We start from the raw sequence: 70,944 nt of genomic DNA on the forward strand, positions 1-70,944 counted from the left end.
GCACTCATCCACACAACAGGGCAGGGCTGTGCTGCTCTGACTCTGAAAATGTGCTTAAATCGTATTGTACAACGGATTAAAGGCGAAATGACGATGAACTTGAATAAACTCGCCCTGAGAAATTAACTGTATCCCCCCAAACCACCTTCACAATCGATCCTAGAGTTCAGCCTGCCTTGAACTGGATCCCCAAAGGCAAATTTGTACCTGTTCCCTTCAGCGGTGTTACCAGCGTTGTAAAAGCAGAGTGAAACAGGCAGGGGCAGCTTCCTCAAGCTTTGCTTTTTGCACAGTTTCCTTCCTGAGCTCTTGCTAAATGAGGCACTATCCACATATTCCTCTATTCCCTGGCTTTCCAGGGGGAGCTCTGCTGTCCTTGCCGTGGTTCGGGTTCAGTGTCACCGCCTGGGGGAAGGAGCGGAACAAAAGACACTGGCCTGATGATAATATTCTTATTTTTCCTTTCTTGAAAAACTTTCTGGGTGAATGAACTCAAAGTTTGAAGGATTCTTCTGAAATAATCTCGTTTAGGGTAGCTGCAGATTAACAGAAAACTGGAGAGGGAACGTCAGTCTGTAATTGGCCTCTCTGAGAAATGTCCTGCTGGGAATGACATGCAGGAAATGTGCAGGGATTTTTTAAATTCGTAAATAAGCTGTTGTTCATATGTTCAAGTGTGTGATTGACGATTTTCAGGGAAATTGAATAAGTAAAGTAAGTATGGGTGCTGTCAGGTGGCTGCAGGTGCATAAAAGGGACAATTGAGTGCTTGGATTTCATGTTAGTCATACTGAACAAGCTGAATTTTGGCTGCAGATCCCATTTATTACTATTTTTATTTTTATTTTTATTTTTATTTTTATTTTTATTTTTATTATTTTTACTCCTTTCCTATTAGGCTCAGTAAAATATTACTCTCAGCAACTTTACCATGCTATAGAATTAATTTTGAAGTGAATCTATATTAAGAAACGAATTATTTGGAACTCTTCATCTAATCAAAATCCCTCAGAGGTTCTCATGCTGCTCATACAAGGACCTGCTGAGGGTTGGAATGGGCAGAACCTGCTGAACAGATGAAGGTGCTGAAATGTCAGGAATATTCAGCTGCAAATTGCACAGCAGGGATGTGATACCCCCAGCTGAAAGCTGGGCACCAAATGAGATCTGATACCCCTACAGGCAGATTAGATGCTCTGGAAATAGGGGCAATTAATATCCAGCTATATAATATCTAAATATTCATTTGAAACCCAAGACATGAGGCCCTGGTCCTCCCAAATCAGTGATTTGCTAATGTATTTTTGGTGGTTTATTTCTTTGAAAAACAGCATTTGAGGGGAAGCTTGCTAATTTTTACATTTCTGTGACATATTGTTGCCTTTTTATTGAATACTTTTTACTTGTTTGGTTGTGAGACCTAGAGTAACAGAAATTCTGAATTTACTTTTTCTTATATCTACATACATAATAATTTCCCTTTTCTAGCCTTTGACACAAATAACAGTCCTAACTCCTTTAATTATTGCTTTCCTCTGAACTTCTCAAATCCCTGGGGATGCAGAACACTTGTTTGAAGCCTGTTATTATTTGGAGCAATGGGAGAAGTCAGATGCAGGAAAACAGCATCTGCCACGGGAGTTTTAGACACAAGTTCTTGTTGAGCACTCCAAGAACTTTCAAAAATCACTTCTCACTAGATTTCCTTTATATCTAAATTAAGATCTGTCTGATAGCACTGCTCAAGTGCATACAGATTTAATCTCACAGAAGCTTTGGCCATTTGGCTCATTAGGGGTCACCAGCAGAGGCACTGGGATGTCGCTGTGTGTGCCCCAGCAGCCTGCAGAGCTGGGGCTCGTCCCTTCTTCTCCTGTCACTTAATTGCTGTAAAAGCTCCATGTTCACACACTCCTACCATAACAAAACTAAAGTGACCCAGCCCGAACAGTTCTATATTTAAAGCATAAATTCTCTGTCAACATTAACTACCTGTGACTTTGATCCTCCATTTTCTCACCTGATTTTTGTTTTCTGAAGGACAAACATTCCCAGTACACACTCCAAAACATTTGTCTTCCATGGTTGAGTTCCAGACCTTTAAAAATAGGCTTGCAATGGAAATGCTGACGTGCCAGCTGGCTGCTGCTGCAGTGACACATTCACAATAGGCAACTCCTCAGCGCCGGGGAACTGGGAATGGGCAGCTTTTAGGACTGCTCGCTCGGATTTAATCAAGGACTGGAGCAGCACAGCATCCTACACTTGTCTGTGCAGTGGTTGACTTCTGAGTCAAAAAAAATCAGCATAGAAAGTGTTTGGGATATGGGATGCACCAGCTTGTTCCCTTGTTCGTGCTCATTTCATCAAAATTATTTGGCAATTAAGAAGGGTTTGAGCCTTCCTTTGCTTTATCTAAAGGACAGGGCTTCTTGATAAGTCACACAGCATGTTCAAATAAAAACTGTCATTGAGGCAGTTTTCTATCCTTTAAAAACATACTTTTGACAGTATCATCTAGTGTTTTCCAGCTCCTAAAATCGAACGGTGAAGGGGGAATATTATTTTTTCATCCACGCTCTTTTTCCTGCCCCCGTTCGGCAGTGCTGCTGTGTTTCTCTGAACACATGCCTGGAAACAAAGGCGTCGGGACCGGTTTGTTGTAACCACGGCGAGGCGGCTCCGCTCCCGCCCCGGCTCCTTCTCGCTTCCCACCGCCGCGGGCCCCGCAGGGACCGGGCTGCGCCTCCCCGCCGCCCGCGCTTCCTGTCCCCACACCTCGCAATTTCGAAAAAACACAACCAAACGAAACTTTTGGGGTTTTTCCCCTTCCCCTCTGTCGGTTCCGTGGGAGGAAGAGCCTCCCCGTGCCGGGGCCGCAGCCGGTGCCCCTGAGCGCCGATCACTGACAGTCCGCGTCCCCTCAAGCCTGTCCCCCACTTCATCTCCGTCTCTTCATTCCTGTCCCTCATCCCCAATCCTTTTATCCCCCATCCGCTGACCCCCCGTCCCCTCACGCCTTGTTCCCGCAGCCTTGATCCCCCTCAGACCTGTCCCCGCCGTCGCGTCTCCTCACTTCCAATTCCCTCAGCCCCGTCCCTCATCCCCGATCCCCCTCATCCTCTGTCCCTCACCCCCAATCCTTCCACCTCAATCCCCCTCAGAGCTGTCCCTCACCCTCAATCCCTCCATCCTCCATCCCCAATCCCCTCATCCCCAATCCCTCCATCCCCAATCCCCCTCAGCGCGGCCGCCCGCCCGCCCGCGGCCCCGGTGACGTCACCGCGCGTCATTCCCCCCCCCCCCTCCCCATGCAGGGGATTCTCCGTCCCGCCCTGACGTCACCGCGGTGCCGCGCAGGCCCCGCCCCCGCGGGCCGCCATGTTGGGGGCGTGCGCGGGGCAGCGCAGCGCGGCGCCGCCCCCGCCGGCCGGCAGCGCCCGCACCCCGCGCTCCGCTCCGCGCCCGGCCCCGCGCCGCTCCGCACGGCCACCGGGAGCGGCCGAGCCGCCGCGGCCCCACAGCCGGGACATGGTGCCGTGCGCGCCGCTGGACGACGAGCCGCAGCCCTGCCACAAAATGGAGCTGTACGTGAGCGGCGCTGAGGTCAGTGCGGGGCGGAAGGGGGGGGAACGGGGCGGGCCGGCTCCGCGCCCCGCCGGCACCTGCGCCCGACCCGGCCTCCCGCGGCCGCGCGGGGCTGCGCCGGCCTCGCCTCGCTGCCCGCTCAGCCTGCCCGCCGCGCCCCCGCCTCCCCCGCCGCCCCCGGCCCCCCGGCCTGCGCTCGGCCGCGACCCGCGCCCGCCCTGCCCGGCCCCGGGCCCGGCCCCGGCCCGCAGGCGGCGGCCCCCGCCCGCCCCCGCCGTCCCGCGGGCCCAGCCGCCGCCGCCGCCGCCGCCGCGCAGCCGCCCCGGGCCCGGCCGTGCCCCCCGGGCGCGGGCCGTGACACGTGTGGAGGTAGCGGGACCGGCGCCCGGGGGAGACCGGTGCTTTGTGTCGCCTCCCGGCTGCTTCGTGTCACAGGTGTCTGTCCCCACGTAGCATCCAGGGGGTTGTAAACTCACTTTTATGGCCGTAGCTCCTGTGAAAAGTTACTTTAAGTTCTGCTGGAAATTTGCTCGTGCTAATGTGGCTACGCATCCAGGTAGGTTGTCACTACAGAGGTCCCTTTGCCTTCTCGTGGAATAACTATGTATTAATTATCAGACACACAACGAGCAGAGAGAACCAGGAGTGCCTGGCTGAGGTTTGGATGCTTAAACGTTGAATAACTAACTCTACGTTGATTATCATAAACACAAGGAGCAGAGGGAACCAGGAGTGCCTGGCTGAGGTTTGGATGCTTAAACATGTTAAAGAACGAGGAACGGCTTCGAGGTATTGCTTAGTGCTCGAGGTGCTTCATCAGCAAGGAGCAAATGCAATTTAAAAGAAAATAAAAGGTAAAACTGGTTCTGTTACAACGATTCCTGTGTCTCAGCAGAACGTGGTGCTTGAGTATTAAAACTCTTGCACTTTGAAATCAGAAGTGGAGAGTTGCATATCAGGTATCGTCAGCTATGACAAATAAAAGATTACACCTAGGTCTGTTAGACGCACAAAAGATGTTATCTAAATAAAGCTGCTTAAAACTGGTCAGACTTGCTTTCTGTTGTGCACCAGACTCTTCTAGGTGAAAAGGGTCTGGCAAAATCATCTCAAAGTACAAAGTGTGCAAGAGTGAAAGGATGTCCTTTAAAGGGTCTTGCTGAAATTTTTTTCCATGTTAAAAATTTAAAGAGAAAAAACCCCCAATTTTCTTAGTGCTTTTAATATTTGCGGTTTTTAGTACCACTGCCAAGTACTATAATTACTGGATATGCATTTTTATACCATGGCTGCTACACTCTAACACTTAAAAATATTCTAATGGTTAATAATACTTGAGGCAGTCTCTGTACCTTAATATTAGAGAAATCCTAATTATGTTGGTGAAGCTACAGGATCTGAATGTCAGCAAAAGTATTAAGACTTATTTGTTCATATTGTTTGTAAAAGTAGTTATGTTGTAGCTGAGGTATGAAACTTAGTGAAGGTCTGAGAACTTTCTTGGTCCTGTCGATGAGTTCTTTAGGAAATATTAAGAAATCGTGATATATGAGTGCTAAAATAACCAGGTGTGGAGTGTTGCAGCTGAATTGGGATGTGCATGGGTGTTTTTTGGCTGGACAAAGTCCCCCACCAAGGGGTGCCAGCAGAGCACAGGGCAGGGGATGTCCAGCTGAAAGGGCTCTGTGTGTGTGTGTAACATCTGAAGGCAGCTGTTTGCAACAGTCGCTCTTTAAATTGTATTTTCCTCAGGTCTGTACCTGAACTATTTCATAAGGTCTGTGTAAAGCTCCTCTGGTTGTGCTCTGATTAAAAGGAGACCTGGTGTTTGTTGTGTTCGTGTTAGGTTTGGCCAGCAGCAGTTAAAGCCCATTTATGCCAAACCAGTTTCTTCAAGTTGAGTGTGAAGTTCCCAAATTACAGGAGCAAATACTTGTGTTGTCATAACCCTTCCTATAAGTGATCTCAGGGATGTGCTGCACTTCTCACTTGTTGGATTTCTACATCCACGTGGCGTGGGGATTTAACAAAGGTGTATTTTATGTCAAAATGAATTTTCGTTTGGACTTTCACTTAGTTTTTATAGAATTAAGTATAGCTCATTACAGCCTTGTATTGGCAGCCTGAGAGATCTCTGACCTTGGCCTTGCTGGAACTACAGTCAACAGAGCTACTGTGAAATAGGTTCTTATTTTGAAGATTAACTTGTGCCTTCTGGTGCTCTTGTCCATCAGCTGTGGCACAGGAGGGAAAATCCGAGGAATGGTTTTCTCTGAGGACTCTGCTTGTTGACTAAATTTAGGATTATGTTATTAGCAATAAGTGCGTTTCCAGTAGCACTTGTGTTGACTTGGAGTAAAAACACCTGGCAAGGAAAGGATGTGATCTTGAAGGTAGGAAACAAATTTTCATGATTCAAGTCACAAGAACAACATGAACTTTTGGAAGAAATTATTGAAAGTCAGGATTGAATTATTTTGCCCTTTTTGGGGGGGGAGGGTCTTTGAAGTGCTGAGGATTTGGGGCTGTGCACTGTGCTGTTCCTGTGTTTATATTCCTATGACAGCATCACTTGTGAAGCTGTTTGTGACTCTGGGAATTCCTTAAGTCTAGGTAGGAAGGATGAGTGTTGCGCTGTTTAAGCTTCAAATATTCAGTGAACTTCTTTCCCCCTGGATATTGGATTAATAAATATTTCCATGGTAATGAAAATAGGTATAAGGGTGTTGATCATAATCAACTGTTGTAGATTATTAAAATATAATTACGGTCTACAAAGAAACAGGAAAGTAAACATTAGCATTTTACTGACCAAGCTGGATGAAATGCAGAAATAGTTGGAATTGGGCAGAATATGGGAATTTGGGCACTTTCTGCCCATTGAACAGGGAGGGTTGCATTTACAAGGAGCTGTGTAATAGATGTAAGCACATGCTGTTTGCAAGACGTGAATATTTTGAATTGCATAAATGCAATCTCTGTCTCAAACACTTATTTTTGCAATAAATACTTCAGGAACCAGTTACTTAATTGCCTGATTGTGACAAGCAAGACAAGGCTGAAACAAAAAAGTGACTGAAAACTAAAGTATTCGGCTGGGAACCGGGGCTGCATTGTGAGTTGCTGCCTTCCAAAAGGCATTTTCGTGAGCTGAACTCTGCTGCTGTTGTGCATAAGCTGCTGCCTTTGCCAGTTTAAATAAATACATCTTTGATTTTGGCCAGTGTTTTCAGCCCATCCTCTGGAGCACGTTCTGAGCCCGGTCTGTCAAAGGCCACTGAATTTTGTCAGTGTTAGGAGTTGCATAACTCCTTTGTGAGTAATTACTGGCAGTGACGTGGATGACTCAGCTCTACCTAGTTTTGTGCATCTCTCAGAATCGCCACAATCGGGTGGTGTTCTGTTAGGGAGAGAAAGTAAAACCTTGCCCCTAATCTGAGTGCCCTCAGCCATCACAACAATGTACAGATTTTGTAAAGATCTTGGAGAACAAGTTGCCTTTAAAAAAAAAAAAAAAAAAGTATGCACATTAATGCTCTTAAAGGGAAAACAATGAGTGTCTTTATGCATTGAAAAGTGCTGCAATACAGTAATAATGATGGTGGGTTTGTATACCACTTCTGAAATTAGTTTTGGGAATCTGCTGTAGTATTCTGAGTCTCAGAAAGGAGCCAGGAGTCTGTTGCAGGTAGCTCACCTTCCTTCCTGCAGGATACCTTTGGAGACACTTCACAGTAACCCTAAATCCAAAGAATGGGATGATTTGTCTGCTCATCATAGGTAGAATTCTGCTATTTATGTAGTACTTTACTACATTAAGAATAAAATTTGAAATCATTGCTTTCATCGAGTTTAAATCTTACCCTTTCCCAGAATTACCTGCCATCAAACATGATTTGGAGATTGCTTTATGCCCGTTGATTCTGGAGTTATGATTATGTACGCAGGCAGGAACACTGCTAATTCAGTGATAGCTGTGCTTGGGGTCAGCTTTGTGTCTTGTCAGAGCTATAACTTGCTGGAGGCACCTGTAATTCTCCCCTGATCTGATAATGGGAAGGATCAAAATGTCCTTTTAAAATCACTAATTATATGTTGCTGAAGGTTTGGTATCCTGTTGGAATGTATGATTTATTTGCCACAGGAAAATAACTTTATAGCTCTCCCTAGTAATTGATTATGGGTTTCAGGTGTTTTAGGTTGTTTTATCTCCCTCTTTTACTTGGTGTGTTAAAGAGTGTGAGGGAGTTACGAGGCCTCTTCCCTTTGAGGGGGGAATTGAGGGACTGGGGTTGGCCCAGGATTTGTGCAGGTGGGGGAGTGGATGTGCCCAGAACCCTCAAATTCCTCAGACCTATCTCAGGAAATACTCGTTAGGCCAATGTGTTGCTAGTTAAATTAATGATGCAAACTCACTATAGATGTAATTAAGAATAAATGAGGAACAAATGTGGTTGTCATGACAGGATATTTTTTTTCAAAGTCTTTTTGACATAATTGGGATTTCCTATGTAAGCTTCCACTCAAATATTTTGAAATAAGTATTTGAAGCATTCCTTCTGTGTGTGGGGAAGGAAATTGGTTATTCCTGTGTTCATGTGGGAGAACTGAGGTGCAGGTCTTGGGGACACCGCAGTAACTTCCCAAACAGAGCCCAGGGAAGGAGGATATGGGAGCTCTTGGTGATCCTTGGGTAGAATTTTACCTGTTTGAAGCCAGACAAGACTTTAGGTGAGTGGTGCTGAATACTGCTTTTTACTTCTAATTATAGTATGATGATTAAATTCCCAGTTCTGCTTTTTCTAGACATTTTTTAATGCTGTTTGAATGCCTCAATGAAGACATGTAAAAGCAGGGCAGGATGAACCTGCTTTACATCTTCCACTGCTTTTCCTGTGATTAAGTATTTTTGCTGACCTTTTGCCTGGCTTCTTTCAACCAAAACCTGTAGACCCACCAAATCCTAAGGCATTTACCATGTAAACAGTGAAAACATCCTTCATATGTGGGGGGCAGATGGTTCAAATCTTTGGTAACACTGGGAATCCTCTGTTCTGCTGCAATAATCAGAGGAAAAACATGTGCAATAGTCATTAAGCCTTTTCCCAGCCCCCAGAAGCCCTTTGGGTATTCTCCCAAGGTAATAGGGATGGTCCCAGTCATGGGATCCATGGGATTATTTAAATCCAGAGGCACACTGTTCCCTGGGAGGCAGTTGGGTCCCTCAGCCTGCACCTCTGCAAAAGTGAGTGTCTGACCTGCCAGGTGCTCTGACCTAAACTTTGAGCTCATCTATTTACATAGTTTCTTTTGTTATTTTGTACTAATCAACAACGGGCGGTACTTTGTGTCATTTCCAGAATGTGTGTTTGGAAAGTGTTGTCAGTGTTTGCTTGAATGTCTGAGTTCAGTTTGTGTTTTCATGGGAGTTAATATTTAAAATGTTCAATTCTAGGACTTTAGCAGCACTGAACAGCAAAATGATTCGAAGATGAAGGAATCTCCTTCACAGTCATAGTACTGGCTTCTTCCACCTGCTCTTTTTATAGAGAGATGTACTTTTTAATTCTCAATAATAAATTAAATTTGTGCATTTGTAGATATTTAGTAAGTAATGACTTAGAGGTTAAAATAGTTCTGTTCTATATATGTTTGTGCATAAATATTCATGGTTAAATCACTAAAAGGAGCCTCACTTGGCTGTGGAAGCTGCATTTTGTATCTGGTTTCCACAGAGGTGGGAAATAAGCATTAACTGTCACTTTTCATTTTTGCCAGCTTCTGGTTATTGAAACTTGGCCAATTAAGTGACTGTACAAGACAGTAATTATTTGATTTTTGTCACTGACTTTTTTTATTTGAATTACTTAACAAGCTACCAGACTTTGGGTTATATTCTAACAAGTTTGCAGATTTTTGTTCCTTGGTTTTTTTTTTTAAATGGACAGTGACCAGGCTTCACAAACAAATATGGCAAAAGTTTTAGTTGTGTGTATCAAGCAGTAAAAGCAGATTCATGCCCTTGAACATCGAATTCTTTGGACTAGAAATTGGCAGGTGTCCCAGTCTGTATCAGTACAGAGAGACTGGACAGGAAAAAACAAACACAAACCAAGGAGCAACAATGAAGGGGAAAAGTGTATGATAGGAAATTGTTAGTTAAGATGATTACCTGCCATAAAAGTCCAATAGCTTAGTGTATTTGATTTGCCAGCAAGTTGAAAGTACATTACATGGTGTTGTCAGGAACACCAGAGAAGAAATTACACACCGATTTTGGGTTCAAAACCCCATTCCTGCTTCATTTTTTGTATGTGTATTGTTTTCAGTGTATCTACAGTCCTTCTGGCTGGTAGCGTTGGTTCCAGAGCTTAAACTGAAGTAACAAAACTTGGAAAATGTTGCCCATATTTATAGAAAGAAACAGTGAAATGCACACTAAAATCACTTTGAATTTAAGTCCATGAAGGAACAATGTTATTACATTTCTGAGCACCTGGAGTGGAAACCTAGTTTAGTTCCAAATAAGCTTTTTGGACAAGTTTGGTGGGCTTCACATTGGTTCACACTTGAGTGTAATCCTGTGGTATTGTGAAAAGAAATTGCATGGAAATGAGGTTGGAGGTCAGAGCTGGGCTGAACTTTGGTGTTACTTCTTGATTTATTTAGTTAATTCATACAGGAACAGCCATAGTGAATGTCTTGTCCCCCCCAGTATCTAATTTGGAAAAAAATGTTTATGCAAAAAAAAGAAATAAATTACATTGCAAATTAATAACTTTGGTTTCTGGATCCAGGGTAATGGATGAGTGATTTTTGGGGGTGGCAACACATGAGAGATGAAAGATGGGCATGGACAGGAGGCACCACTGGTTAAACTGAGTTATGATAAATAGGAACTTGTAGAAGGAAAATAAATGAAGCTTTATGCTATTTCCTTGATCTGTTTTTTTTTTCCAGTGAGGATATAGTCCAAAAATAAGTGCCAGTATCTTGCTACAAAAATTGGAGATTTAACTTTATCAAAATCATTAATTTGTGAATTAGCTCTTAAAAGCTCTCAAAACCAGGAGTCTGTAGCAGCCGTGGAAGTGGTTGAGGGTTTGCCTGGGTGACACAGTTGTGGTACAAACCTGGCCCTGCAGCCCCACCTGTTCCTCCAGATTCTGGGTTTGGTTCTGAACAGAGGAATCTCTGGGGCATTTCTTCTTAGGCAGGGATTTTAGAAAAAAATCAGAAGTACAAGAAAAAAAAGTCATTACCCAGCCTAGAATTTAATTGGTTCACCTTCTGTTTTCAGGAAAAAAGTTGAAGTTTTCTTATGTTATTTCTAGTTAATATTTTAGTGTGAGACCTGTGCCACATAAAGGTAGAGATGCTGAACAATTAATATATAAATAAATTAGCAATTATTACTAGCAAAATCCATAGTGGGATTCACCCGTTTTTGTCAGGTATTTCCAGTTTTTAATTAATGCTTTACATGTCTGAACAGAGCATGTCCTTCATATTTTTGGGTTTTGGGTTTTTGTTTTGTGTAGTTTTAGCTCTGAATTATTTGTGACTTAGGGAGTGCTTAAACTAAGTTTTGAAATTTTTTTTTTTTTTTTACTGCAACCATGGACTTGATATTTTCAAAAAGGCTTGGAATCACTTTTGCATCTTTTCTCTTTAAACTCTAAATTAATTTTCATTAGAAGAGTAGGTTTCTGAAAAGCATCTACAGCATAAGTTTCGTGCATAACTGAGGAATTCTGTATTAGTGTAATCTTGTAGGGGTGGTATCTGTAGCTTTTAAAGGAGTTTTAAATTAATCCCAATTAAATAACACTGGCATAATAATAATAATGATGACATTTACAAAGGGAGATGCTAAATGATACATAAGGGAGATGCTAAATATAACTGTTGAGTAGTAATGTTTGTTTGAAACTACAGCTTTAAATTAGAGCAACCCCACCACCAGTTTTCACTTGTGTGCTCTGAAATGTAAATTGGTTGAATTATGAACTCTGTTAATTTGAAATTGCTTGGTCTTAATGAAGTTTTTTTTCTTTTTTTTTTTTTTTCCCCCTCTGCATTCCCCTTTCCAGCTAAATGGCCTTAAAATGGCAGATGAGCCTATGGAAGAAGGTGAACCATATTCCTACCATGTAAGTGTTTGGTACCTGTTCACTTCAGCCACTCATTAGCATGATCTCCTGTTGAAGCAAAATTTATGCATTCCCTGCTCTTTAATAACTTCGGAACCCATCATTTTATTTGAACACTATCTGAGGAGACTCTAAGTCTCAAAGATGGTTTTGGAAATTAGTACCTGGGTAGGGACTGTAAGTGCCTTGTTTGGGAAAATCTGCTGCATGAGGCAGAGCTTTATGGAAAGATTCTGTGTGCTGCAGGGAGCATTTGATCCCTCAACCTCAGAAATGCTCAGGCTGACCTCGAGCCTCTCATACAGAGGGCTCAATGCTGCTCTTGCTACACTGTCAGCTCTTCTGCCTTTGTAGTTTTTGGTGTAGTTGCTGTACCTTCAGCTCAAAGGTAGTTAATTCTGCTGTTTTCAACAGAATTAATGTGTACATCAGTATGTTAATTTTGCTTTTATGTAGAACTGTCCCAGGTAAGCCCCTATTGAGCATGGATTTTGTCCAGTGCCTGTTTAGGAGGTGCTGAAGATGAGTGTTTTGTGTGCTGGCTAAACCTTGGACTAAACTTCAGGCTCATCCTGTGTGTGGTGAAATGCCTGGCTTCCCATGGAAATATGTGCCATCATTTTTCAACACACTCATCCTTGTATTTTTGAGCAGGGTCATAAAGAGAGTGTCAGCTATCTGTTGCCCAGAGAGGTTGTGGACTTCCCATCCCTGGAAGTGTCAAAGGCCAGGAGTTTGGAGTACCCTGGGATAGTGGAAGGTGTCCCTGCCCATGGCAGAGGATCTAACTGGATGAGCTTTAAGGTCCCTCCAACCCAACCTGCTTTGTGTTTCTGCAATAAGTACATCTTGTCACCAGTTGTAACAACTGCTTTGTGTTACAATAACATTTATAAGTATGGGATTTGGAGAATGAAGTCTTGGGCATAGAACTATGTGGTGCCTGGACATTTCCTGGTGTGGAGTGGGTAACTAAAGTGTCAGAGTGGTCTCACATGTAGCAAAGAAAGGAGCAGTGGATCATCTTGAGTTTTCCACTGCTCTTGAACCAGGAGGAGGAGGTTGCTGGGCTCTCAGGTGCTTGGAGCCACATACCAGGGAGCCGTGGCAAAGGCATAACTGATCCCAGTGTTTCCTTTGGCTTCTTGGCTCCTGGTGAACCTACTGGGAGCAGGGAAGAGTTCCCTCTTGTGCAAGGCCACTCGGTGGGAGCTGGTGCTTCAGCTCAGAAAGAAATTTGCTGCTCAGGCAGCAGAACACAAAGTGAGATAATCAAATTTGCAGTTCGTGGAGGCCAAAGTAGAAATGAAAATGAAAGTGGCTTGGAGCTGCTCAGCTCTGTGTGCTCATTCCTTGGCAATGATGAAGAGGTCTCTTTATACCTCAGTCATTCCAATTTTTAGTACTTTAATGATAGTTAAGTAAGTGAAATTATATAGACATCTTTTGTGAAGATAAAACACTTTATAAAAAAAATAACTCATTTCATCCGTCTCGAGTTAGTCTTTATTTGCATGGAAAACATTTCTCTCCTGAGTTCACATTTAGAAATCCTCTCAGTCTCCTCAGCAACCACGTGTGATGTCACAGGCTAATGGCTCGAGGTGGGTGATAAACACAGGAGAGGCTGAACTCTTAAAGAGCTTTTCTCATGCAAAGGTTCACAGTGTTAAGGAATACAAATTAGGATGGGGAAGAAAGAAGGCTTCTAAATAGAGTATTTACATATTTCATAGGAAGAAGCAACCATTAAGTCTGTTGTAGAACTTGGTGTGTAATTAGACAACTTGCTGCTTTCATCTGTCATCAGATGACTTCAGAATGCTGCTGTTCTTACGAGCCTTAAATTAGGCATGTGTTTAAAAAGTAAAGGAAAATGAAAAGATAGGTGTATCTTTCCTCTGAGTAGAGAAATGCACAGTCACCAAGGTGGATGGATGGAGGGAAGCTGGGATGTTTACAGTGTGTCATCAGCATATGTCAGCTGGGGGTTTGTGACCAAAGAGGGAAATAAAGTAGCTTGGATGTGAATTATAGAATTAACTTTGTTTTCCAGCAGTGTCTGGTGTTAATACCCACCTTTGTGTGGGAAGCAGGCAGAACAAGCAGGCCTTTCCCAGAAGGGAGGATGAAATAAGAGAGAGGGGAGGGGAAAGGACTCGTGTGCAGTAACAGCTGGACTGCAGTTTGGGAATATACCAAGATGTTTGTTTGAACTCTTTCTTTCCCCCTCTGGACAAGCAAAGCAATTAAGGCAGAAGCAGTTAATGCCATGTGATGATTGCTTCTTTTTTTTCTTTAATTACTACAGTATGTACAAATTCAGATGAGCAGATTTCTACTCTGAATTTGTCTAAAACCAATTAAAGAATTTCATCCAGGTACTTCTGTATGAGCTGTGATAAAGCTCATTAGAAGTTTTAATGCACAATCTTGGACAATAAGTTCACCTGACTATAGAATGATATTGTTTCCAAAACCCAGCTGTTTCATCCAGTGCTCAGGTCCTTTCCTGGTTCTGTTTGCACTTCTCATCGAGGGGCAGTAACTCACAGGACGTTGGTTGGGTGTTTTTCTGGTCTCTGCTAAGAGAAGCTTTCAAAGTGAAGACCTGAAGAGAGGATAGAAGGCAGCTGATAATCATCTGATGCCCCAAAAATGAAGTACTGCAAATCAGATGGGATTTTCCTTTGTGACTGGGTTGTGTACAAAATACTGATATTCTTGGTAGGGCTGAGGGTGCTGCTCCTTTTCCCCCTGCGAGCTGAGGTTGCTGTTGGAGGCTTCAGTTTTTAATTTCAAGGGTGCTTATTTTGACACCTTGCTTGTTTTGGCTCTCAGAAACTTCTCTTACACCATAAAGCTGCAATCCATCATGGGTTTGTTGTCATCGGGAACGCTTGTCTTTTCACAACTGGAGCTGCCGTGCCCTGCTCTGCTAAGGATGAGAGGGACATGAGAAAGTCAAGAGAACATTAAATCACTCACCTAGCTCAGAATTACCCTTGGCTGTTTCAAGGAGGTCCCCACACAGGATAATCTTCCCAGGAGCTCTGCACCCCAGAGCTGTTTCTTCTCTTGGATGCAAGAATTCTCAGAGTCCTTAAGATGACTCATATCTTATTTATGGTCTTCAAATGCTGCCTGTTCCTCCAGCTACAAATGGATGACCAGAGTTATTATTTGCTGCTGTGAAAAGCAATAATTACCCCAAATGATGAAATCCAATTTGGCTTTCATTAAGACTTATTTCAGGAAGGGGAAAGATGAGAAGAGTAATCACTGGGAAAACTAAAGCTGCTAAGCAGAGGTGAAGCACAGAAGTCTTGGTTTAAAAATCTGTACATTTATTCATCTAAAGTAATCCAGCTTTTCTGCAGTTGGAATATTTATGGCAAAGGGAAATGAGCATTCTTTGAGAATTTTCCTTCAGTTTGGAAATTTTAGATGTGTCTATTTAAGAAAAGATAGATGGGAGAGCTCTTCATTTGAACAATTTTCCTTTATGCCATATTAGAGTTTCAAATATTTTATTAAAATAGAACTAAACAAAGAAAAATCCAGGTATTTACATGCATGTTTAGCAAGACTTAGTTACTGCAGGCCTGTTCACTGTTGTATTTTGTTTGCTTTGAAATCACAGGATGAAGGAAGTGTGAAAGAAATTCCTATTACACACCACGTGAAAGAAGGATGTGAGAAAGCAGATCCAGCACAGTTTGAACTACTTAAGGTTCTTGGACAGGGATCATTTGGGAAGGTAAGATGGTAAACTTGTTCCATAGACCTGTCCAGACATTACAGGGAAATAGTGGCCAGTGGAGTTGCTGGGAATGTTTGAAAATGTGTTGAGTAATTGAATCCTTTTCCAGCCTTGCTCCAGTGCCATGGACAGAACCTTCTGAAGGAAACGGTGGTTTGTCTTTTAATGATGGGACTTGACATGCTGGGAATGTTTGGCTTTTTTCAAGACACAAAATCTGTGTTTATGTAGCTACAGAAGAGTTGATTGTGGCAGTTTGGAACTTGAACCAAAGTAACAGTAAAGTAAATAGCCTGGGAAATGTATTTCATGTTTTTTATTTTGCTGTATTTACCAAGTGATCTGCAGCTAAAAGACTCTAATTGTTCAGAGGGCGCAGAGAAGAAATATGGCAGGGTTTTTGTTACAATGTTTTCCTTTTGTAATGTGTCACTTTGCAGAAATGAAGTTAAAAATCTGATCTCTCAGTCACTGTGTTGAAACACAGTAGTTGAAATATTAATCCTAGTGTATAAGGAGGTAATTAATTTTTGAAAACCAAACTCAAACTGCATCTTTTGCAGTGCATCAAAAGTAGTCAATCAGCTTACATATGTTCCCATTTTCCTGTTCTTCTGCTGGTTCTGTGTGTGTCTCTAGGCAGGAAGAAACCTCTGCATAGAGGGAATGAGAGAGGCAGAAATAGACTTTAGGAAGGCACTGAGTGAATGAATCAGTGATGATGTAGAGAACAGACTTTAAATATTTCTTAATATTTTGAGGTTTCAGAAACATTTCTTTACCTGGTAATGTTGGTTTCCCTCACACACTTCTCACTGTCAGAGCCTGAAAAGCTCCATATATTTATTACTCCTGACTTGAGACGTGTGAAGCTACCTCAGGGTTCAGCACAGCTGGCACAGCCAGCCCTGACTCAGATTTGGCTTCCCAGAGTTCAGGGTTCTGCCAGCCTAAGGAATGCTCTTGCTTGGAATCCCACCAGCTTGGCCAGACATGCTCTGGAGCTTTGGAAAGCTGGCAGTGCCTGCTTCAGGAAGCAGCTTTAGGAGCTGCATGGTGCCTGTTGCACACCTGAGCTCAGTCTCTGTCTCTGTTGCTTTCCTTTGAAAAGAGAAAACAAACAAGGCAGATCAGTGGCTTTGCCTTCATGGTGTTTTCTCTTGCCAGTTTCTACTCCCAGGGTCCTTCCTTTGGGCATGGCAAACACAGGGTTGGATTGCTGGAGCCTGGTTTTGACATCAGTGCAAGATTTTACACTCCCACAGAAATAAAGGGTTAAACCTCCTGAATTAACTGAAGTTGTCTCTTCATCCTTTGAGGAATTGTTTGCCTTCTAAAGCAGATGTGGGGCTACCGAGGCTTTGTCTGCAAATTAAATAAATAGGTGGTGCTGCAGTAGTTTTCAGCTGTTTTGGGCCTTATTGAGTAAAATGTGTAACTTGTACATGAATTCCATATGTTCTCACAAGTTGTTGGTTATTAAGACCAAAATATTCCTATGTGCTTATTATTAATATTTTATAATTGGGATTGTATTCATCTACAGCTGTTTTCTTAGTTACTGGTGTTCAAATTACTCCTTTTACTATTTTCTATCCTCTTGACCTATAGGAGAGTACTGTTGTAGGTCAGTTATTGGGCAAAACTTATCAAAACAAAAAGCCAGACAACCTTGAAACGTGAGGGCATTTTTCTTCTAACCAGAGCTTAAAATAAAAACAGCACCTCTCCCAACCCTATACAACTTAGTCATGATGGTGCTTGAATTTCTGATTCTAGAGTGGAAAATTTGATAAGATCATTGAAAAAATACATATCATTTCTAGAGGGAAATAAATCTAGTGTAAATGAAAGTCTGGATAAGGTGAGATCAGAGAGGCAATTTTGGTTAAGTCTTGGCTTTCTCTTGGGACTTGTATGTTATTTTTTGCAGCTAAACCTAATAATTCATAACTTAATAATTGCTATTACAAGAACAGCAATTTAGAAGTAGGAGCACATATCAAACCAATTTGTAAATTGGAAGATCTGGTGGTTAAAAATTAGTGTAGCTCCATGTCTTTGTACTGCAGTATTTTATCTGATATGCTTTTCTCAGTGTCAAGTTATATCCCATCTATCTTTAAAACTCTTCTGGAGAGAAAAAAGTAGAAAAACCTGTTGGAGTTGCTATTCCAGAGGGAAAGGGTGCTTTGATCTTAAATGGTGAGGTTTCCTTGCTTTCATCTCACCACTTGTACAAGAATTCATTAATAAAATGAATGTTTCATATTTGAGACTTGGGTCTTAAACCTCAAAAACCTCTTGGGGGGTGGCAGACCAGGCAGAAGTGTCATTCTCCAAGAAAGTGATAGGAAGAAACATCTTTCTGTAAGAACTTGTTTAGTAAACCAGGAAAGAATCCAAAGTTTATGGCCGATGCAATGCTTCAGAGAGCTCGGTGTTGCTGCAGCTCTGATCTGATCAAGGAATGCAGTTTTGCTCTTCCTTTAAAGGCGTGTGCTTAGTACTTCCAGCAGAGCACTGGAAGCTGCCTGACATTAATAGGAGGTTTGCAAATGCTTTGTGAGAGTTTGGATTTGATTACCAAGCTTGCAATGATTTAAAAATCGGCTTTATATTGCCAGGTCTTCCTCGTGAGGAAGATAATTGGGCCTGATGCTGGGCAGCTTTATGCAATGAAAGTGTTGAAAAAAGCTTCTTTAAAAGGTAAGTTTGTCTTTCAGCTGAGACTTTGGACCATGGGGTTTAGTGCACCTGTATTTAAAAGCTTTTGTTAGTCTTAAATATTTGTCAGTGAGTTCATAACTCTTCTCTGACAGTAGGTTTTTTTTAGAGTAACTTGTAAGTTCATGTTTAAGTGTTATTTTAAACCTGGCCAGGTAGCTTTAATTATGTGGTCAGAAATGCTCTTTCAAAGTTTAAAATTGGATTATTTAATTCTGTTTAGACTTTTCATTATATGAAAACAAGTTAATTTCATAAACAGTTTTCCTTTTGTCTTTTGTTAAGTCAGAACTCTGCTGTGGTTAAAATGAAGTCATTCTCTTGTTCAGGAGCCATAACAATTTAATTCAGTGTTTTGGCTTTCAGGAGCCACTTGAATGGGTGCGAGTCCACTGTGTGTAAATAGGACTGTTACTGTTAAAGAGGAGAAAATAATCTTAAAAATACTATATATTCAGTACAGATAGTTAATTCAAAAATTGAAGTTGGATGTAGATGGGAGCTTTTTTCCTTGAAAGTAGTATGGATAATGAAAAAATATGGGGATGTGCTAGAAGTATAATGAAGCAAATAAGAAAGCTGGGGCAGGCAAGAAACAAACCAGAGTTCTGCTGTCTGAGGGAATGAGTTTTTTGGGAGAACATTAAAAAGGTGTTGAGGGAAGAGATTCCTTTAGACAGCAAATCCTTTCTGCTGTGTTTGTGTTGTACCAAGTGCATTTGTTTCACACTGGGTTGTTTCCCTTGCTCCCCCAGTTCGGGACAGAGTCCGTACCAAAATGGAGCGAGACATCCTGGTAGAAGTAAATCACCCGTTCATCGTCAAACTGCACTATGGTTGGTACAGGTTCCTTTCTCTTTGCCTACAGCTGCTCTTGTTCAGTCTCACTTTTGGAGGCTCCACATTAGGTTCTAGCAACTTGGAAAAAAAAAAAGGAATGTAAATACTCATCTATATAAAAGTTTTAGGTTAAGCCCTCTTGAAGTTAAAGATTTGGAACAGTCTTACAAGTTCTGCAGAGATTTTGCACTTTTCATTGATTGAAACCAAACCCCAATAATTGACATTCTTGCTGTTTCCCTGTTTGACAAAGGAGAAATAAAAGAACATTATTTTAATCATCTCTCATGACTAAGATTTTCTTCTTTGAAGAAGCAAGGAATCATTCAATAAATTACCTCGTGTGCTGCTGAATTATTTCCGTTCCACGACAAAAGTATTGCCTGTGACTGAAATTTCTTAGTTGTAAAAGCATTCAGATCTGTTTTGTAGCTTTGTCATACAACCATTGATTTTTACTTTTTTATTTTTTATTTTCAAAGCCTTTCAGACTGAAGGGAAGCTCTATTTAATATTGGATTTTCTCAGGGGAGGAGATGTATTCACACGATTATCCAAAGAGGTAAGTACCTAAAATTTTATCTCCACTCACTCTTAGACAGGGGTTGGGTTTTGTTGGTACAAGATTGGCTTCTAAACCTGTTTTCCCTCATAGTTCTTGTCATAGTGAAGTTTTTAATAACTTGGTTGGGCTTTCCTTACATATTCTGGATTCTGTTCTATCCTTAAGAAACCCGAGTGCGTATTGATGAGTAGCCCAGGTTTTAATTTGGCATCTGCAAAGTACAGTTCTTTTGTCTAAAAATGTTTTGTTGCTTGGAAACACAACTGAAGTAAATGAATATTTAGCACTGAAGGAAGGGGATGTGTAGTTCTCATGCTCTTAGTCAGCTTAGGTGCTCCTGGAATCCTGCAGCCCTGAGAGGTTTCTGCTGCACTGTAAAATTGCCTTGTGCTGCAATCCAAATGCTCATCCTGAATCCCACAGAGTGGGAACATGGAGTGCTTTTGAGCCCACTCCCCTCCATCCAACCCTGGCACACAACTGGACCTTGAATTTTTCATTCCTATTTTTGTTTTCTGGAGGGAGAGCTTCACAGGAGGGAATGGGATACAGCTACAGGCTGTTATTTTTTTTAAACATTTGCCATCAAATATTTATTACATGTTACCTTAAGTGTTATGAACACGTTTAGAAGACTTTTATTTTCGTTTGGCAAACCTTTTATAAAGATCTAAATTTTTAATGGCAGTTTCTCAACAGCTTCACAGCAAGAGAGGTTTTCAGTGTTTTCACCACTGTAAATCCATTTATACTGCCAAAGCACAGGAAAAGCCACTTTCTTAAATGAGAAAACTGTGTTATCTGACTGATTTTTTTCATGGCACAGAGGAGGTTGTTTATTCCCAGTATGTAAGGCCAGGAGAGAGTTTTTTCCCCCATATACTTTTCATAAAAAAAGAAAGGTTTTACTTTAGGAACAGGCAAAAGAGAAGGAAGAATTTAAAGGCAATTTTGTTAAAAGCTGAGCTTGGTAACACAGTCATTATGTCTAAGAATTGAGCTCAAAATTAATTAATCTGGAAGCTAAAATGGTGTTAAAACCTTCAAGTGACTGACTTGTCCCAGGTTATTGAAGCAGGAGGTAGGAAAGAGGTCAGGCTCTGCTTTGATATGGGATGTTTAATTACAGAGGGAATTTTGGAATAGCAGGAAGAGCGGTTCCCTTGCACCAGCCCAGCTGGGATTATCCACTATGCAACATTCTTAAATAAGAAATGCAAGGCTATCCATAAGACCTCTGTCAGGGGTTGAAAGAGGGATGTATTCCCTGTGGGAACCAAGAAGTCATAATTCTCAAATTTTCTTACTGCTAAGACTCCACCTGTTTGTTGGAACACTTCAGTTACCTTCTATGGTGGTGGCTTTTATATATATAGATATTAAAAAAAATCAAGTTTTTATTTTCTGGTGGGAATGTGAGGTAATTTCAAAAGTCCAAGGTAAAACACTGCCTAAGGACAATGCACATGAGGATAAATTCCCTGTGGCATTTCATACTTTGCACACAAGGATTGTTTTAAATTAATTTGGTTTAGTATGAAGTTATTAAAAGAGTCTTGTTGGTCTTTAAATTCTAATGTGGGTATGAGAGTTTCAGCTGTGGCAGTGAGATGAGTGTGTAATGAAGATTTTTTGGTAATATTTAATGAAATTGACTTGCATCATGTTTAACTTGACCAGAGAACAGCTTTAAATGTCATTATGGGGAGATGGTAGATTAACATTTAGCATCATTGTGTTCTGAGATTTGCATTTTGGCTGCTCCAAGGAGTAATGAAATCCAAGGAGTAATGAAATCCAAGGTTTCCCTCTGCTCTTTTGAAAGAGGTGAAACCCAGCATCAACACTGCTCTTTAAAGGTGTGAAGGTGACACTGTGTGGAGTGTAACAGCTTCCTTGTTCACCCAAGGTTAACACCTGTCATTATGGAAATCAGGGAATATTTCTGTGCCTGGAGAATAGATCACACCTGAACAATTCCAAGTACAGAGCAGTGGCACTGAATCAGGGAGCCCAGGTAGCTTCATTTCAGCCTTGCTGGGCAGCAGCTGAGTGGCTGCACGCCCCATTCCTGCTGGATTCAGCAAACAAGGGAATAGTTCACTTAAAGCCCAAATTCAATCCAGCAATTTTAAGATTCCAAGCTCCTCCAGTAATTTGTAGAACATGACAAGAGCCAAAGCAGGTACAGTTTTTGTGTATTAAATTAGAAGCAACCTGTGGAGTGTTCAGGACAGAAGTGCATCTCTGCTGTAGAAACAACATCATTATTTCAGTGTCTCACCAGGATTCTTTAATTTTATTTTTTTTTCCTAAGAGCAGAGTACATTCTTCAACCCTCAGGCTGTCATTGTTATTGTCACCAGTGCTTTATTCTGTGTTCTTTTTTCTTAAATGATTTTTACTTTTTTTTCTAAATATTGTTAATGTGAATTCGCACTCACCCAATACAGCAGCCATATGTTAAATTTTATGATGCAGTGGAAAACTGTCTGTGATTGTGGCAGGAGGAGTGCTGGGTGTCAGTTACACCAAATATAACAATTCATTTATTATCTAAGAGTTAATTCATGCTCTGCAGAAATGCTGATGGTTTTATTTAAGTATTGCAGGTAGTTCTTTGTGCACTTTATAATTAACAGGTATTAGTAAATAATTTCTCTTGGCTGAGCTCATGAATTATGAGTTCACAAGGGACTTTTAAAACTAAATTTGAAATGTAGGCAGACAGGAGTATGTGTTTTTTAGATTGCAGTTTTAAAAACTGAAGACAAGATCAGAAGGTAAATCTATACAGTTCTTATTAGGTTATGTTTACAGAGGAAGATGTGAAATTCTACCTCGCAGAACTGGCCCTTGCTTTGGATCACCTTCACAGCTTGGGAATTGTGTACAGGGACCTGAAGCCAGAAAAGTAAAGTAAAATGTATTTTACCACTATTATGTGTATTTTGCTTGTTGCTTTGCCTTTTTCACTGTAAAAAATTAAAACTATTTGTTAGACTTTGTAAACAAGTACAAAATGTGAAACATGTAGCTGTGGTTTAAATGAAACAATATTTGCTTGTTAAAGTAATAACAATTGGATATCATCATTTTTAACTTATATTTTAAATGTTTTATATAAACATTGCTCTTTATGTGTTTTGGTGAATGTGAATTTTAATTTTCAGCATTTTGCTTGATGAAGCAGGACATATCAAGTTAACAGGTAGGCACCACTCATTAATACAGCCCTTTCTAAATAAGCTTTTTTGTGTTTCTGTATTATCAATTTTAAATGCATATAATATTGCAGAAAAAAGATCTGTGAGGAACAGTCCAAATACATACATTCTAGGAAATTATGTATACAAAAGACTGACTGTTTGGAAAACAAATTACTATAAATTTCTGAAAGCTTTAAATTACATTTAAGGTGATGCTTTTGTACTAGAGATTTCATTGTATATTTTGATCTGAGATATTGCTGTTAGATTCCAAGAGAAAATGAAGTTTTTTAAACCCTCAAAGACTTGATGGAATAATGGTGATGGAAATCAGGTTTATCAAATGCATACTTTTTGAAATTCTGATATATTTAAATATAATTCAGTCCTAAATTTGTCACTTTCTTCTGAAAGTGGAAATAATGGATGGGATCATTGATTAGCAATCATTTTCCCTTATGAAAAACAGGATGTTTGAGAGCTGAGCCAGTGTCAAGGATTGTGTATTCAAAATGGGGAAAAAAGTGTTCTGGGAATGAAATATTCTGGGAATGCAGGACTCTTCTGCACTGAACTTGAGGCAGGTTACAGAACCATGTTGCCTTATGTAACAACAATATTTTTAGTGTGATTTTATTTATTCATCATTCAGTAAGACCAGACCATGGAGGCTGCATTCCCTTTGAAACTGATTTTTACTTCTCTCCAATTTTTTGTGTGAATAAAGCAGGCAGTAAAGAGAGAAAATGAGAACCTCTGAGTATCTTAGGGCTCTAAATGTGTACGATTTCAAATGCCAAGTTATTTCAGTAATAATTTTGATGGCTAATCATGAATTTAATGACCTTTAGAATGGTTTTGGAGGTGTGTAGTAAACTAAGTGTGCTATCTCCAGATACCTGCAGTCTCTTGTTTCATGGAGAGCTGTGCTAATCATATTTCTGAAAATAGCCAACCCAAACCTCTCAACGCTTGGATTTTGAAGTACCATATATTGATTTATTTTTTTGCCCCTGAAGTTCTTTACTGGCTTTATTCTTGTGATGCTGTTGTTGTAGACTTTGGACTCAGCAAGGAATCAGTAGACCAAGAGAAGAAGGCCTATTCTTTCTGTGGTACTGTAGAGTACATGGCTCCTGAAGTGGTAAACAGGCGAGGACACAACCAGAGTGCTGACTGGTGGTCCTTTGGGGTCCTCATGGTACTGTATTTGCCTCTTGCTTCCCTTGCTAAGCTCACACAAATGCACTTAGAATAAGCTTGTCCAATTCTAATTAGGAATGCTTGGGTAAGGGGGACAATTCAATAACTGGGTGGAATAAAACTGACTTCTCACCTCTAGGGAATGTTTATCAGGCACCAGAAAAATCCTGTGTGTCATCCATTAGTAGTTAAAATCAATTGTAGTTGTGAGACTTCACTTTGTATATTTATTTTGCATGTTACTTGATAGTTAAATTTAAAAACAGACTTGAAGGTTTGGTTTGAAGGAATATTAATGGCATTTCTGTAAGAGTGAGCCTGAGGAAGGAGTGCTGGAGTGGAGTAGTGACATAAGCCAGTAACTGCTGCCACTTCTGCCCTTGCTGGGATGTGCAGCATCAGCCTTACTTAAAAAGTAAACTACTGTTCTAGAATTTACCATTCTTGCAGTTTTTAGAATATGGCAACTTCTAAAACCTGGTTGTGGAGGAGATTTATTACTTTTAAGTAGCTTCTTGGTGCAAAATATTCCTCCATCATCATCATGTTACACTTACCACTGTTATCATCATGTAAACTACAAGTGAGAGCAGAATTTTAGGTTTAACATTTTCATAATCATTTCAAAGTTCAACCAGTCTGATGTAGAGATAGGAAAGAGTGCAGTGCTTAACACTTTATTTCAGCAATTGGGGAAGAAGTGTTGATTTAGATTAACATTTGTTCTTTCCAGTTTGAAATGCTTACTGGTACCCTGCCATTTCAAGGTAAAGATCGAAATGAGACTATGAATATGATACTGAAGTAAGTACATCTCCTTCCTTTTTCAGAAGTCAGATAATGTCATTTTAAACATGTTTTAACAGCTTGTTGTAACTCCTTGTGCAGCCTGGTCTTGTGGAAGGTGTCCCCATGGCAGAGAATGGAACAAGATGAACTTTAAGGTCCCTTCCAGCTCAAACCATTTTATGATTCTAAGAGCACTGAGCTGGAACAGGAACAAAAAAAGCAAAGCCCCTTGATAAGCTTTAGATCCCAAACTGTGAAATACCATTAAGTATCCCCAGCAATTAAAGTCTCAGGGATGCATTTGTACTTTGATTGTAGGAGGATAATAAAGATAAGAACAGTGCAGTGACTTAGAGCAGCTTGATTTACACTCCTGTTGTTGTTACACTCCCTTGCTACTGTTACAGCACACCTTGTTTTGTAAGCAGCAGGTGATCAGGTGTTGCTTTGTGTACAGATGTGTGGAGAGCACTTACGTGCTCAAATTCCCATCTTAAATTACCCCAGTTACAACAGAAGCTGTTGGACAGGACAAACTGGGTGAACTGGTGCTCAGTGAGTGGAGCTGTTGGGCAAATATGTTCTCATCTGTCTTTGTGCTCAGCTAACAAAGAGTTTCCTCCTAGCACAGGCACAGCCTTGGGCCCTCTGAGGGGTTATGGGGAAGGGAAGGAGGGGGAAACACTGTTCTTCCCGGCATAGGACACTTGCAGCTTGCCCTGAGTGGGAGTTCCTGGTGCTGCTGCCTCTGAAAGGATGGAGCAGACCACGAGCTGCCTCCCTTGCAGCTCCCGGTGATGCTGCAGTTCTGCACAAGATTTCCCTGCCTTGGCATTAGAGTTTCCATTAAATAAAACAAATGGTAAAGTCAGTGAGCTTTTATATGATGGCTCAATAAGGCCCTTCCCTGGAGGAATAGTAGCAATCACTTCAAGGACAGGTAATTGGGGATTTGGTGAGTCTCTTCTGGCATTGAGTTAGTGGTAGTTATTTTGGTAAAAACCTCCTGGCGACATGAAGATTTCTTTGAAAATACTTACGTATTTGTGAGATAATTATTTTACTCTGTTGCAGCATAAAGCTTGCTTTGGGGGCTTGGGTGGGGTTTGGTGGTTTTGGTCTGATGTGTTTGTTCTTTGTTGAGTTTTATTTTAAAACACTCATATAATAGGAAACTTAAAAAGTTGATGAGTTAAGTACGTGCACTCTGCAAGGCTTTGGAATAGATCCTTGATAGATCAAACTGTGCAGTGAAATCTATGTAGACAGTTTTTACCAAGACAAGTTTCTTCCACTGACTTGTTCTCTGTTTTCTTTTAGGGCAAAGCTTGGGATGCCTCAGTTCCTCAGCCCTGAAGCACAAAGTCTCCTGAGGATGTTGTTTAAAAGGAACCCATCAAATAGATTAGGTTGGTTCATTTATTTTGATCTTTAAATAATCAACTCAACCTAACTTTTTATTTCAAAAAAAGCAGTTGCTAGAGACTCTCAAGCTCTGGGTGATCAGTAACATTTGGATACCTGTTAGTTTGGATCATGACTTCCTGGGTTTGGCCAAGGAATGGTCACTTCTTGGATCAGTGACTCTTAGGAGTGAGCCAAAGCTCTGACAGTGTCAGAGCAGGGAATATTGACTCTGTACTTATGGGCTGTTTGTGCTCTGTTTACCTCCCTAGGTATTTTACATCCTTGGAATATCTCTGTATTCACAGTTCCCTCAAATAACCATGTCTGTGCAAACTTTTTAGAAATGAACTAATTTTTAGTGCAATCTTTATACTTTAGCCACAAGTGTGTTAACTACAGTATTTTCTTTGTTCAGGAGCTGGTTCAGATGGAGTTGAAGAAATCAAGAGACATCCTTTTTTTTCTACTGTTGACTGGAATGTGAGTACAAAAGGATCTGATTGATAAAGCTGTTGTTAATTTTTCTGTCTGTTGTAGCATTTGTGTAAGTATTTACATCTGAATAGGGCCCAGCAAACACTGCCTCGCTGCTGACTGGCACATCCTGGCTTCTCCTGTAATTCCTTGGCATCTGGAGCTGCAGTATTTACTGCAGATAGAGAGTATTAATTATAAATTGTGCATTTACTTTCTAAATAATTAGGAGTTGCAGCATCCTCAAGCTTAAAGGGTTGGTTAGGGCATTTGTAGCTGGGAGAGGCTGCTGGTGTTCCCGGAAACCTTTCAGGAAGTGTCTGTCCAGTGCTCCCCTGCAGGGCACAACAGCTCCCTGTGGCTGTAACTGTCCTGGACTTCCCTCTGCATCACTCCTATCCCAGGCACAGTTCAGGAATTAACTCAGGTGCTCTGAGATGGTCCCAAGCCTACAAGATCATGACTCCTGGCTTCAATTTTTCATGAGCACCTTATGATTTTCCTCTGTGGTTCGCTCATCCTCTGAGCTGTGTTTGCCAGAAACACTCTCAAAGCCAAGATGCTGTGAGTGAAATAAATCCCCCCTTTGCTGTGGTGCTGCAGAAGGGTTGATGGAATAAATAAGATGTGGCTGTGCTGACAGAACTGCAGCCACACAGGACAGTGCTGTGCTCACCTATTTCTTTGAAGCCCCTCATCGTTATCTATCTGTTTATCTCATGTATTTATTTCTGAAAAGTGATTTTCTAGCTGTGTTTATGCAGCAGCTACCTCAGAGTCCTGTTCAGCAACAAGTTTTTAGTAACAGCAAAACTTCACTGCTTTATGTGAATACACTTCAAAAGTTGTTGTCTTGTTTGGCTTGATTATCTACTTTTTTTCTTTTGAAGGAGCTGATGTAGAAATAAATATCAGCAGGGAAGTTTGAAAGATCAGCAGTCCTAACTCTTTCTTTTTTCTTTGTATGTATTTTTTTTAATTTGACAGTAATTTGTGTTTATTTCACTTTGGTGTTGATGACACTTCTGTATTTTATCTCATTATTTCTTTGGGATACATTCAGGTCCCATTTCCTTGGTTTTGGTTGGTTGGTTTGGTTGTTTTGATTTTTTAACTAAAATACACTGTATGTTTTTGTGCAGGAAGGTTAAATAAACTGCAAAAAATAGATCTGAAAGCAGGAGAGAAAAGGCAAGGAAATGCTCTCAGAAATTCCTGAATTTTGCATGGGGATTCAACATCTTTTGACATGAAATTTTCTGTTCCTCAGCTGTAAATGGGATTTATTGCAGATTTGAGATCTTTCCCATCTTTGCCTGATTTTAGTTTGGTGGGTTAGGAAAATCCTGGAATAGAGCTTTGAGAATGGGCAGTTCCTTGCCAAGAGGGATGTGCCTGACACGGGTTGAGGTCTTTGTCCTTTACCCTTTATCTTGGCAAAGTTACAGAGCCCATGGAAGGTTCATTGACCCTTACTTATCTTTGTCCTTCTCCTTCAGAAACTGTTCAGAAGAGAAATTCAGCCTCCCTTCAAACCTGCGTCTGGAAAGCCAGAAGATACTTTCTGTTTTGATCCAGAATTCACAGCAAAAACACCAAAAGGTAACTGTGCATGGCTATAAATTGGTGAGGTTTGTGGGACAAGGGGTTCAAGTTAATGTTAAAACAACAAAAAGCCAGTGACAGAGTTAAAAGGAAAGGATGCACCAGGGTTCCAGTGCTTTGAAGGAGGATGTTCCCCTCAGCAGGTTTCTGTTCTTTGAATATTTTGCTAATCTTTGACTCAGGAATTAAAAAATAAATGGAATATTAAAAGCTGGACTATGGTTTCTATTTATGATTAAAGTCCAACATGCAGTGTTTGAGGGGAAGTATTTAATACTAAAAGTAAACTCAATTTGATTGCAGCAGTGATTATTGTTAGGGTCAGTATTTCATGGAGAATAGCTTGCTTTAAGAAACATTAACTTTTATCATTATTATTGCTTAGTCTGCTTCAAGTTTCACTTCAGGTTTTCTTTTGTGGATTTTTTTCTTTCCTGCTGCATCCAGCTTTTAAACCCTCTTCTCATGATTGTTTGGAGAAGGTCTGTGCTTTTAATAGGCTACACAAAATTATTAAGATGTGCTCACTGTGAGATTTCAGATAGTGAATTCAGAGGTGCACAGAATATAATCTGAGGAAAACATAATTCTAATCATTCAGTGATATTTTTTTCAGTGGTAATTTGCTTATTGGATATTCTTGTGTTGGCTCACTTGTGCCTTGCCAGCAGCACATTCACCACTGGACCAGTGCAATCTGTGGTTGCTCTTCTGTGTTACAAAGCTGTTGAGCACAAGACAGTGATCTTTATTTCTTTTCCATAAGTAGCTTTGTTTCAATAAACTTCTTCCTTAAAACGTGCTCATGCATAAATTCCTGCAGTGCTTCACAGTTTTAGATAAAACCCTGGAGTACTTGTTTGTGTTTGTTACTGAAGTAAGAGAGCACAGGTAACAAACTAGAAGTTTTATTTATTATTTAACATTGGTGTTCCTCTTGTTTGCTTCCCTTCCCTCAAAACAGTTTTTGTAACATACCTGTCCTGAATGTTATAAAATGGCCTTGGTGGGATGTAGCCACACTAATCCTGTGTCTGTCTGCCCCCAGATTCTCCAGGGGTCCCACCCAGTGCAAACGCCCACCAGCTCTTCAAGGGATTTAGTTTTGTTGCAACGACTACTGTAGAAGACCATAAAATATCACCCCTCACCAATATCCTGCCCATAGTCCAGGTAATGCTTTCCTTTTTGGGAAACTTCTTTGACATAAGGACTGACCAATATTCAGTAGTTACAGTTGTTCTTGCTTTGTTGAGGAGACCATTACAAAATGTGCCTTATTAAATACTTCATGGGATGTTCTTAATTTAAAAAAGTGAGTTACTGTTTTTCTGGAGGCAGAATTTCAAAGAAAAATGATGAGCAAGCAGGAGAAACTTCTGCTGTTGGTAACAGTGTAATGGCAAAGAGAATCCTGTTGCTTTAGATAACCACTTGCCTGTGTTTTTTTTTAAAGCAGCTTCATGGAAACAGTGCACAGTTCACTGATGTCTATGAACTGAAAGAAGATATTGGTGTGGGTTCCTACTCAGTTTGCAAGAGATGTATCCACATAGCTACAAACATGGAGTTTGCTGTGAAGGTACTGGAATAAATTCCACTCTGACATTCTGAAAATATTGTCTAGTAGATTTGAAAACGTATATTTGTGAATTTTCCAGTTATTGTGGCTGTTTATGTGTTGATAAGTTACGATCTTGATGGCTGAAAATACTGTACAATGATGAGAACACCTGAAATAAAGTGAGATTCACAAAGGGGGAACTGGGCTGCAGGGAATTAGTGATGCTTCAGACAGTCCAGTGCATTTCTTTGTTCAGTGGAGCAGGATAGGCTGCATTAATGATAGAATTTTAACAGGGATAGAGCAAGAAATGAATAAATGGGATGTGAAGCTGGAAGATTAATTACTCAGGATTAGTAAGAAGTAATGAACTCTAGAGTTTTTTTGTTGTTGTTGTTGAAATGAGACTATAAATACAAAAAATGTCTTTATTTAATGGACTTTGTTTATGCAAGTTGTTTTTCCTGTATTATTTTGCAGATAATTGATAAAAGCAAGAGGGATCCCTCAGAAGAAATTGAGATTCTCATGCGTTATGGGCAACATCCAAATATTATTACTTTAAAGGATGTATGTACCTCTTTCTCTCCTACCTCTTATTAGACAGTGCTCAAAAAATAAATGCAGATACAGGCAGTTTATTGGGATTCGTTAAATTTCTTTTGCATAGTGAAATCTGTTGGGAGAGCAGTACATAATAGTAGAGGGAGTGTTTCAAAATACAATGCTGTCCTGATACTAATTTTTTCTAAAGGCTGTTTAACAAACTTGAAGTGAGAAGTGATGTAAAGGTTAGAAATGCCATATTTCTTCTTGTTTCAAATGAGCAGCCAATGTGTTGGTAACCTGGGAAAGCAGTGGCATGTTGTCCTGTCTATGCCAAGTGTCAGCACCTAAAAGTGGCCTGTGGAAGAGCAGTAGGGAGTGTAGGATTGCTCTCCTCTTCCAACAGCAGTTCTTACACTGAAAAATTTAATTCAGAGTGATGAATTAACAACTTGGATTGAGAGTGATGAATTAACAGCTTGAGTCATGAACTCCCAGGATGACACATGAGCTGCCTTGCACTCCCTGCTTTGGCAGTCCCTGCTGTTTGTGCTGCCCGCTCCTGTGGGAGGAGGGGATTTTTGGGGATGTGTAACTACAGATGTTGCCTTTGAATAAATCTATCTGAGTGTTTTTTGTGTGAGTGCACTGTTAAACCTCTCCCCAGGTGTATGATGATGGCAGATTCATCTACCTGGTCACGGAGCTGATGAAGGGGGGGGAGCTGCTGGACCGGATCCTGAGGCAGAAATTCTTCTCGGAGCGGGAGGCCAGCGCTGTGCTCTTCACCATTGCCAAGACCGTGGACTACCTGCACTGCCAGGGGGTGAGTGAGCCCTTCTGCCCCACACCCCTGTCACAGCTCTGAAATTACCAGTTCCTTTCCCTGGGTGCTTTGCTTGGCTTGTTTTCATGCTAAAAGGTTTTATATTTTATCACAAAGGTGAATAATAGAAACAACTTACCCTGTTATCCTGGCAAAACCTTTTGATTCTACATTTTATGAAACAGTAGATTTTTGTCTTCTCCTTGTTGCCAAATGGGGATGTTGGCTCCAGTTGGATTATGAGCCAGGAGGTTTTTATTATATTGCTTGAACTAGAATTTTTGGGTCCTTTAAAGTTACATAATTGTTTAAACTCCCATAAGTATATTCATCTAGAGAATATCTTTTATAAATTGTAAATTACAAACAAATGTACCTGCTGCTCCTAAATGATGACTTTTCTAATGTCTTTGTTTAAAGGTGGTGCACCGAGACCTTAAACCCAGTAATATTTTATATACTGATGATTCAAATAATGCTGATTCCATCAGGATTTGTGATTTTGGATTTGCAAAACAACTTAGAGGAGAAAATGGACTACTTCTAACTCCCTGCTACACTGCAAACTTTGTGGCACCAGAGGTATTTCAAGCTGCTCTGTGTTTTCTTTATGCTGGTTTTGGTGCATCGAATGCTTAAACTTTTCAGCAATGCTCAGAAAGAAGCCTCAACAATTCTGCTACTTTTCTTTAAATATAATCACACATGCTTTTTAAACACTGGTGCATGTGTTTATAATAAACCTGCTTTAAAAACAGCAGAGTCCACCCTCAAAAATAAGATGTGAGCCTGTTGAAAAATCTTAAGAGATGATGTTCTGGGAACAAGAAATATTGTTGGTACTTACTGCAGCCTGTATATTAGAAAATGAATAATCAAATCTCTGACATGATCCAGGGATGGTCTTGCCCTTCCTTCGGCCGTGGTGTTGGTTTGGTGGGGTTTTTTTAATATATGGCAAGTCTTTAACACTCTTTGTTTCATAGGTTCTCATGAGACAGGGATATGATGCTGCTTGTGACATATGGAGCTTGGGAGTTCTCCTTTACACAATGTTGGCAGGGTGAGAATATTTCTGAGCTGTTTTGTTTACCTAAAATCCCAGAATGTTGCCTGAATCCCTGCTTCCATAGAAATGGTGAGGCATTGCCTCATGGAATGACACAGACACTCAGGTGGGACAGGCAGCTCTGAGTCAAAGCCAAATAAACCAGGTTTCTCTCACAAGTAGCTTCAAGCTTCTCTTCCCATAGTGCAGGACTGGGGGTGCCAAAGACCTCCCCCAGTTTCCAGGAAGGAATTGAGTGAAAATACGTGGTGGGTTTCTTTTTACCCTCCAGCCTCTCATCCTCCCACCCCATCCCCTTTACTCACCTTGTATCTCCTGCCCCAGGCTGCATTCCTGGCCCTGTAGAACACTCTGGGTTGTGATCTCTGGAGTTTAGAAAACATCCAGACTTGATGAAGCTCTAGGAAGCATCTAGTGGCCAAATGAGAGATGTTTGCTGAATTCTGCTCTGACAGCAAAAGAGTATGTTTTTAGCCTTATGGCTAAATCCTGTGTACTGGAAATTATTCTCTTGATAAATCTGTACTTCTCGTGTAATATTAGAAATATTAACAGTATTTAATAGTGTGTGTACATGTTCTGTGATGTATGTCTGCTGGCAGTGGGATATTGACTCAGATTCATGAGATTTTACCAATTTCTTGCAGTTTTTATCTATAACAAGGTGGTTTTGTTTTGATTTTTTTCTTTCAACAGCTATACTCCGTTTGCCAATGGTCCCAATGATACTCCTGAGGAGATCCTAGTACGGATAGGCAGTGGAAAATTCTCTCTAAGTGGAGGCAACTGGGACACTGTTTCAGATGCAGCAAAGGTGTAAATGTGTTTTGGTTTTATATTTTTATAGCATTCCAATGAAATCTACTGAGCTTTGTCAACTAGAGTGCTCTGTAAGTGTAGCTCATTATTATCTGCAGACTTTATTGAAGGGAAGGATATCTGCTCCAACCTTTTTATTTAAAGACTCCATCTGTAATCAATATGAATTCCTTGAGATGGCGTTGACCCCCTCTGTGGGTATCTTAATCACCAGTGTTACCTTTTAAAAAGATCAGCATTAATATTAAATATTAATATTTAAATATTTTTCCTGATCCTTTGGAACTGCACTATTTGTTCATTTCAGTAGGAGTGATTCAGAATGCTTGTTGGCTGCTGCTGTCTTAGCACAAGAAATTCACTTCTGTGTATTTAAGAATGCTTCACATTTTGTACCTAAAACAAAGGGAACATTCTGTCAGCTTGCTCATATTTTGGTTTTATTTCAAACTGTTGCTGTCTCTGTTCTGTGCCCTTTCCACCCACCTCTCCTTTGGACCAATGTTGTAATTAATTAGTAGCTTATTGCTAATGCTTCTAACAGGCAAAAACAAGTGTCCATTGCTGTTGGCTTTATTCTTTATGTAGCTTTCTGAAGGAAAAATTTGTTGCTGGTGTCTCACTGTCTCTGAATTCAGTTGTAGTAAGGAGTCAGCAGAGCCCAAAGTGCAGAGTGAACAAGGAGAGAGAGATTTGCAAATAATAGCTTTCCTCCATAAAATCTGCCTGCTACATTTTAATAGGATTTCTAGTCTTTTAAAGATTATATTCATAATAAACACAAAAGGCACAACAGTGAGTTCCTTTGCAATCAAGGCTGGCTCTGTTGCGCTGCTCCAATAGTACCACACATTGTTCTCAGCCTTCTGCAGTGTCAGGGCACAGAATGATCCCATTTGTCTGCTGATCTCTGTATGTTTGCATTGTGTTAATCCCTCCACATCGGGTGCTTCTCTCACTGCTGCCATCCCTGATGCTCTAAAGGCCACCTAAGATGATTTGGACTGAGCAATCCGTGTGTTTCCCTTCCCTGCAGGACTTGTTGTCACACATGCTGCACGTGGATCCCCACCAGCGGTACACGGCCGAGCAGGTGCTGAAGCATTCCTGGATTGCCTGTAGGGACCAGCTGCCTCATTATCAGCTCAACAGGCAAGATGCCCCACATCTAGTAAAGGTAAACCCACCTGGGGTGCTGCTTGAGGTGGGGGCTGTGCAAGGAGTTGAGTTGGTTTAGAGCTAAAGACAGAAGTCTCACTTTTTCTGTTTGTTTTCCGTAGTACTGACATATTTAAGCTACATAGTGAGACAAATTCATGGAATCATGGAATGGTTCGGGTTGGGAGGGACCTTAAAGCTGGGCCATCCCCCCCTTACCTTGGAGCCCAGGTTGCTCCAAGCCCCATCCAACCTGGCCTTGGGCACTTCAGGGATCCAGGGGCAGCCACAGCTTCTCTGGGCACCCTGTGCCAGGGCCTCACCACCCTCACAGGGAAGAACTTCTTCCCAATATCCCGTCTAACCCTGTCCTCTGGCAGTGGGAGACCATTTCCCCTTGTCCTGGCACTACATACCCTTGTACAAAGTCCCTCTCCAAATTATTGGTCAATAATTCTTTTTAACCTCTGTGTAAAGGAAGAGATTTTTCTGGGTGTTTGCTTTAAGGTAGTTCTTGTCTCCTAAGTCAGGATCTGAATAGCCACTGAAGTGGCTGTATTTGAGAAATTGGTGCTAATTTGGCTTGAAGAATACAAATTCTGACCTACATTAACAGGTGATCCCTACATCTGAGGTATACAAAAAAAATACAGAGGAAAGAAAAAGAAATGTCAGACACCCATACTTGGACATTGGAAGGATTCAACAACAGATGGGTTTTTTTTCCTAACAAACTTTATAGAATTCACATGACCTAGCATAAGTCTTGTTTGGTTTTAATGGGGTTGAGTATTTAATGTTTAATTGCTTTATTTTCTGATTGAAACTTCTATATATATTCATTATTATTATGTATTTCCTTTTTCTCTAGGGAGCCATGGCTGCTACATATTCTGCACTGAATCACAAGACATTTCAGCCAGTGCTGGAGCCTGTGGCAGCCTCCAGTTTAGCTCAGCGACGGAGCATGAAAAAGCTCACATCCACAGACTTATAGATCCACTGGGACACCTGAGCAGACACAAGCAAGGGGGAAACCCAACAAGTGGCTCTATTTTGCCTGACCTGTGATCAAAAGGCATCTATGGTTTCCTGCTACACTACTTGAATTCTGTAAAAGTCCTTTTTTTAAAAAGAAAAAAAAAAATCCACAGGTTCATACTGTGTTTGTTTTACAGGCCGTATCTGTTAATTTAAACATCAGGTACACCATAATGAATTTCTCTACACTGTCCTTTGAGATCTGTTGCAAATATTCTTTCACATTCTGTATAGTTTTGCTGGGTTCAGTTAAAGAAAAAATTATTTAGGGGACCGTTACCAATGACCAAGTGGTACATAAAGTGTCAGTGTGAGTTTTCTTTGCTTCACACCTTTAGTCCTTGCTGTGAAGGGCAAATTCTTCATTTTGTAATTGGGCACTTCACTGATTCAACTCAATTCCTTTACCTTGTCCATGACTATTATGCAGAGTTGAGCAATGTGATGTGCCAGTGTTAACTCATCGCTGTTGATTTGGAAGGTCTGTGTTTGCATGGTGCCAGTAACTGAGGAGTTTCTGTGGAAACACAAACCAAAGGGGATGTGCAAGATCCTGCACTTCAATTTGATCACTCGTGACCCAAAAGAAATGCTGCTTTATGGCCTCTAACAGGAAAATGAACATTTCTGGTTGTTACCACAAATTGCGTCCTGCACTGAGCTGGAGAAAGTCAATACATGCTGTCAGAAACATTGGTACCACTTCAAGACAACATCATGCAGCTCAATCCTTTGTTACTTCTATTTCCCATCCATTAACACAACTACTGTGTTATTTTCCTCAGCAGTCTTTCCACTGAATACACCCAATATTAGGTTTGTTTGGCATGTGAGACAAACTGACACTTTATTATAACCAACTTGGCACTTGGGGTTTATTTTTTATTTATTTGATTTTTTTAATAGAATGTTGCTTCTCTCTGACTCTCTCGCCGCATGTACAAATATTACAGAACAGAACTGCAAAATTCTCTTTGCCTAACTGTAGGGGTAGCTTGGGAATAAATAAGCCTTGCTGTTGTGCCCAGGTAAGGGAATTCTGACCAAGAAATTTCATGTTATGGGCAAATTCCTGTCAGCATCCTGTGGCCAGCATTCACTCACCCTCTCTGTCTGGTGTTAGGACTTCAGCTGTTCCTAAATGCTGGGATGGAGAGGAAATTCATTTCAGGGCCAGAATTATCTTGGAGTTTCCTGACTCAAAACCAATGCTAACTGCTGGTAGTTCATTTAGAGATACACTTAGAAGTGTTTTCAAAAGTTGTAGACATTGAGCAATTGTAGTGACATAGCAGGATGATCTTAAATCTTAAATATATTAGTGACATTAGACTGTGAAGTGACCAAAAGTCAAACATAGTTCAGACTCATTTGTCATCACTGAATTTTCAATTGTAAGACCCCAGGGCTGACACAAATCAGCATTTTGAGACAGGAAAAAAAAAAAAAAAACCTTCCAGGAGAATTCTGGCCCAAGCACCAGGAGTGGTGGTGATAACTCAGATCTCACAGGAGGTGTTGGCTGGTTTTTGCTTATACCTGTGAAGGACTTGGTGGTGTTGGAAGTACTTTTAGATAAGCTGCTTTCTTCTGTTGTGGTGGGGGAAGATGGACATTATCTGGCCAAATAGTTAGGTGTGAATATATGTAGATTTGAGACTTAATGATATAGCAAACATAGGTGTGCTCTTTGTATCAAGCAGAACATCCCCCAGATGGAATTCCTTGAGTGTTTGATAGATGTTGGAAGCTTTAGGGGCCATTTGTGCCTAGTTTTGAGGTGCCTGTTTGAAATGCTTGAAAGCTTATCAAAGAACACAACTGCTTCCTGGAAAGCTCTTTGTTTAGTACAAAATTTGCCCTTTTTGGTCCATCCTCCTTTTCCTTACTGAAGACCTTTGCCAGCAGGAATGCCTGGAAACCTCTTGTCTATACTTTGCCAGGGTCATTTTTATGTAAATTTAAAGATGACTGCCAGAAGAATTTGAATTCACTAAAAAAAGGCAAAAGTGCTGGAAATTAAACCACCTGAGTCAGGTCAAGGTATAATGTGGGTTAAAATATAGTCCTAAAAGCTGTGTTGGGGATAAGAGGTAGTGCAAGGCCTGGAACACAACGAAAATGTCAAACTGGAATTGTCTTCAGCTTTCCTGTAAGGCAGCAGCTGGTCTTTAATGGCTTTACCCATGAATCATTTAACAGTGTTTCTTGTTGGTATTTTCTTTTAGCTTGCTTAGAAGCACCACAGTATAAGCACCTTAAAAGCATTTTGCACAAGAGCAGTTGGAAGCAGCTGAAGGGACTCAAGTTGTTCTTGATGTGCAGCACAAAGGTGGTGAGAGGAAAAGAACACAAACAAGGTGGATGTTCTGATTTGTTACAGAGTATTTAAAACATCTCCTGTAAAGTTATCCCTGTCTTGTATTACTCCTGGCCTTTAGTGCAAGTGGGACTCCAGGGGTAAAAGTGTAGCTTTGGTGACTGCAACACTGCAAAGGTGTCTTATCATGGGGAAAACATATGGATGTATTATATCTGACAGGCCAGTGTACCCTGGTATGCCAATTGTAATCCTTGATTTGGGGGAAAAGTTCCCTTGCTCTGACTATTTCAGCATATCAGTCTTGGAAATTTTGGGATATGCAGGAACACGAAAGAGTTCACTTGCAGTTTACTTTTACTGTATTTAATGATCATCTTTGTGAGGCTTCTTTGGGAATTTCTTGCCTGTTTCTCATCCCTTTCTTTCCCAACTTAGGTTTTGATATCTAAAAGTAGCATGATCTGCTCATGAGCTTTCAGTTAAAGGTTTGAGATGGAAGAGCAGGTAATGGGAACGTGCTCTGGCTGCAGTGAAAGGTTGGTGGCAATAGTTTCATATCATCTGGGCATAGTTCAAGTTTACAAACTGGTTATGTTATTGCTGCCTTACTGAGTTAGAAAAAAAGTCAGATTTTCACAAAGGCTCGTAATCACACAGAAATAGGCACTTAGACTAAAGGAATTTCCAGAGAGCTAAATCTTAAATGATAGAATATTGGCTGTGACTTCCTGCCAGAAAAGCTCCTGCTCTGGTGTTTGGTGATGATCATTATCAGTAAGTTCCAGCTCTGGTGCACACAGAAAGCAGACTCCCACTGGAGTGGGCTCAGGACCTGTTCTGCAGTTTTTTCAGCCCAGGAGTATCTCTATTTATACCTTCAGTTATCCTTTGGATAAAAAGTGAGGAACTCTGTTGTATTCCTGTTCCATATCTGAAAACTGCAGGGGCACCATGGTGAGCCCTTCCTGAGAGCTTTGCCTGGCTGGGTCCAGTCAAGCTCCTCATCTGTGGCTTGTGTGGCCTCAGTGTTGTGTGGTTTTGCTTCTTTTTCCCATTGTGCTCAAAATCAGTGAATTCCCCTTGCCCATGCCAGGAGCCTGAGGTGCAGGGGGCTGAGCCTGCTGATCATTTGAGGTCTCTGTTGTTTGAATGTTCTTGCAGCCAGAGAAGGCATCCAAAACCTCACCCAAGTCAGTCATGTTGAGCTTGAATTCTGTCTTCCATGTTTGAATTCCTTTTCCAAAGCTGATCTTCATCTGTCCAATAGTTAAAATAACCTCTAGCAAACATCAGCAGTTGGGAGTTCCTTGCAATGTACTTAGAGACTGGTCTGTAGAGCTGAGTTAAATGAGTTATACAGGGTTATAATAATTCTCCTGGTTTGTGTCAGTGAAACTAGGCTAAAACATCAATGCAAACACAGGGTTTTATGTATTTCTGTAGCACTTAAGCTTTTCAGTCCTATCCAGAACTAAAAGTTTGCAAATGTTTGTGGGAGGGGAGGGAGGAGCAGGTTTTTCTTTCTCCAAGTTTCCAGAAAGCTGCTGAAGCTGTGATCATAATAGAGTCCTTATGTATCCTATAGGAGCTCTGTAAGGTCAAAACCATAAAATTCTCCTTAAAGTTTGTTCCAAAAGTCTCTTGGGTGTGCACTGAGAGCTGTTGGTAACATCCCTGCACTTCATTCCTACCACACCAGCCTTCTGCATCAACATCTCTGTCCCTGCTCCAATTATTTTTAAAATATTTGCCCCCCCAAATTCTCTTGTTCCTTGGGAATAGAAGAACAGATACAAGTTTGAAAAACCCTACCCTTAATGTATAGCTGAAGCTGATTGAACATAGTAATAATTTGCATAATTAGAAATTCCTCCACAGAATCATCAGCAACCGGTTTTCTTGAGATTTTTCCTGTGTAATGAAAGCAAACTTTCTCTGAAAGCCTTAAAAGATACTTAATTGATTATATCTCTGAATTATTAACCTTTGGGCAATAGCTTATTACCAATAGTGAGTTTGAATAATGTTGAATCCTCGTGTGGGGTTTTTCACACGAAGACTGAGGATGCTGGAGGTGGATCTGCTTTGCAGGACCAAGTGTTCAGGTTTGGGTGTTTTGCATTAGGCTTTTGAGCAGTGTTTGCTAATTAATTAATTAATTGCATTGTCATAATGTCCCAAGCACTTTGGCATCTTGCACTGATGCTCTGGTTAGAGCTGAAGCTCTCCTGGCACGTGGCTAAATCTCATAAAGGGCATTAATTGAGAACAGTGTGCAATGAATTCCATGCTCTCTGAGGTACTTCAAAGATGAAACTCTACACAAGGTCCCCGTTATCAGATATTGTAACTGTCATTTCTTTCTCTTAAGCATATTGTGGATTTTGTATCATACTGTATTTATTTCATTTAATTTTAAAAGAAATGTTTTCTTTAAAGCTCTGTATATATTGACATTAAAGTTTGCATTGTACTACGTTCTCCTCTTCTTGCAAGGCCGGGTCTGGCAGTGCAGTGGTGTTTTTCTTGGCACTGCTGCCTTCAATTACAACACACCAAAGACAACCTCAAAATTGTATTTACTTTTGTCAAACTCCCTGAATAATCATAAAGGTACAGTTTTAATTAGCTGGCAGTTCCTTGAGTACCAGAATAAAAGGGCTGTAAATTCATAACATTTGGTAATTGACAGAAATCCATCACTTCTGCTTTGGAAGTTCACTTGCTCCTGTTTTTCAAATGGATATAAAAAACAATGAGCAAACATTCCGAAATTAAATGTATGTGAATTATTTCATAAACCTTGCCAAAAACCTCACATACATCAAGAGCTGTGTATAAATTTATATTCAGTCAAGTGTTTCATGCCACACTTGCAGTAAAACAGACATTCAGTGGTGGGATTGATGTGTTACCTCACATCTCATCAGGTGGGATATCATCTACCTCTGTTTTTTAGGTAACTATTAAATTTGACTCCATATATTAAGAGGAAATAATTTTCCTGCAAAGATCTGGTCCTTTGAAAATAGACATTGCATTACAAGTGACAGGAATGACATTGAAAACTGGGTTTTAAATCCTCCTGAGGTGTTTGATAACTGCTGGTGCTGTCGGTATTCAAAATGGTTTATAGATACTTTATTTTTTTGAATACACAGAAAGGTTTTCCCACGTCTGCCTCAGGTCCATCTCCCAGGTGCTGTTTGCTCACACAAGGCACTGCTTTTACCAGCACTGTGGTGGGAGAGAAGAGGGGGACTGAAGCCATAGAGGAGGCAGCAGGTAAAAAAGTTTCCAAGATGGTGATGATTTGCTTGATTTTACTCAAGGTAGGCAGGAAAAAATAATCAAATTGGATAAAAACATTAGTCTAAGTTTTGAAAGTCTCAGGTATTGAGATCTGCAGGCTTGGTGAAGGTGTTGCTGGTGGGAGAGGAGACAAGGCATGGATTAAAAGCCAACCTTACTGAATGTTTTGAGAACCAAGGACAGGGATGAGCCAAGAGCTAAAAAGACTCCAGAATGTGCCTTAATCGTATCCTGCTCTCTTTGTTTTCTGGCAAATTTTGGTTCTCAGGAGCTGTTTTCCTCATGATTCATCTCTGAAGCTTTATGATTGTGAGAGGCACCTTACCACATCTCTTTTGTGTTTTTTATGGGGTGCAAAATGTTTTAAGGTAAAGATGTTCCCACCTTTGCTTGTCCCAGCAGTAGCGGGAAGAGGGAGCAGGTGTCTGCTGGCAGTTTTGCCAAAATACAGATTTAACTGTCTTTATTTTAACTTTTGTTTAACAAACTCCCTCCAGAACCTCTGGGGAGCTGCTCTTAGAGGCTGGGTCTTCTTGTGGGCCTCTTGAAAGATGCAGAAAGCTTTTGGCAGAGGTGAGGTCAGTTCTGCAGTCCCTTAAGGCACTGTTTGGGCAGGGGCTTCCTTGCAGCTCCCTCCCCTTGGGGTTGTCTGCAGTTCCAGCCCTGGAGCAAATCCTTCTCTCCAGAGCCGTTTTGGGGTCTGCTCTTTGATTTTTGGCATCCACAGTGTTCTACCCCAGAGCAATCCTGTACCAAGCTGTGTTTAAACAAGGAGTGCAATGCCCTAATGCTGGCTGATTGTGCAAATTCCTTTATTCCTGAACAGGCACATTTCAGGCTCTTGTGGCCCTCAGCATCCAGGTTTGTATCCTGGTCTTTGTGGGGATGGCTGGGCTGCACAATTACAAAGGGATGGATACCTCTTAATTTAAGGGGTTTTATTGCTTCTAAAGGCTTTTGAGGGGGAATTACAGTATAATTTTATGGGCTTGTGCCTGTCCCATGCGTGGGCAGTGTCCAAGGCCAGGCTGGATGAGGTTGGGAGCAACGTGGGATAGGGGAAGGTGTCCCTGCCCATGGTGAAGGGGTGGAAGGAAGTGGGCTTTAAGGTCCCTTCCTATTTTATTGAATCACAAATTTTTCTACAATAACTGCAGTTGTGGAGTGCTGATACAGGCCCTGTGCATCCCTAACCTGGCACCTGGCTGTGCTGACAGCCTTGTTTGGAGGTCTTGGCAGCTAAACGTCAAGTTAATCACATGGCAGGGCGCTAGAAACCGGTAGTGTGTCATCGTCTGCTTGTTTGGGGCTGAGTTCAGTCATTCCAGGGGTGAGAAAGCAGTGGGGAGCAGGGATGAGGAACAGGGTGGGGAAGAGGGATGCAATTCTACATTGCTCTTCTCTGGGGGAGCTGGTACCGAGTGGTTACAGGGTCACAGTGACTCCAAAACCGCTGGGGATGCGGTGCCCGGCCCGGGCTGTGCCGGGGGGTCCCGCACTCCCGGGGTTTGCCGGCCGTGCCCGCACTCCCGGGGTTTGCCGGCCGTGCCCGCACTCCCGGGGTTTGCTGGCCGTGCCCGCATTCCCGGTGTTTGCCGTGCCCGTATTCCCTGTGTTTACTGGCCGTGCCCATATTCCCGGTGTTTACTGGCCGTGCCCGTATTCCCGGTGTTTACTGGCCGTGCCCGTATTCCCGGTGTTTACTGGCCGTGCCCGTATTCCCGGTGTTGGCTGTGCCCGTATTCCCGGTGTTTACTGGCCGTGCCCGCATTCCCGGTGTTGGCCGTGCCCGCATTCCCGGGGTTTGCCGTGCCCGTATTCCCGGTGTTTACTGGCCGTGCCCGCATTCCCGGTGTTTGCTGGCCGTGCCCGCATTCCCGGTGTTTGCTGGCCGTGCCCGCATTCCCGGTGTTTGCCGGCCGTGCCCGTATTCCCGGTGTTTGCCGGCCGTGCCCGTATTCCTGGTGTTTGCCGGCCGTGCCCATATTCCCGGGGTTTGCCGTGCCCGTATTCCCGGTGTTTGCTGGCCGTGCCCATATTCCCGGTGTTTGCCGTGCCCGTATTCCCGGTGTTTGCCGGCCGTGCCCGCATTCCCGGTGTTTGCCGTGCCCGCATTCCCGGGGTTTGCCGGCCGTGCCCGCATTCCCGGTGTTTGCTGGCCGTGCCCGCATTCCCGGGGTTTGCCGGCCGTGCCCGCTCCGGGCGGGTCCCGCCGAGCCGCGGTTCTCCCGGCGCGGCCGCTGCGCTCCCCGCAGCACCCAGGAGATGGAGGCAGCGCCCCGCAAGCGGCTCCCGAGCCTTCCCGCCGGGATTGATCCCGCCTGGAACCCTCCAGGGGTCAGCGCGGCTGAAGGGTGCACGGCCGGCAGCTGGAGTTCGGTTGCGCTATAGGAATTCGTTCGCGTTTTGTTATTTTATTTATTTATTTCTCCTTGAGAACGTCTTGTTCTCCTGGTTCTCTTGTTTTCCTCCCTGTGGGATGTGGTTGCATGATGCCTTCATATCCACATCCCAAAGAATTTACTGGAACAGCTCTGTGTCTGCTGCTCCATAAGCAGATCCTGCTCCTCTTCGCTGAAAGGCAGAGAAGCAGCGCTGGCAGGACCAGCCCCGGAGCATCTCCCTGACCACAGAGGTCATGTCTTGGCAAGGATTTCTCAATACTGGGAAAGGATGAGGAGCAGGAATCATGAAATCATAGATTATCCAGACTTGGGAGGGGACCCCCATGGATCACTGAGTCCAGCTCCTATCCATCCACAGACACCCCAACAATCCCACCCAGTGCCTGGGAGCGATGTCCAAGCGCTCCTGGAGCTCTGGCAGGGTTGGGCTGGGAGCATTCCCTGGGAAGCTGCTCCATCCAGGAGGAGGAAGTGTGGCAGGGCCAGGACAGCACATGGATCCACCTGGATTCCCGGTGTGGGAATGTCTGGGCAGTGCTTGGATGTGGAACTTCCCTCTTGCAGCTCTTCCTCTGCTCTTCCTGAGAAGCTGGAATTGGTGCAGCCAAGCACCAAAACTTCTGATTTGGAAAGAGCAGCACAAGGCAAATCTGGAAGTTTCTGATCTAGAGCAAAAACCTCAAAATGCAGATTTTTGAGGTAAATAGAAATATTTTGGATCCAAGTAGAGACCAGGTGTAAGTTTTTAGTGATTTTTCAAAGCTGTTAAACCCTAGGAAAGCTGATTTAACCACCTGTATGCTTGTAAATACAACTTTGTACATGTTTACTGTTTTCATTAGGAAATTTATTGCAATTCAAAATGCTCTGATACATATCAGTATGATAGAAAAACTCTCATTAAATTCTGATAGTAAGACAATTTATGAATAAAAATTATTAAAGATCTTGCTTTGCCAGGTTAGAAAACCCCGTTATGATCAAGCTGAAGGTGTTCCTGCTCGTGGCAGTGGGTTGGACTCAATGGGTTTTAAAGGTCCCTTCCAGCTCAAAAGGGGATTTCCTTGGGCTGCTCAGGCTTCTGCTGCAGAGGGGGGAACAGAAAATTAACCTCAAGTTAATTAACAGCTCCAGCTGCTAATTCCCCCCGCACCAGCCCAGGAAGAGTGGGCCTGCTCATTCCCTATGCCCTATAGAAGATGATCAAACTCCAAAATAGCTGAAAGAATTAATTTGAGTGGGCTGGCAGTGCTTATCAGGGAGGGAATAAGGGCAGATTTGAGGAAATTAGTAACATAACTCAAAGTTCCCAGCAAACTCCTGGCAAAGGCAGTGAGAACTTGGTTTCAAATTAATTATTGCAAATAAACATTTGAAATGCTACAGGCCAAATTAATATTTCAGAATTCTTCACTATTTATTACTGTGCTTAATTTTCTTACTTAAATATAATTTGGGCCTACGGCTGTTAAGAATTTAATTTTTGAGGTACTTTAATGAATTATAAAACATGTTTTAAACAGAAATGAATAGCTAATAAATGCCAAAAGTGATTAATTTTCTGAAACATGCGAAGGCCTTTGTATTTAATTAAAAAAAAAAAATGCCCTAAGTTGTTGGAAAGTAAAGAGAAAGAAAATACAAAGAGGATCAGTTGAAGTCTGGAATAATTTACTAAATCAGAAATAGTTTTCCCTTTGCTGTGGCCATATGTTCTTCCAGGAGTCTCCAATCCTTCCAGGAGTCTCCAATCCGTTTTTTGTGTCCTTTAGACAAGGTGGTGACAAAGACATTCCCTGAAGATACCTTGCACTGAACCCCGAATCCCTTCATGAGCAGCACTTTACCCTGTTTAAAAGTTGATATATCCAGACTTTTCCCAGGATAATACAACATCAAAGGTACAGGTTTTTATAAGCCCATGATTTTCTTATTATCTTAACATATTGGGGTTTCTTTAAGTGAAAGTGAAATTGTGAGAATGTTTTTGTACTTTTAGTGAGCTTTTAATATAAATTTTGAATGTGGGGCGTGTGTGATGCGTAAATTACACAAGGTGGGATTTATGTGCACAGCTCCCTGCACGCTGGCATGGCAATACCTGCCATTGATTTTTTGTGCCTTGAAACCGAGCTTGATTTAGATGCTTTCATCACAAGGGAAGGGACATTTTCTAAAATCAGCCCGGTGGTAATTGTTTGGAGTTGAGAGTGAACTCACTGAAATTCCCCATGAATCAATTGTGTGCTGCCAATGATTTATGCCCCAGCACAAGCCTCCAAACGTCCTTACAAATTATCCAGGGCTAAGAAGAGGATGATTTGCTGCCAGTGACACTTTGGAGACTGTTCAGCAGAAGTGTTTTCCAGCAGCTCCTGCCCAGCAATGGGGTCAATAAAACAGAAATTCCTTCCAAATTTTCCTTTTTTTTGAGAGTGCACAAATGCAGGAACATCCCTGCATCTCTTCAACAAGGAGTAACCTCTGAGCAGGGCTGGGTTTACACCTCACAGCCACTGTTCCTCCTCAGCAGAAGACACAAAACATTGGAGAACCAACAAGGTGAGATGTGACCTGGGTGTCCCTGCTGCCTGACAAAGGTGGGAGATCATGAGGAGAGAAACATTATTTGGGATGCAGGGATAAAAGGCCATATGGAGTTCAGTAACTGGAGGAAACTAGAAAGGGAAACTTAGAACAAAGCAACAAAACAAATTCTTAAAGGCTTATGGGATAAAATTATAAAAGCACCATCAGGAAAGAAACACTAGGAAAATCTCTACCTGGGAAATTTTTGCATTTCTTGGCAAGTTTCTTTACCCTGCTGTATTTCTCCCTTATTTTTTAAGCTAGGATTTATAGAAAACTGATTAAGTCCTATTTTTTTTTCCTCTGGGCTTTGAAATTTTCTAAATTCCCTTTACTTTGAAATTGTTTTTCTTCAATGCCTTTTGAATGGTGGAATCAATTTCTGTTTCTTTTCTTATTAATGAAACCATTCATCCAAGAGGACTTTAGAGAAGGGAGATCTAATTTACAGCCCTACCCCAGTGAAAGGAGATCAGGTGAACAATCACCTGGACCATCCAAAGGATTATTACTATTGCAATGTAAGCTATTTAGGAAAATATCTATGGGGAAATATCTGGAAATGTAATAACTTAATCCTAAATTTCAGGAACACAAAGCAAATTACTGAATATAACATAAAGATGGAGAATGGAGCAGAGACAGGCACTCACCTGGGATGTTTGTTTTAGGCAGGCAGAAAGTTTTTGTTTTGCAGCAATTTAGGGCTGAAGATGGCCAGGATGGCGCTCAGGTTGCTGGTTTATTGGGAAAAGGCTCTTTTTTTAGTGTCTGGATGGTGTGGGACTTGCATATGATGGGCTGCAATGCCAGGGGATGATTGATCCTAAAGGTGATGTTGAGTTGTGTTGGCTGTGGCAAGTGCAGAGTTTCTGGCTGAACCAAGGCTGACGCTTAAATAGATAAATTCTCTTCACTTTGAATATATCAAATGTCAGAATATCAAGGATCCTGCTCACTCTCTGTCAGTGCAATCCCTTATCCTTTAGAAAGGTTCACGTTTTCCATCTGGGCTGTTTTGTAGGGATGTCAGGAATTGTGTAAGCACGTCACAGCTGACCTAAGAGTTGGTTTAATTATTAATTGCCTTTAACCAGCGTTTTCATCCCCCCCCCTTTAATTAGCTCTGCCAAAAATGGCTTCTCTTTCTGGCTAATCTTGGAGGAGGGACATGAAGCTGAATCCATGGGTTCATTTTAGGGTGGAGGAGGAGCTGGATGCAGCCCCAGAGAGGGTGAGAGCCGGCGATGGTCCAGGCACGCTCAGTTTTTGCCAGTTATGGAGGCAGCTACAGGTTGGAAGGGCAGGACTGTGCCTGGAATTTGGGCAGCTGGGGGAATTTTGGAGTCTCTTCACTGTGGATCAGTGAGGGATGCTGGCAGAAGTGCTTGTTTTAAGATCGTGTGGCACCGCATCGATCTCTGCTCGCTTAATCCGCACCTTCCCACCCAGCCCGGCAGAGGGAACGGAGCCAGCGGGATGAAGGAAGGCTGCCTGTGGTAGGGATGTCAGGAAAACCTGCTCCCTGCCCACTGCCAGCCTGTGCAGAGCAATTATTCATGCTGGAGACCCAATGCTAGGAGACATGGGCTCGGGCAGAGGGAATGTCTAGGACTGGTAGGACGAGATCATTGTGCTGCAAGTTGAATGAAAGGCGTTTTTTTTTCATAACAAAGATAAGACAGGCAGTGAAAGACACTTTTTTCCACGAAGGAAGAAGGCGTTATCCTGCTTAAATGATTTAGACAGACTTTATTTTCTTGGAAAGCCATGAGTCTCTTCATGGATCATTGTCTCCAAGCTGAGTTGCTCAGTGAGACCTTTCGTCTACGGAAAAGAGACCCAAAGGGAGTGAAGGGAGCCCGTGACCTTCCACCACTGCAAGTCAGGAGCCATAGAAATGTTTGTCAGTTTTGAAAAGAAATGGTTGCACTCGAGATCCTTTCCTTGGAAAAATCTCTCAATCTGGAGCCACAATGAGGCGCGATTTTAGCACAGACCTGCCAGGACCCATGGGTTCCTCTTTCCTTTCAAATAAAATATGGAAATCAGCTGGGGTGTCTGAGCTTTTGGGATATTACAAGGAAAACACTCAATTGTCGTATTTATAATTCAGGCGAGGTGAGCTCTGTCTGTAATTGGTTTTCTGGAAGCAAAACAAATATGCTTTTAATTCTGGGAGAAAAAAAAATCCTCCACAGGAGAACTTGGCTTGGGGGCCTCTCCTCTGGGCAGCAATACTTCTCTGCAGAGAGAAATGCCCAGGTCCCAGCTCAACCAAAACGCATGGCCACCAGCCCCAAAGGCACTTCTGCACTAATGGAGATGAAATCTGGGCTGATCTGCACCATCACTTGCTCTGGGTGAGATGAAACACTGGGGTTAATGAAAATGTAAGTATTTCTTAGTTTACTTCTGATTGTTTGTGATCCCACACTGGTCAAAACCAAATTCTGCCTCCTTGAGCTGGGAATTATCCTTTTCTGCTTCTCTCCCCTTCCTTCCCCTGTTCTTGACACGTATAAAAATTGATTGAACTGTGGATTGACATTGTGTGGAGTTTGAATTTCCAGTAAACAAAACTCCTGCTTGTCACTTGCAACACTCAATAATTCCTGGTTTGTCAAAAAAGAAAAAAAAGTTTTTGCTTTTTTTTTTAAATTTTTATAAAGCAGGGCAGCATCTCAAACCCACACACCATGGTGACCCTGGAATCTGACGATGTTTTAGGTCCCTTCCAACCCCTCCCGACGGTGTTAAAATGACAAGATTAACCTGCAAAAGTTCATTTCTCCATATCACAGCAGTACAGATAACAGACAAGCTGAGAAGATAGATGATTCAATGCCAGTCTTTAGGTTTCTGCCCATTAATTTGCTGTTTATTGATGGGGTTGAAGCAGAGGGGCGTTGGTTGGGGTCATTCTCACCCCGGCGTGTGCTGAACCCCCGCGGCCGTCAGGCAAACCCAGCAGGGCTCTGGGGCTCACTGGATTCCTGTGAGAGGCTGCATCCAGGGAAAACCTTAAACAGTTGCCCATGGGATGCCTGAGAAATGTCTTTCTAATGAAAATCTGTATGAAAATGGAGGGCATGCACTGCCCTGTAGAGGAGGTTCTTTTCTGTGGGGGATAAAGAGATTTTTTTCTCTTTGGACATGGTTACTTCTGGTTCAAAATTGCTTTCTTTGGTAAGAACATCTTTTTCTCATGTGAATGATCCCTCATGTGAATTCCTCCTAAATCATCACTTTGGTATTAATAGATGGGCAAATAATGACTCAAAACCTGCATGGTGATTCTTGACCTCAGTGTAAGGCAAAATTTGGAGGAAAATTCGGAGCCATCTCCCTGTAGTTTGAAATCAGGCTGTGGTGTGACCAGAGTGGGGGTTCCACTCAAGGCAATCAGAGCAGGATGAGTGTTACAAGGCAAAGGAAAATCAGTTGACTCTAAACTCTGTCATGTTCAGCATTTTTGTGTAAGAAGGCTCAGAATTTTGCAGAGAAAGCAGCCAAAGGCTTTTGTTGCAAACCATAAAATAATGATGTTCTTTTCCCTGCTGGGTGTTATCTAAACAATATTTACCTACTTAAGATATTAAAATTAATCACTGCTGTTTACATTAGAAAATTTTCCGTAATATCTTTGGTTCTTTCCCACTTTGCAAAGAGTTTTGTGTTTGGCTGAGGAGGCTCCTTCTTCCAAGCAGCAATTTCCTTCCTTCCTTGTCTCTTGTTTATGAGGAAAACATAAAATCCCTTTCTGCACTTAAACTCATTCTGGTGACGCTCTAAATTCTATGCTTAAGGATGCATTTAATTAAAGATTGACTATGGCATAAAGTGGAGGTTAATTAAATACCAATCAATTCCTGTATAAAATACATACAAAGGGCTTTGACTCAGGCAGTAAAAGGATCTCCAGGAGGAGATTCCCCTCTTGCTCACAGTGCAGCTGGAGAGTTGCTTCCCACATTCTTTTCCTGGCTGTATTTGCCATTCAGGATATTGAAGTCCTGCAGAAAAGCTGTTTTTATGGAAACAAAGCCATGGTCTGACCCACTCCTGCTGTTCAGAAGAGATTTCACAGGGACTTTTCCATCACCACTTCGTTATGGCAATGTTGGTGTAATTAGACAAAACTCTGACTGATGAAAGGATAACTTCAGTTTTGTTCTCCCAAAAATTTTCGAGAAGGTCCTTTAGAAGAGCATCAAATGAATCCAGAGTATCCAAAGTTAATAAAGCAAGGTGACTTTTCATGGAACAAGTTGTTAAGCTGTAAGTGCCTTATTGCAGGGTATTGTGTATGGTGAAATTTAGGTGAGCTCTGGGGAGGGAAGAAGTTTTGGAGGGTCTGGAAGAGGAGTCCAGCACAGGAGAAGCCTCATGTGATTTTTATTTTTTTCCTTCTCTTCTGTGTCCCCACGAGTCAACATTTTGGGACTCAGGAGGACTTTTCAGAGAGAAATCTGGAGTTTGTGCTCCTGCACTGGTGGCCTTTAAGGTGAGGTCAAATGGATGGACAGACTTGAAATAAGGGGCTTAAAAGTTTACACTGGATCAAGAGCAGAATTTAGTCTCTCTTCTAACGAGACCTGGTTCTTCAGAAGACCCTGAAAGAATAACTTTGACATGTTCACTGTCCCCCATGCCCTGTAGTGCTTCAGGAACATTAAATGGTGAAAAGCAAAATTATCCTGCTTCAGAATAGGGCTTTCTTTTAAATAATTTTTAAATCCTTGATTTTAGAACTTTTTTGCTGGGCATTCTCATGTTTAAACTACCAAAACTAAACATATCAGCTGTAGTCAGGAGCAAAATAATATAATTTTGAAACATTTTCATTTTTAAAGACTCACTTCCAATAAAAATATTATTGCTCTTTTATTTCTCAGAAATCCCCTGGAATCTAATCTTTTCTCACTGGGTCTTTTAGAGATTTCCACCTCCTTCAGAAATCTGCTTTACATGGCTGCAGTGATGTCCTTCCAAGGAGCTCAAGGCACCTGGTCAGCATGGCAGGGCCTCTTAAAAGTATTTTCCAGCCCTGCAGAAGAAGAAAAGTGAACTCAAAGCCTGTGAAGGAGCAGCCTGGGATCCAGCAGCCCCTGCCATGCGAGGTACAGGTTGCAGAAATGAAGTTGGAAGTTAATTGTTCTTGCTGCTGAAGGGCCCAGGTTAGTTGCTGTCATTACGCTAATTTTTGCACCGTCTCAGTGACCTTCATATCATATTAATAGTTTTATATTATGTTAGCAAATTGCTCTGCCAGAGCTGCAAGTCTGATTGCATTCTGAAGGTCATTAATATGATATGAAAATATTATTGTATTCTCTCCTTTCATATTTTATTAGTGATATGGAAAGCAATAAAGGAGCTGATTTTTGCTGGGAGGTTCCCCAGGGAAAGATGCTCTACAGCAGTGGTGTCCCACATTGGCTCCTAATCCAATCTCAACGGGAAGTTCAATTTCCTCATCATTAATTATTTAGCTGTATTTAACTGCTGTAAATTCTCAGATTAATTTTTTTAACTGTTGAGTTTGATGACCTCCAAAGACATTGGTATTAACCAGTGCAATATGAAATACAGTTGCTTCATGCAAAGGGAACCCACTCTTCCACGAGGATTTGTGTGAAGGCATAATAATGGTAAATTTAATTTTTCTGCTGCAAGAGTAAGGCTTATTTTATTACTACCTTTGGTGCAATTCAGAATTGTAGCGTGGAGGAGGAAGGTGGTGGCAACTGGGACATTCCTTCAGGGTAAGCCTGGCACTGGAGCTGTCCCCAGGATATTGCCAGTGGTCACCAGGCCAGGGAAAGCTGCTGCAACCCCCACAGCTCAGCCTGTGCCCCAAAAATTTCATTTATCAAACAATGCAGAGTGGTAAAGTCCTGAGACGTGTGAGCAATGGGTAAAACTGGTCAGGCACCAACCAGAGCCAAGGGTGAAGGCAGGAACTTTTGGGCAGGTTTTGGCTGTTATTTAAGAACAACAACATCTGGACTTGCAGAGAAGAGAGCTAGAAACTTTAAAGAGACTTTAATAGAAAAGAAAGGTCATTGCTTGCAAGGACAAATTATTTTCGAGGTAACAGTGCTATTTTAGAGTGATTTTAGCCAGGAGGGTGACTTTGGTAAGCAGCAAGTTGAGTGCTTTAATGCTTTTAACAGCCTTTAACTCACCCTTAAAATGACATCTAACAGGAGGTTACCCGCATGAAATAACAAACATCAAATGTTACCCGCAACAATATTGAATTATGATATCACAGCACCCAAATGTTGGGGTTTAACATGATTTTGCCAAGCAGAATGTTTTAATGTTTGAATTTATGCCTTTTCCCTGCCACAGTGTGAGGCTGCTCCGCGTTCATCGGCCTCAGCCGCGGATGGCTCTGACAAGGAGCGCCTCAGATCCCAGGAAAACGCTTCCAGAGTGGGTTTGCCATCGGGTTATTGGTGGTCAGGGCTGGCAGGAAAGTTAGTCTGGAGGTTCTCGCAGCCTGGGGAACATCCCAGAGGATTCCTGCGCAGCACAGAAAGGAAGGATGCTGTTACTGCATGGGAAGCGGCGCGGAGGGAGAGGTGCGAGCGCTGTGCAGTGCTCGGGAGGGGCTGCAGATGGCGATGCTCCACCGAGGGCCGGGGATGCTCCCGCGGCGCTGCCAGCCCGGGCACGGCACCTGAACACGGCATCGATCCTGTGCCAGCCCCGCTCCTGCACCCCAAAACTGCCCTGTACCCCAACATCGACTCTGCACCTCAAAACTGCCCTGTACCCCAACATCGACCTTCTACCCACAGCAGCGATCCTGCACCCCAAAACTGCCCTGTACCCCAACATCGACTCTGCACCCCAAAACTGCCCTGTACCCCAACATCGACCCTGCAGCCACAGCAGCGATCCTGCACCCCAAAACTGCCCTGTACCCCAGCATCGATTCTGCACCCACAGCACCGGTCCTACACCCCAAAACTGCCCTGCACCCACAGCATCGGTCCTGCACCCACAGCACCCATCCTGCACCCACGACACTGATCCTGCACCCCAAAACTGCCCTGTACCCCAGCACCGATCCTGCACCCAGCCGTGCTGAACACCTCAGCATCGATCCTGACCACCTTCTCCACGCTGTTCCCCCTGCACCCCAGCACACTGCGCCCTGACACAGACCCTGCACGCCCTGCCCCGGCTGGTGCTCACACAGGGCTCTGCTGCTCGTGGCTTATCCGGAGGCACGGGGGTGGCTGTGGCCCCCACGCTGTGCTGTGGCCAAACTCATCTTCTCCCCCTGCCCTCTGGCACTGGGGAGCCATTCCCTGTGCCCTGTCCCTCCATCCCTTGTCCCAAGCTCCTCTCCAGGTCTCCTGGAGCCCCTTTAGGCACTGGAAGGGGCTCTGAGCTCTCCCCCAAGCCTTCTCTTCTCCAGGTGAACACCCCCAGCTCTCCCAGCCTGGCTGCAGAGCAGAGGGGCTCTAGCCCTGGGATCAGCTCCGTGGTCTCTCCCTCCAGCAGCTCCACGTCCTTTATATTGGGATCCCCAGGGCTGGAGGCAGCTCTGCAGCCGGGCTCTCACCTGAGCAGGGCAGACTCCCCTCCCCTGGCCTGCTGCCCCCGCTGGGGATGAGCCCAGGCCGTGGCTGGCACTTGTGTACCTCTGTGCCCACGGATTGTCACTGCCAGTGCCACCGTGCTGCTGCTGCTTCCCTTCAGGTCCTGTCCTCAGCTGTGCAGGGCAGGAGCTGCCCCAGAGCCACCACGCTGGGCATCAGCAGGTCACGTCCACACAGGGCGTGTCCATGGCACTGTCTGGCCTTAAATATGGGGCTGTAAAACTCCAGGAGAACTGAGGACAAAGCAGGCAAAGCCACGCAGAGCCCCAGTAGGAATTTTATTGACAATAATAAAGTTCTTTGGTGTCTCTTACAGGAGAGAGGAGCATGTCAAGTGTGATGCTGCTTAACGTCGTCTGAGACAACAGTGTGAGAGTACTGAAGGTAAGACCCTGTGGACTGAGCCGTATTTCATCACAAATAGAGCCCTTTAACCAACAAACTTGTTCTGGGAAAGTTTCCAACTCCGACAATCTCTGGCGTTGTGGGGTGGTGGGATCTCTCATGCTAGGAGCATCAAAGGAGTCTCTGGAGATGCTTTAAGAGAGGACAGGAGCCTGGGAGGGAGACTTCAAAATCCTGGCAAGGGTACAAGTAAAATACACTTTGGTCTTAAATTAATGTAAAATTTTATGAAACTGTCTCTCGGAGATTATTCCCAATGTGGAGTTAAAAAACAAACAAGCAAACAAAAAGCAACAACAACAAAGAAATGCCTGGCTGGTGTCCACAAAGAACAAGTGCTGTGGTTTCTAACCTCTGCACGACATTATCCTCCAGGAACTGCTTCTTCGGGAAGATTCCACATCACCAGGCTTTATCTGCACCCTCTGCTTAAAAAAAAAGGAGACATCCCAGGTCTCTGAAAAAAAGATAGCTTGTCCTTTGACCTAAACACTGATTTATGCAAAGTCTTTCCCTGGCAAGTCCTGCACGTGCCCTGCCAGGGCTGTGTCCACTCTCTGGACATCGTGGGGCTCCATCGACTCCAGGCTCATCCTGAATAGCCAAGCTCCCCATCCAGGGCCTCCCTGTGGCTGGAGAGCTGGGATGGGATGTGTCCATCCTGGGAAGCAAACAAGAAGTACAAAGCAAGAGAAAAAAAAAAAAAAAACCAAACCAGAAAAAACGTAAGCAAATAGAGCTCAAAAAGAGAAGGAATTAAAAGAAAAGATAATAATAATATTAATGACAAATTTTAATTAATAAGTGACTAATTAATTTTCTAAGCACCATAAAATTGCCATAGCAGCCTAATTGCTTTGCTAGTCTTGCCACCAGGCAGGGAGGAGATGAAGAGTTCTAATCCCCTGGATTTCGATGTGGGAGGTGGTGAGGAAGGGGACACGCCGGGGTCTGCAGGGGCAGTGCCACCACACGGGGAGCTGGCCCCTTCCCCACGAGGTGCCACTGTCACCTGAGCCGCTGCCACCAGGAGGAGCAGGGCTGGGGCAGCTCCGTGGGCTGGGATCGGGTGGGGTGGCGGCTCTGACTCCGCCAGGGACGCAGGGAGCACACCAGGGACACAGGGAGCACACCAGGGACACAGGGAGCACAAGTGGCTTGCAAGTGAAATTCCAGTTTGCCATGATTCTGGAAGAAGCGTGAAAATGCCATGGGATTACTGCAGCTGCTTTCATCCTCTCTTTCAAACCCTCTTACCCTTTTGAAAATATTTTTTGACTGAACGCCAGCACAGATTATGAGGTTTATGCTTCTGTAACAACAATGTACTTACAGGAAATTACTTATAGGAACTCACTTATAGGAACCGGGGCTGTGGAGATACCAGTCTCCAAAGCCCCAGGAGCTCTTCTTGATGCCCTTCAGAAAAGTCCACAATACCTCCACCTCCAGCTCCTGGGATTTGTTTCTCTGGGCTGCCTGGTGCAGGTGTGCACATTGCAGCCACCTCCTGTCCAGGACACTATTCTGGGGACATCATGGTCACGTTTGAAGTAGTCATTCAATGAGATGGGTTTTATTCCTGGGCTGTTTTTGCCACCAGCTCTGTGATGAGCAATTTGGATTTATCTGCACTGGCCCCTCTCATGTGCTGGGTGTGTTTTTAGGAACGAGTCCTTTCTTTTCCCAAAGGTGATCAATGAAATCCCATCATCGTTTGCCATAACCTTATTACTAAATGAGACCTCATCTCATCCCACAATTTCTGAAGAAAAAAGCAATGTCTGGTTGGGGGCTTTGGGTTCTGTGGGGTACAGCACAAATTCTATTATTTCACACAATTTGTGCTGCTGACTCTTCTGTCTTTGCACATTTATCTTCCTTCCATTCCTAACAAACTTGTTTTTTCAGCACTTCTTTGTCATAAGGATGATGAGGATTAACTAAATGCGTGTAAACATAACCATAAAAAGGGGGGAAATTACACTGCATGAGCAAACCTGATACTCTTCCCAGTTCATTAGAATTTAATGAAGAAATACTCAGTGCCCAACAGGGGAATCCTAATTCATTATGTCTTTTGAATTCTCATTAAGCATATGCATGGTGACTACTGGAAAGCTGCACCCTTTCAGCTCTGTTGTCCATTACCCTGACTAATAAATAGCCATTATACTTAAATACTGATGAGGAGACTCCAGAAAGTTTTATTCCTGTAATTAATTTTCCCTGGTTAACTCCTGATGATTTTCCAGTGCTCCTGGTGGTGGCTGAATCAAAATCCCTGCACAGGTGAGGTCAGAGAGAAGCTGCTCTAAAAGGGATTCGAAGATGGAGAAGAGGATGGACCACACCAAAACCTCCCCACACCTCACAGGGCCACATTCTCCCCACCTCGAGGATGTTGCTTTAGGTTCGAGTGGCTCTGCTACTTTTTTACAGGGGAAAAGCTTTTATCCATTTAAATTCCTGGAAATGTCCAAGGCCAAGTTGGACAGGGCTCGGAGCAACCTGGGATAGTGGAAGGTGTCCTTGCCCATGGCAGGGGGTGGCACTGGATGAGCTTTAAGGTCCTTCCAAATCAAGCCAACCAGGGATTTTAAATGGTGTTAACTGGTTTGGGCCCAGTACCTGAATGATGACGGATGTTGGCTAAAGTTTTCCCAGAGCTAATGCTCTGCACAGTTTTCTACACTCTTGGCTGAAAGCTTTCAAAGGAAGGCTGTGTCAGGGAACATGGAATTACTAAATCCTTCAAACCTCTTATGTAGCTTAAGGCAATGTTTAAAAACTGTTTAGTCACTTGGAGCTATATTTTACTCCATAAGTGGCAAAGGAGTTGTTAATTCCTGTATCTCTTCCTAGTTATTAATACTTTTTGTCTTTTACCTTTATTCCTAAAGCTGGCTGATAGCTCTGGAACAAGGCATCTCTGCAGTGCTGGAGCCGAGAAATGACTGGTTTTATCACAGCTGCTTTCCAGGGGCCTTTCTTCCACTCTTCCCTGCAGCTCAGCTTTGGGAGTGTGTGAGGAATGTATAGGAGGCTCTTGTCTGTCAGGTGCTCTGAGGGCTGCCAGCCTCCCAGAAGTCCCCAGCTCGTGATGTCTTGAAGATGTAAATTTCAGAAATGGTTCACTGGTGTAGGACAGGACCAGGGCCCAGGGGTGGGGCAAAGGTGTCTCTGGGTGGGAACTGGGATCCGTGTTGACTGAGGTGGTTCAGAGACTGAAAGGCAGCTGATAAACTTGAAATCGGAGTCACAGTGGTGATACACGACTCATCCAGGAGCTACACTCCCCTGAAAGGTGGGATGAGCCATTCCTGGTGCTCCCGGCCCCTGGAGGAGCCAGAGGAGAGGAGAGGAACACTCGTGTTGCTGTTTCCAGAGCTCGGGCTGCCTGTTTGCCATGGGGTGGTGCTTGGCGTTGGATGAAAGCGGATCCTGAAAGGAGCACAGCAGGAAGGACAAACCCGGCTGCTGCAGGGGAGGGTTCCAAGCAGGCGGGGACGGAGCGCTCGGATCCGGGGCGGGAGCTCGGGGCCCTCCGGGGACAGGAGGATCCCGGCTTCCCCGAGACTGCTACAGCTCCTTCCGTGTTCATCCATGGAATTATACCTTGTATCAGACCTCAGAGCCCTCCCCGTGCCCGAAGGGGCTCCAGGAGAGTTGGGGAGGGACTTTGGATGAGGGATGGAGGGACAGGACCCAGGGAATGGCTTCCCAGTGCCAGAGGGCACAGATAACTGGGATATTGGGAAGGAATTTTGATTTTGTCCTTTGCCGGATAACTTTAAGCCATTCCATGTTTTCACAGTGGTGATAGTTCTGTCCAACAAAGGGTTCTTCAGTGCACGTAAAAATCATCACTGTCTCCGACCTGAAATCAATGGGATTAATTAGGAAGTTGATCCAAAGCAGACTGGAATTAATGGGTGTGCTTTGACCAGCCTTAGTGGCTTTCCCAAAGCTTCCCAGCAGCCTGCAGAGATTCAGGTGAGGTCCCTGGTGCTGACGGAGCTCGTGCCCACACATTCCTCTTATTGTCCAGATGTTCTTCATGGGAAGGGTGTCCAGCCCTGGCACAGCTGCCCAGGGCAGGGGAGGAGTCCCCATCCCTGGAGGGCTTCCAAAGCCCTGTGGATGTGGCACTTGGGGGCACGGTCAGTGGTGGCCTGGGCAGCGCTGAGTTAATGATTTGACTGTGTGATCTCAGAGGGCTTTTCCAAACTAAGCAATTCTGTGATTCTGTATTGTCCTGGGCTGAGTTCCCTTTACCACTCTAAATGATATCTACTCTCCCAAGGCAAGTGAATTCTCATATTTTTATTGCTTTATATTAGATTTTATTTTGCTTATAAACGTGCAAGTGAACATAGTAAATCTGTATATAAAAATAAACCATATTTGTTGGTGTCTTCTAACCTATGGGCTGTTCCTGACGTGCCCAAGGAGCCCAGGCTCCCTCTCACTCTCCCAGGCTTTAGGAATCAGTCATTATTTTTGTCACTGCAATGACAAATCACCACTATAATGAGGTTTTATCCTTTTAAAACAAAATAACTTTTATTAATTCCTTGATTTAATAATTGAAGCCTTGACTTTTCAAGGAGGGGCAGGTGTTTGCTGTGATTAATAGGACACGTTCCCTGTGTATCACAGAACTTTACTAAATCTTAGTAATGGTGTGGGGGTCAGTGTCACTGTTATTATAGAAATGATAATTATATCTTTGGGAAGCTGTCAGAAAAGTATCTTTTCTAGGAGTCAGAGCAGTGTAAACAGACTGTACAGGCAGGCACTACCCTTTCCATCAATAGGTAAACAATCTTTGTTAAGCTCATCTTGATAGTCTTATTTTGTTGCCACATTTTAATTACTCATCCTGTCTGTTTATATTCCGCCGCGTTTTGCTGAGGATACAAGCTTTAAAAATCATTGGTATTTAGGAAAATCCAAAGCTGGGGTGATGCATGCTCAGGTGCTAATTTATTTACATCAATTAATTTCAGGCCCCTGATGTAAACCAATTAGTATTCAACACTTAATGGAGTCATTATCTGTCAGATTAGCTTTTAGAAATGCTTGTCACTGCTACAGGACCAGGCAGCAGAACTTTGCTAATAAAACTAGCAGAATTAATGGAGTGAACAGCATAGATAATGACTTAATGTGGAACATACAGTATAGAAAAGAGACTGAACAACTGTCTTCAAGAAATTAAGATATCATTGAGCCGGCTACTTTATTCCAAAACTGAGCTCAGATGGGCGCTTTGGAAACACCAGAGGTGTCTCACTAAGCCTTTGCAAAGTTTATTTCATAATAAATAGCTTCCACCCTTTGTGCCCTCACATACTCCAGCCCAGCTTGGTGTGGCACACACAGCAAGGCTTCCTGTTGTACCTCCCTGCTGTGTCACTCGAGGCTGTTCCTTCCCAAGGACTGGGAATTTCTGGGAGCATCCAGGTTATGGAGCTGCGCCTGTGGGTGTCACCTGCAGCTTCCCCAGGTGAGACGTCCCGTGGGGGATGCAGTGATCACCTGCAGGGTTGTGGGGCACTGCAAAAGGAGTTCTATTTGGACAGCAGCATTTGCCCATTGTTTTGTTCTTCCAGGTTAAATTTCCTTTTTTTTTTGTGCTTTGCAATTTCCCATGTGCACTTGGCAGTCACTCTGGTTATTCTGGTGCCTCAGGGACAGATGACACCTGTGCTAAAGTCATCTCTGCATGGAGGGAAATCACAGAGCTTAATTCCTAGTTAAGCTTTGGAAAAAAAATGCAAATATATCTTAAAATATCATAATGGTGTGTTTGCATAGCAATTCCTGTGATTTGTGCTTCACTGAGAACCGTGGTGCTGACCTGCAGATGAGTCTGACAATGCTGATCTCACTGCAGGGACAGGGACAGCACCTTCACCCTTTCTTGTGCCTTGATTCAGGGATTAGGGGCTGGTCTGGGGACCATGGGGTCATCCATATGTTCATAATGGCATGAGGAATTCCTCTCCATAATTATATCTGTGACTGCATTTGAAGAAAAGTCACTACAGGTGACTGAGCCACGGTGATGATGTTCATGTTCAGGTGCTTTTGCCTTGTCACAGCACCAAAACTTGAACTCTGCCACAAAATAAGACAGAATAAAGCTCTTTCTGTGTTTTTTACAATTCTTAGTACAAATTGTGATGTCCTGCCAGCTCTGTGCTGCTCACCTGAGCTCTTGTTCTTGCTGGGTAACCAGAGCAGTTCTTACAGTTTTAGGTTATGCAGCTCTTATGTAACACTGTGGGAGAGTTGTCTTCAACCTCAGGGACAACTTCACACATTTTTAAAGTCTTCCTTCTTTAAATGACTGTGTGAACACCTTGTATATCTCCCCTGTCCTTTACAGAGATGTTCAACATTGATGGCCATCTATGCCTAGTTTATATTGGGTTTTGCATTGATTGTGGTTGTTCTCCTTGATGGTTTTTCACCTTTCCAGAGGGACTCAGTTTATGGCACAAAATCAACATTTACGTTTGATTTTTAGCATGGCAAGTGGCTGCTGAGAGGGACTGAGTGGGAAATAGATGCCCGTGCACCTCCCTCCAGGAAAACCCTCTTGTTTCAGCTCCACTGCCAAAGAAACTTCTCACCTTGCCCAGCCCCTAAGGTTTTTTTGCAGGAGTATCCCAGAGGAGGAGGGAGACCAAATGGGACTCTCAGGGTGTACAGGAGGTGATTCATAGGATCCTGATTGGAAAAAGCACTTGATGACAGGCAGACATGAGGTATCCTGTCCCTATCATCCATCCCCATCCTGTTCCATCCCTCATGGAACCACAAACATCTGCTGTCCCACCACCCCTGTGACAGAGGTTTTAGAAATATCAGTGACAGAGAGTATTTGCGGATTTATTTTTCAGTAATCGCAGCAGAAAATCCTTGGCTGTGTGATTTTCTCCCCCAGCTGTTTGTCTATGGGATCCCTGGGGTGGGAGAACTTGGACCATGAGGAAGGAGACATCTGGAAGCAGCCTCAGGAAGGTACAAGTGGTGACAGAGGGATTTGTTCTGTGTGTGGGTCAGCTGGGCATCACTTTGGAGGAGTGGAGGGCCAACAGCCAGAGCATCTCTGTCATCTTTGTGAGCAAGAGAAGCTGATTTTATGAACCTCTGGCTCAGCTGAACTTCATTTTAATATTTGTAAAGAAATTTCAACCTGGATTAACCTCCACTGCACTCGGATTTCATTGTGAACATTTTTTACAGCTGTTCAGAGTTTTCTGCTGTTACAAAGAACAATTAATTTGGGTAACAGTAATTCCTGCCTTCAAAGACTATATCCATATGGCTATCAAGGCAGTTTGTAATTCCATAATTGAAATCATAGATGACTGCTGCAGCATCCTCAAGGGGGCTGGGGGGTTTTTTCCATGTTTTTTGTTTTTCTACTACCTACCCTTTCTTGTCACCCTAAACATTTGCTGGTCTTACCTCAAAACTGGTGCTATGACCCCGCTGTGGCCTCTGTAGGGGCACAATATGAGGTGTCACAATTCAGATGCTGCTTTGTGGTCCTACCTGCTGGAGATGGCCCTCAGAAAGGAGAGGAAATTGCTGTTGGATAACATCACTCCCCCACCACAGCTGGCACTGGCTGGTGCAGATACATGTTTACATTTTGCTTAGAAAATGTAAACACTAATCAAGCATTAAAGTTAATGGGGCCTGGGCCCCCGGCTCTGCTGCTGGCGCTGCCCTGGCTGCTGTCCATCTCACCCCACTCACGATCTGTGTTTCCTGGCAGAAAAGAAGGATAATTATTTATTCCTTTCCAAAGAGGGAAGGAAGGGACACGGGGGAGGGTCATGTAAGGACAAAATATTGTGTTACTGGGAATAAACCCAAATCCTATCAGCCTGAGAGAAAGGCAGGAGTGGGTTGTTATCCCAGGTTCCACTGTGGATGTGATCACTCAGTACCCTCTGTATTTCCTGTTCTCATTTCCTGCATCCAAACTCAGGCAGTTTGCTGGGAAAAGCCTCTCGGATTTGCCATAATACAGGGATGGGATGGATCAGCAGCAAGTGCAGGGGATGTGAAGCAACATCCAGTCCTGCCATGGTGCACACAACCTGCCTTTCAGTTTTAATTCTCTGTAAAAAAGACTTTCCTGTTCCTGTTCCCTCTTTATGCACCACTGTGGGATGAACTGGTCACTGAGATGACTCCACCAGTGCCTGGTCCTGCCGTGGTTGTGGCCGTGGCTGTTCCAGGTCTTTGATGGCAGATTTTCCATTTTCCCTTTGCTCGGCCCCGGTGAGAGCCAACGGCGGCGCTTCTAATTAGGGAGGGTAATTTCTCCCAAACGGGTCCTCTCCCTTTGTGAGCCCGTGGGTTTGCCAAGAGAATAAAAGCGCCCTGATTGTCCCCTCCTTTCAGCCCTTCCCCTGATGAGGAGTGTTGCTACACCTAATAAATTAAAGGACACAAAGTTAATGAATTTTTCATTTGAACTCACAGCTAGGTATGGATTAGCGAGGCTGACGTTGCTGAAGAGCTCAGAATTAGGAAGGGTCCTACAGGGACATTTTCCTCTTTGCTAAAATCTTTTCATTCACCTTTTCAAGCATTATCTTGCTCGGGAGAAAGAGTTCTTTTCACGCCGTATAGCCCGTGGGGTCTGCTTTTTTTTCCACATAAATGTGATCATTCATTTTGTTTGTCTAATGGATAAAAATAAAGGGCAGTGTGAGTGACATTCAGACAGCCTTTCTCCTCAAAGAGAAGGGATTCATAGGATCCTGAGCAGCGCTCCAGAGCACACTGAGCATTCATAGTCCCCATTCCTTTAAATTCCAGTTGACACCAGTGGAAGGTTGGTTTTCCTTCCACTTGAGCAGGGCTGGGAGCTGCAGGCAGCTTGGCCTTGTAAATAAAACTACACCCACTTTACTTAAAAATTAGTTTCAAGTTAATGTCAAAGGATCTGTGCGATTCAGAATTGTTTTCTGAACATAAATCTCAAAGGATTGCAGCTGCTTTTAGTGTGCAAACTGATTTCTGCTTCCTGGAGCCAAACCTGCACATGCTCCATTCGGAAAGAAGATGCTGTTTGTTATCCCTGTATTCCCTGCCCAAATTAAACCTTTTCCTAAGAACTTTGATTTGCCTTCACTTGCCTTTTGACACTCTGAAAGACTCATTAAAAGAGTGACTTGGGTTTTTGGTTAAAACCAGAAGCTGTTTGAGTTCACAAGAGGCTGGGGAGGGTGGTGGGACTGGGGTCACTTCCCTCATGGAATCCTCACTCTGGACCAACCCACTGAAACCCCATTCCCAGTGAGCTCTGGCTTTCCCAGCCCCCAGATACATGGCTGAATTAACTTAAAAATAATTTCTAATTAGACCAGAACCAAGTGGGATCTCCTGTGACGCTTCAAGACAGGATGGGGAGGAGGGACAGAAATCACGACAAAAATTTTTTAAAAAGGGAAAAAACCCCACAATAAATCCCACCAGGCTCTTGCTAAAGCCCTGGTGCCTGTAGATCCATGGGGAAAGGGGGAAGCTGGAGCTGCTGGGCAGCAGGATGGACAGGATGAGGATGCTCCCTGCAGCCACTGGGTGGGGGAACTTTTCCCAGCAATCTCTTCCTGCCTCTGGGCTTTCACCACCCTTCACTGCTAAGGTGGCAGTGGGTGTTTCCTGTTGCAAGAGTGTTTGCCCAAATCCTCCTCTTGGGATCCCACTGTCTCAGTTTCACTGTTCAAACTGGAAATGACATTTTTATTCAATTTCTGCCCTAAACCTTTAAGTTTTTTTGCTGAATGCTTTTGTAGTAACTGTATGTTGCACCTATAAATGCATTTCAGCAGCAGATTATTTTATGCAAAGAAGGTGCAAAGACCTGTGGGAAGAACCTCTTGCCCATTTCAAGCAGAAGCACCCCATGCAGCAGAGATTCCCCCGCTTCATAAATAATTTGGGATCAAAGATCCTGGCACTGGGTTAGGCCAGGGTGAGCGTAAATCTGGCTTTAACTGAGATTCATGTTTCTATTAAAAAGTAATTGCAAAGAACAAATCCTGATTGTCTTAATAACTGATATTTATGTCCCTCAAGCAGCAGAACAGATCCATCATTTTATACACAGTTCTAAAAAAAGGATTGGCACTGCTTATATCCCTTTTTCCATTGCTGTTCCTACCCCTGTGCCCCCTATTCCCTTGTCTTGTATCTCCCAGAGCCTATACAAGTTACCTAGAATTCCCTTTCCTGACCTAGAAACCACCGTCACCTTCCAATTCAGGTAAGGAAGAGCTGCAAAGTGATCCCAAGGAGGGAAAATTTCATTTCTGGTCTTAGTGACAAGTTTCAAAAACCCCAGCACGAGTGGTGATGAACAACTCCCGTGCCTGTAGACCTGCCTGTGTTTGCACCATCTGCCAGTGGGAGTATTTTGAAAACTTTCGGGGGTGGAGGAAGGTTGTTCTGGAGGGAAATATTCCTCTAAAGATTTATTTTGTGCAAATCTCGCTGTCAAACACTCCAGAAACTGATGCCCTTGTTAGTGGTGTTATAACCAAGGTCTCTCCTGCTTTGATGGCAAAGGAGAAGGCTCCCCAGCAGCTGCCAAGGGGGCACCGTGAAGGTGCAGACCAAAGTGGCAGAAATTAATCAAAATTATTAGTGAAAACTAATTATAAATGATGTCTCTGGGATTCAGGATTTTTGCTTACAGATTTAGCATTTCCTTCTGTCTTCTTTTTCCCCCAATATGAGAAGAAAGTTATTGCAATCTGTTGATGGGCATCAGCACGGGCTGGGAGCGATATTCCTATGACTGCTTCTCCAGTTAAAATATTTCCAGGTGCTGCTCTTCCCTCTTTTTCAGGGATGACTACTCTTGCTGAGCGTCTCTGTGGGTTGCTTTCCGATTTGTTTTTTTTTTTAAGTGAATGTAACTTCTTGGATCAGAGAGAATTTCAGTGTATACATTTGCTTTGTGGCACTTCCTGATCTGTCCAGGCTGATTTGCAACTCAAACACTAAGAAAATATATTAATGAAAGTCCTTTTTAATTGAACCAAAAGAGATTCCAGAGGAAATATTCAGAAACAGCCAACGTTTTTGCATCATAAATGTGCTGTGTTTCTTCCTATTTCCTCCATTCATTATTACACTCGCAAACAATTCGTTGTTGATAATTAATATTAATTCCATCTGCTTAATTGATAGAATTACCAGGGGTGATGAGATAGGCTTCCCAGTATTAAATAATTTTTACCAATTTGTAGTGCTCAGCTTGCTGCTCTGCTGATTTCCCAGTTGCTCCCTGTCTCCTGCATCTCCAGGCAGGCACAGGGGGAATCAGGGATGTTCGGAATCCGCAGCCGGAGCGGGCGGAGCGACGCCTTCTCCAGGATAGCACCGAGCCTGTGCCTGATTATCCAGCCACGGGATCCTCCTGCTGCTGCTGGAACACCAGAGATTTCCACAATACATTGCTGGGGTACATCCCATGATGTTCAGTTTCTGTCTAAGCAGGAGCTTTCCTGCTCAGCTCAACAGCGCTGCTGTGCGCTCTTCATCGATGGCCTTTGTCCACACCGGTGTTTGCTGTGGGGACACACAGCATTAATATTTTCATATTCAAACCCAGCACAAATTACATGATCAGTCTGAGTTTTTCTGAGCAAGAGCTCAGAGAGACCCCCCAAAAAAATTTACAAAAAAAAAAAAAAAAAAAATTAGTTTCAGTTCTAGAATGAAGACCAAATATTTAGCATGTGGAACGGAACAAAACGACTCCTACTGAAGGAATTTATTTTTTTCAATTAATTGAATTTGTAAAGGCCCTTTTCTTTTCTGTAATACAAGAATAGTTACTCCTAAAAGGACATCATTCAGTGATGATATTACTGCACAGGTGGTTCTGGAGGACAAAGGCCTGCGTTAGCACCACAGCTGTGCAGGAACTGCAGCAGCTCAATAACAGCCCTAAAAATTTGCTGTCTGAACCCACCACTGCCCTTATACGCCAAAGCACCCTCCACATTTCAGCCCACGCCTAAATTAATGTTTCTCCCTCATTTTTTACAGTTTTTCTCATTTCTACCTCCCCTAGGTTGTGCTGTGCCAAAGCACACCCAGCTGGACACAGGGGAGGCTGAAACCCTCCTATCTCCCGGTTGACCTTTTTTGGCTCTCCTGTCTCCATCCCTCCCATTGCCCTTTCCTCATCCCTCGGTTTTGCAGAACAGGAGGAACTTCCCTTGACCAGGGGGACGACAGGAACCCATCACTGCAGGGCTGAGATGTCACACAAGGAGCTGCCCTGCGGACACCTGGCCCTCTTTGGGAATTTCAGAGTATTTCAACAGGGGAGGTAAATGATGGACAAAGTCCAAGCCAGAGCATTGAATTCCCGTGTAAAAGGCTGTGAAACCTCATGGAGCTTTCTTTTTTAATTTTCTTTTCTTTGGTTTTTTTTTAAGTTTTTGGTTTCCACAAAGCACTTGGGGTGTAAAGTTTGGGATAACTGATTTAACCACGCACCTTTTCTCACCATCAGCCCAGTTCTTCCTGTCCTCTTCTCCCGTGACCAGGTATCTCAGTCCCTGCTAGGTACCACATATTAGTTAACATTAAATCATGTATTTCTACTTATGTGATACTAATCCTAGCTTGGGACCTACACTAGGTTCTTAATTCTTTGCAACTGATAATATTTTATGTACATATATTTATTTTTTAATACTCTATTACAAAACAAATAAAAAAAGGATGTGAGCAATATAGCAGACAATAAAATAAATATCCATGACATCATTATTTTTGATGCCTTGGCTTTACTTTTCATACACTTGTAATAACTGCCATTTTAATGACCTGTTATTTTCATTACCAGCTATCAGATCAGATATGATTTTGAAAAAACAGGGTAATTTTCCAGAGTAATTTGTTTGGGGTAATAGTAGGAAATAATACACTTAATGATTTTACATATTTTATTTTCACAGCTCATCTTAAGCAGGAGTTACCGCAAGCTCAGTCTTTGACTAGCTCACAGGAGCCCAGGGCTGCTGCTGATTTGGGAGGTTTTGTCTCCAGACTGAGATTTTTCATCCTTTAGAGTTGACAGAAAGTTTCTTTTCTTGCCAGGAAAATTCAGTGTAAATCCAGCGATTTGTGGTGACAACCAGAAGTTTTACAGTGGTGGAATGAGACCTTTGAGGCTGTTTGGATGTTTGTAAATTGTCCCTGTTCATGGGCACTCATTAATGTACCACGGGCATCTTAGGACACATGGGGAAATCAAGATGTGATATCTTTAGAACAGATAAAAATAAAAAAATATTCCCAGTGTTTGACTGGGCTGTAAAGCCCACTGTGAGATGTGAGAGCCAAGCAAGGAGCTCGTGGTGGCTCAGCAGCCTTGTGGAGCAGGAGAGGTGTCCCAGCAGCACAGCGCTGTGCTGGCAGCCTCCAAAATGGTTCATTTTTTGCATTTCAGCTTAAAACCTCTGAGGACTGATGATGGACATGTCTGATCTCTGTTTGGGCTTCCCAATTTCTGCAGCTGGTCACTGTTGGGGAAGGGAGATTGCTGGTGCCTTTGGCTGGGTCATCTGCTGCGATGTCAGTCTGGGCACGGCTCAGGCTCGTGATGCCACCTCTTCCTTTCTGGCTGTTCCACAGCCATGAGTGAACATTGTGCTGGTTTTGTGCCCTCATTGCCAGCACTGCCCTCAGAGCAGCACCTCAAACCAGCCTGATGCTCTGCCATTTTCCCTTCTCATTCCAGTGTTTGTTATGGGAACGAGGTATCATAATTTTAATGCCTGATGTGGCCTGTGAAAGATCATAAACATTTAATAGACCCATAAACACCGACTTTAACCTTTTCACTGTGCTGTAGCTGGACTGGCCTCGCTGCCTGGCGTCCCCCAGGTCACCATTGTGGACATGAGGGATCAAACAGCACCAATCCCAAAAAGGTCAGAGCAGACCAGTTTATTATCCTCTCCCTTGGAATATATGAGGCGTTACAATTCCTGCAGCGCATTTTCCTGGCTTAGGTTGGGGCAAGAGGAAGAAATGGCATGGAATAAATCCCCTGGGAAGACAGTCGTGGTGACTGGGATGGAAATAGGCACCCACTGAACTCATCCCTTTTATCTCTCCTGTGCCCACAAGAAGTAGCAGCAGCTCAGGATGAATGGTGGATGTGTTTTCCTGTAGGAAATTAGGAAAAAACCTCAAGTCTTTTCTGCTAGAAGAATTGCTTGATATTCTTTCAATGGACATGCTTTATATTGGACAAACCAGCAAAAGTATTTTATAGTCAAGGACAAAGAATGTTACAGGGCAGGAAATGTTCATGGTGAGTTTGACACCTGGAGATCACCTGGAAGTGGTGTGCAGCACAGGAAATGGGCGTGAAGCAGGGCAGAGTTTCATTTCTTACCTGGATTTAGGATGGAGGTCCTGGAAGGGGCATTCTCTCTCACCAGACTGGGTTGGAATTGCTCCAGCACTGTTTCTGTCCAAGGAGTGGCATTCAGAGAGATTCCACAGGGCTTCTTCCCTGGAAGGAAAAGTCCTACACGGAGGGCTGAGAGCCAGCATGGATGTGAGATGTGCAGGTTGCTGTGCCCTGAGTGCCCAACGCCCTGGAGTCGGAGATCGCAGGGAGGGGAGCCCAGGACTTTTCCCAGTGTCTGTTGTGCTCATCTGCCTTCCATCCTGGGATGGCTGGGAAGGGGCCACGATTTTCCCAGGTCTAGCTGAGACAGCTCCAAGTGATGCTTAACCACAAAGGTTCTCCACCACAGAGAACTGTAAATTCAAAAAAAATCAGTTTGTTGTTTTCTCGTGCACCATCCTGAAAAATCTTTGAACTTGGGCCTTGTACTTGAAAGCTAATCCTGTTATAAATATCTTACTATGCAACTGCATATTTTTCTGAGCAAACCACTGCCAGCCACATCACCATGCATTCATTTCTGCAGAGATCTTGTTACAAAGGCAGATTTTCTGAGGCTGTACTACAGCTTTACTACACTATGAAGAACATACGAGAGTAAGCCCCACACCATTATATTTTCCATTAAAAACTCCTCATGGCTGAATAACTGGGAGTGTGTTACATCCTCTCTCTGCTGCAGTTGGCAGAAGTTTGGGTTGAGCAGGGCAGAATTTTGTGTTTATAAGGTGCTGTGTTGGGTTTGTGTAGCATCACCTACAGAGATCTGCCCACTCTATTGAAAACAGGATTTGTACAGAAGGATTCAACCCTGCAAAAGCTTGACATGGACAGAATTCCCACTGCTGAATTGTTTCCTTTGTGAAGAATTTGTATCAAAGATAATAAAGTTTTAAATCAATAGTCTGAATGTATGCAGAGCTATAATCTTTGTAGATTTGGTAATCTCCCATGACATTTACAGGACAGTTTCTGCAAACTCAGAATTCCAGAGCTAAATTAGCATTTCTGAGGTGTAGGAGATCCCCTGTGTCCGTGTGATGTGTGTGGAGCAGCAAAGAATCATCAACTCACGTCTGACAGTGTTTGTATTTAAGCGTTAGCAACTCCACTTCAAGATTTAGGGTGGAAAAAAGAGGCTGTGGGTGATTTTCCCTGTCTGGGAGTGCTTTCTGGCAGGATTTTGATTTTTTCCCTGTCTCCCCTAGCTGTGTGGAGCCTCGGGAAGCCCGGCATAAGGCCAGCCCTGCTTTGCCCCCGTAACTCACAGAATTTGTGCCGCAGAGTTGGACCCCCAGCACCTGCTGGGCGCCTTTCAAGCTGCTTTAACTGGATCACAAGTTCCCAACTGTAGATAGATGTAACAGAGACTAATCCCATAATCTGGACAGAAGTACAAGCCCTGGATGGGGAGCAGCTCGTGTTACCTCCAGTTGCCCTTCAGGGATGGCAGGGGAGCTCAGACACTCTCATCTCCCCCAGCCATTTTTTGGTGAGTAAGGTCTGTCGGCTGATTTGATTTGATTTTTCCTTCCCAAAGTCTGAAGATGAATATGCAAAACAAAACTTCATGCTTTGGCCAAAAAGGAAAACAACTTGGGTTCAGAAATGGTGCTTCTATGCTGGATAAATATTATTTGTACTCAAAGCACAGAAATCAAGGACTGGCATCGTTTAAAAAAAAATAAAATAAAATCCAGCGAGGGAATAATGGAGCAGCATTTTGGGTGTCTAAATAACACCAGGGGTGAGGAGAGCTGCTGCACAGCTTTTCACAGTCCCTGTTTGAAATACCCCCATTTTCAAAGCTCCTTCAGCAGACCACGGCTCCTCGGCATGGTGCTCTGTGCCAGCAGAACATCGATCAGGAGCCGCCGAGCCCAGAGCCGCCGGTCGATGGCTCCGCAAACCCAGAGCTCCCAGAAATGAGATTTACCATTGGCTTTTTAACTTCTTGTTGACAGGCTCTCACCAGTGACAGCTCTTCCTCGCTCTGCTCTTTCTCTCCCATCCCAAGATTTAATAGTGTTTTACCACTCTAATTAAGGACGTGATTCTACAAATATTTGCAAGCCGCCGAGGCGCTCGCTGGGAATCGGGAGCCACGGATCCACCTACAGATCCCATCTCAGGCGTGTGCAAACCATCCCTACTCATTCCCACCACAGAAAATGGGAGTTTTAAATCCTTTTGCTTGTCCTGCTTTCCCAAGTGTTTCAAACTCAACCCAAAACCCACTTGGGGTGAGATTTCTTACACTGCTCTTCAGCATAGATATCTGACTTTCTCTCCATGACATTAAACCAAAAGTTCTTTACTTTGGCCCTTTCCATCTCTTACAGTGTTAACAAAAATAGATGCTTATTGCTTTAATAAAGGTTTTGATTTGGAAATTATTTACCATTTAGACTTTGTGCGCTCTAATTGCTTTTGATTCTTTGGAATATCTATAATGCAAAG

The 70,944-nt window shown here is 43.0% G+C and overlaps 1 protein-coding gene and 1 long non-coding RNA gene across 9 annotated transcripts in view; one reads left to right on the forward strand and one right to left on the reverse strand.

Annotated features, from left to right (window-relative positions):
- Positions 1-3,460: 3,460 nt before the first annotated feature.
- Positions 3,461-40,142, forward strand: RPS6KA6 (ribosomal protein S6 kinase A6). Of its 6 annotated transcripts, none has more exons than XM_048318623.1 (22): positions 3,461-3,606; positions 11,682-11,741; positions 15,385-15,501; positions 18,132-18,213; positions 18,987-19,067; positions 19,554-19,633; positions 22,444-22,550; positions 22,810-22,847; positions 23,904-24,046; positions 24,782-24,852; positions 26,158-26,246; positions 26,660-26,724; positions 28,218-28,320; positions 29,372-29,496; positions 29,780-29,905; positions 30,368-30,457; positions 31,101-31,259; positions 31,680-31,841; positions 32,246-32,322; positions 33,025-33,142; positions 34,184-34,324; positions 35,177-40,142. In XM_048318623.1, the coding sequence occupies exons 1-22, from the start codon at positions 3,532-3,534 to the stop codon at positions 35,300-35,302; spliced, it is 2,235 nt and encodes a 744-aa protein (XP_048174580.1). In that variant the 5' UTR covers positions 3,461-3,531; the 3' UTR covers positions 35,303-40,142. The 6 variants fall into 6 exon arrangements, with proteins under 6 accessions (XP_048174580.1, XP_048174581.1, XP_048174578.1 ...); XM_048318624.1 differs by lacking the exon at positions 3,461-3,606 and adding an exon at positions 3,990-4,144; XM_048318621.1 differs by lacking the exon at positions 3,461-3,606 and adding an exon at positions 5,242-5,981.
- A 23,989-nt stretch (positions 40,143-64,131) lies between these two features.
- LOC125333468 overlaps positions 64,132-70,944 on the reverse strand; it is a 9,322-nt gene continuing 2,509 nt past the window's right edge. Inside the window, exons 1-3 of one of the 3 annotated variants that reach the window (XR_007206869.1) lie at positions 68,467-70,944; positions 66,555-67,850; positions 64,132-65,615 (exon numbers count right to left, since the gene is read on the reverse strand). The exon at positions 68,467-70,944 is cut by the window's right edge and continues 2,509 nt beyond it. This is a non-coding gene — a long non-coding RNA (uncharacterized LOC125333468). Of the gene's footprint in view, positions 65,616-66,554 lie in introns of all 3 variants that reach the window. The other 2 variants (XR_007206870.1, XR_007206871.1) reach the window with 2 other exon arrangements.

The sequence above is a fragment of the Corvus hawaiiensis genome, chromosome 14, assembly GCF_020740725.1.
Source record: "Corvus hawaiiensis isolate bCorHaw1 chromosome 14, bCorHaw1.pri.cur, whole genome shotgun sequence".
NCBI lineage: Eukaryota > Metazoa > Chordata > Aves > Passeriformes > Corvidae > Corvus > Corvus hawaiiensis.

Coding starts and splice junctions, on each gene's coding strand:
- RPS6KA6 (XM_048318626.1), top strand. CDS start 8,738: ATGGTCCCAGTCATGGGATCCATGGGATTATTTAAATCCAGAGGCACA. Junction 11,742..15,384: donor GTGAACCATATTCCTACCAT/GTAAGTGTTTGG, acceptor TTGAAATCACAG/GATGAAGGAAGTGTGAAAGA. Junction 29,906..30,367: donor ACATGGAGTTTGCTGTGAAG/GTACTGGAATAA, acceptor ATTATTTTGCAG/ATAATTGATAAAAGCAAGAG.